Source organism: Phoenix dactylifera, chromosome 2 (assembly GCF_051530095.1).
Source record: "Phoenix dactylifera cultivar Ajwa chromosome 2, Ajwa_hap1_PhDact_Kaust_v1.1, whole genome shotgun sequence".
In the NCBI taxonomy this organism is placed as follows: domain Eukaryota; kingdom Viridiplantae; phylum Streptophyta; class Magnoliopsida; order Arecales; family Arecaceae; genus Phoenix; species Phoenix dactylifera.
This window is the reverse complement of record NC_143191.1, coordinates 15,795,184-15,866,674: the sequence shown is the minus strand read 5'-3', so window position 1 is coordinate 15,866,674 and position 71,491 is coordinate 15,795,184. Positions and strand designations below refer to the sequence as shown.

At 38.9% G+C, this 71,491-nt stretch overlaps 3 protein-coding genes across 18 annotated transcripts; 1 reads left to right on the top strand and 2 right to left on the bottom strand.

Annotated features, from left to right (window-relative positions):
- Positions 1-29,687: 29,687 nt before the first annotated feature.
- Positions 29,688-50,820, top strand: LOC103718349 (NF-kappa-B inhibitor-like protein). Of its 14 annotated transcripts, none has more exons than XM_088715481.2 (11): positions 29,715-30,022; positions 36,239-36,405; positions 36,555-36,659; positions 36,791-36,847; positions 37,167-37,247; positions 37,682-37,716; positions 38,215-38,325; positions 40,868-40,957; positions 41,056-41,212; positions 48,582-48,706; positions 49,608-50,820. In XM_088715481.2, the coding sequence occupies exons 1-10, from the start codon at positions 29,860-29,862 to the stop codon at positions 48,702-48,704; spliced, it is 1,089 nt and encodes a 362-aa protein (XP_088571607.1). In that variant the 5' UTR covers positions 29,715-29,859; the 3' UTR covers positions 48,705-48,706; positions 49,608-50,820. The 14 variants fall into 14 exon arrangements, 10 of the variants coding, with proteins under 10 accessions (XP_008805350.1, XP_026664766.1, XP_088571607.1 ...); XM_026808961.4 differs by lacking the exon at positions 49,608-50,820 and adding an exon at positions 48,843-49,104; XM_088715480.2 differs by lacking the exon at positions 49,608-50,820 and adding an exon at positions 48,815-49,104.
- Positions 50,821-50,840: 20 nt separating this feature from the next.
- On the bottom strand, positions 50,841-51,800 carry LOC108511692 (uncharacterized). Its single transcript, XM_017845525.4, has one exon. It carries the CDS (start codon positions 51,798-51,800, stop codon positions 50,841-50,843), a length of 960 nt encoding a protein of 319 aa, XP_017701014.2.
- Positions 51,801-52,826: 1,026 nt separating this feature from the next.
- On the bottom strand, positions 52,827-60,221 carry LOC103718348 (uncharacterized). Of its 3 annotated transcripts, none has more exons than XM_008807127.5 (2): positions 58,618-60,221; positions 52,827-53,141 (listed from the first exon to the last, which is right to left on the bottom strand). In XM_008807127.5, exon 1 carries the CDS (start codon positions 59,962-59,964, stop codon positions 58,618-58,620), a length of 1,347 nt encoding a protein of 448 aa, XP_008805349.1. In that variant the 5' UTR covers positions 59,965-60,221; the 3' UTR covers positions 52,827-53,141. The 3 variants fall into 3 exon arrangements, with proteins under 3 accessions (XP_008805349.1, XP_088571604.1, XP_088571605.1); XM_088715478.2 differs by having other exon boundaries at positions 52,827-53,493; positions 58,618-60,104; XM_088715479.2 differs by lacking the exon at positions 52,827-53,141 and adding an exon at positions 55,621-55,693 and having other exon boundaries at positions 58,618-60,104.
- Positions 60,222-71,491: the final 11,270 nt, after the last annotated feature.

The following is a 71,491-nucleotide window of genomic DNA, read 5'->3' as shown; positions in this document are numbered from 1 at the left end:
GACACGAGGGATTTTTCAGGACTTACAAGAGGCTGAGCCAGAGCTGTACGTGGGTAGGCATGAAGACAGCAGTCAGATCTTATATACAGCAATGCGATGTGTGCCAAAGGGCGAAGGCGGATTCACTGCGACCTGCGGGTCTACTTCAGCCTTTACCGATTCCTGATCAGGTTTGGGAGGATGTGTTGATGGACTTCATTGAGGGGCTGTTATTAGTTCGAGGGTATTCAGTGATCATGGTCGTTGTGGACCGCCTCAGCAAGTATGCCCACTTTTCGGCGCTCGCAGATCCATTTTCTGCTCGACGGGTGGCAGAGGTCTACATACGGGACGTTGCTCGATTACATGGTATGCCTCGGACTATTGTTTCTGATCGTGACCGCATTTTTGTTAGCGCAATCTGGCAGACTTACTTCAAACAGTAAGGGACGAAGCTTGCCATGAGTTCGGCTTACCACCCTCATACCGATGGGCAGATGGAGGTGGTAAACCGCTGCATCGAGCAGTACTTGCGCTGTATGATTGGTGATCGGCCCCGAGAGTGGCTTTCTTATTTACCTTAGGCTGAGTATTCATACAACACCGCTTTCCACTCAGCCATAGGGATGACACCCTTTGAGGCGGTGTATGGACGAGTACCACCGACACTGCGAGTCTATGATCCACTGTCACATGCGGACCGGACAAAGGTAGATTTTGAGCTCTTAGACCGCAACGCTACCTTGCGGCGGTTAAAGTTCCACATAACAACTGCGCAGAACAGGATGAAGCAGCTGCATGATCGGAAGCATAGAGATCCAGTATACGAGGTGGGCGACTGGGTATACATCAAGGTGCAGCCTTATCGACAGTTGACACTGCGGCCTATGACGAACCAAAAGCTCTCTCATCGCTTCTACGGGCCCTTTCAGATCTTGGAGCGCATTGGACCCGTGGCGTATCGCTTGGACTTGCCGACTGCATCGAGAGTTCACCCGGTGTTCCACGTGTCGCTTCTGAGGACCCGGCTTGGACCCAAGACATCTGTCGTCCCAATCATACATGAGCCACCGGAGGACAAGGTAGTGGAGCCGGTTCGAGTGCTGGCGAAGCGCAGAATACGAGTAGATGGACGATTGGAAATCCAGATACTAGTGGAGTGGCTGGGGAGAGCAGCAGACCAGGCCACATAGAAGTTTAAGACTGAGATACTTGATCATTTCCCTGACTTCCGATCTTGAGGACAAGGTTAAGGGAAGCGTGGTGGAGTGATGCAGTTGGATCCACTAGACCGCCTCGGACAGAATCATTTGGTTATTTTTGCTTTTGAGTCCTTGATATTAATTTTATTTCAGTATAGCCTTGCTCGGGCTAGCCGACTTGGTCTTTATTAGAGTTGCTTTGGGTTTAGTTGTTTCTTGAATTCAATTAGATCAAGTCAAGTTAAGGAGTCAGGTAGCCACCTATAAATAGATGTGGTGAGCACCTATTTCAGCATGCAAAAATTAATTGAAAGGCTTTTGCCCTAGCTCTCTTCCCTTCTCTCCTTTCTTCTTGCGACGCCTTCCCCCTCTCCCTAGGCCGCCGTCCAAGGCCGCCGCCCCCTCCTTCGTCCGGCTGCACCACCTCTATCCCGAGAGGCCAGCCACCTTCTCCCTCTTCTTCCTCTCCTCCTTGATCCCTACCAACCTCTACAAACAACTCCATCCCGTCGGATTATCAACCTGTCCTCCCCTGCGCAGTCGTCAGTCGGAGGTTGATATCTCGAGATTCCGACGTCCTCTCTAGACCCACAACCTACCGATGGAAAGCTAACGCAGAGACCTACAACATATCCAAAATTGAGGTTGATCTAATGGACAGATATTCAAGAGTCGTGTCTGCAATCAGGTCGGAACCATCCTTCCAGAAATCAAGAAGAGTCAAGAATCTTGGGATACGGATCAAATTCTATCGGATCGCATCAAAACACAACTTTGGATCTAGATTCAAACCTTTATGAAATCTGAAAGTAATGGATCCGATACTTAGGCTTCGTAGCCACACACTTGTCTGGCCTCTACGAGTAATCCACGCAAAGCTTCTGGAGAGATCCAATCCCGCGGAAGTGCTAGCTTGCGCAGGATCGTCCTTTGCTGAACTTTAATCTTCCCAATGCTATCAACTTTTGATTCGCCTTCTTGGAAGAACTTGGAGGAGTCATTTGTAGGGATTGAAGAGGACTTAGATCTGATCTAAAAAGCGCTTTTTAGGGATCCCTAATAGCTATGGCGAGATGGACTTAGAGGAGATGGAAGTCAGCCAAATGGAAAATTTGAATTTTTTGTATTTGCAACCCAAGGAATTAATCCCTTTTTAAAGGCACGCCATCTGATCATTTGAATTTGAAACTCAAATAGATATCCGGTATCTTGTTGGTGCATGAAGGGGATGGTTGTAACAGGATAGATCCTATCTTGTTTGAATTCAAAATTCAAACTCTAGATGGTTCATGCAGGTGAGATTATTTGAAATGGATGGTGTTGATTTGATTTCATTCAAATTTCATTCAAATTTAATTCGAAATCCCATTGATAATCATCTAGCCATTCTCCCACATGTTCCACGATCCAAATCCCTTCAGTTTTCATTGAAAAATAAGTCTGGATCGAAACCCTTGAATTCAACCCGTCCGCAACTTCCAGGATTTTCAGAAGGAGTCGACCTTCCCGAGCTCGAGTCGACTCCAAGTCGCCTCAAGTCGACTCCTTCCTCTTTGAGTCGACTCCAAAATCGACTCATGTTGACCCCGTAGCTTCACAGGTCGACCTCGGCTGAGACGATAGAGAACTTCTTCCCTAATACTCCCAGCGAGTCGACCCCTTCAGAGCTCGAGTCGATCCTAGCATGATTCGAGTCGACCCCACCTAGAAAAAATATAAGAGGTCGTCCTCTGGATTCTCTGAGAGAGTCGACCCCAGCTAAGCTTGAGTCGACCCCAATCAAGGTCAAAACCCTGATTGAACCCAAAATTGAATCCAATTCAATTTGGCTCATCCTTGGTCCATTTATTCAAACAAATTGAGTTTATTAGTAATCTAATTACTAATTAATCCTCCAATAATTACTTTAATTATTTTATAAGATAATTTGTCAATCGAATTGATCAAATTATTTCTGAATGATTCTCAATCATCCATTAGCCTTCTTGATCAATCAGAAAATTTCTATATGTGTGACCTCATAGATTCGAACCTAAGCCGGTAGTACAGGAACGACTTTCTGCACTAATCGATGTGACCATCTAGCAATGGTACCCGATGTCTGGATAGGCCAAATATATGCGAAGCAAATATTCTGAAGCCTTGGACTACGGTTACTGTATAATTCATCCCTTTGACTCGTAATGCTAGGATGACCTCAGAGTTCTATCAACTCTCTAATCAGTACATCTACTATGTGATCAAGTTTAGAAATCCTGTGACTCATCACAAGGATTATCCTGGCCAAAATTTTGCTAAATTAAATACAAAGTATTATCTCCTGTTACCAGGAGGGATCAATTCCATCTTGACTCACGTATTGATTTCGCAAGTAATTGACTGCATCCAGTAACCTTCCATCCCAGAATTAGAAATTCTTCTAATCCGGTACCAAAGTACAGTGAGTTACTTGCTAATCATTATGGTGATCTCAGGTCTGAGGGATACTTATACCCATATCCACTCGAAACATCTCCTGACAGTAGAGCGTTTCGGAATTGATCACGTTCAGTGAAATATACTCCTACACTTCACCTGTGTGATATATCAGTGTCTCCACACTCCTTGATTAAGAGGACAACCAATGTATATGTCACCAATGTAATAACCCCAAAATATTTTTTTTATATATAAAAAAAAGGGATAGAATTGTCCTTTTCAATTAATATAAGGGGTAAAATAGGAAAGAATCAAAAGATAATGGCATAGTTGTAGATGCATTGAAGTGGTAAGGGTAAAATTGGAAGGAATCAAAAGTTAATGGCATAATTGCAGATATATCGAAGTGGCAAGGGCAAAATGGAAAATTAATAATATTAAAAAAGGGTGAATAGTGTTTTGATGTGATTTAATTGGAGGGTTTGAGCTGGCTCACGGGAGTGAAACAGAGAGAAGAGGGGAAGGGTTCTCAGACGACACAGAGAGAAAGAAAAAGAGAAGAAGAAGAAGAAAAAAGAAGAAGGAAGAGGGATTCGAGGTGGAAGGGAGTCCCGGTTGCACTTCCAGCTGAAGGGAAAAGTGTAGATCTCCTTCTTCTCTACGCAAGGACCTCAATTTCCAAAAAGAAAAAGGTAAATATCCGTCCCTATCTAGTCTTTTGATGACATTAGGCTATACAAAGGGTGGATATAGTCTAGAGGGGTCGGATAAGGGTTGTAGAGGCGGTTAAAAGAGGAAGAATCGGATTTTGACAAATTTTTCCGGCACTACGGAAAAACTGTGTCGAAGTCCCAACTTCGGCGAATTATTTAGGGGGTCAAACGACCTCCGATAGCAATGCATGTTACCTCTTTAGAATTCTCTATGAGTGTAGAATGTTAGGTAAAAATTTCATCAAATTTGGAGTCCTGAAAGTGGATCAAAACCGGGATGAAGTAACCCACTGTCAGTTCGGGTTACTGTTCATCCGGGTGGAAAATAGGGGATTTCATGCTATAATAGAGTATTAAGCCTAGATCAAGCAAAAAGGGACCTTGTACTCATGCAAAGGAGTCCCTAATACACATAAATGGTGAGTTAATTAATTAAAAAGAAAAAGAAGAAAGAAAAGAAAAGATTTAGGGAACAGGGGAGTTGAATCAATTAAAGTTTACTATGTTATAATTGGCACGTAGATTATAGCCCTTGATACAAGACTAAATGTATTGTAAATGCATGTCACAGTTGGGCAAGAAGCTAAGGAACAAGAGGAAGAAGTTCTCCACTGCCTGCTGTAGATTTTTGGAGGCGTATCTGGGCTGTGCCGGATTGACAGGTGAGTGGGAGTCATGTACTTTGCACCATGAGCATCCTTAATTCATTTTCATGAATGTCGCCAAGTGTGAATTGATTCCACTTGAGCATATTGATTGATATTGTAGTAGATTCCTCTATAATCTTGATTCTCCATGCTTGATTATTCTGTACATGCATTTGAGGGAACATTGAGAGGAATTACGAGGGGTTGATGAGTAATTAAATTGATTCCGAATTGTGAAATGATTTCTTTTGTAAATTGATTTCATTTCCTCTATTTTAAAGACTTGTGAGTCGTAGCTTGATTATACTCCTTTATGAGTAATTAAATTGGATCTGAATTGTGAAATGACTTCTTTTGTAAATTGATTTCATTTCCTCTATTTCAAAGACTTGTAGAGCCCTTCTCATGGTATATTGAGTTGCATTGTACTCCCGTGATTCCTCACTCCCAATCCTGATGTTAGTTATAATTGGGTCGTGGCCGAGTGAGTGGTAGTCTTGATTATGCTCCTTTTTAGTAGAGTATTGGGAGGGTGCATTATGGCATTCATGCATGGCTTGGCAGTATCTGCAGGACACCTATAGTCGATGGGGGTTGAACATCGGCCTTTGTGCACATAGTAGCCTTCTGGGTGGGCGGAGCCCAGTCCCTTCCTAGGGGGGGACACGGCCCTAGGCGTAGGATCGGCCGGTCCTACGACTTATATTCTGCTTGCCGCCGGGCATAGTAAGACCCCGCGAGGTGCAGTATGGCTTTCCGCGGATGTAGAATTCCCGCGAGGTGCCGTTTAGTATGTAGATGTGAGATGGATTTCTGTTCTGGATACTGGCCAGCATTTATATGATCAGTGTGGTGTCTTATCCTGCATATGCATGTGACAGTAGGGAGTTGTTGCTGGTTCGCCTGGGGCGTAAAACCCACCTCCCGATAGCTGTCTAGCATTTATGTTATCGGTATGGTGTCTTATCCTGCATATGCATGTGACAGTAGGGAGTTGTTGCTGGTTCGCCTGGGGCGTAAAACCCACCTTCCGACAGCTGTCTAGTGATGATTTACATATTGGTGTGGTGTCATATTCGATGTATGCATATGGCAGTAGGGAGTTGTTGCTGGTTCGCCTGGGGCGTAAAACCCACCTCCCGATAGCTGTCTAGCATTTATGTTATCGGTATGGTGTCTTATCCTGCATATGCATGTGACAGTAGGGAGTTGTTGCTGGTTCGCCTGGGGCGTAAAACCCACCTCCCGATAGCTGTCTTGTTGATGATTCAGCCTATTGACACCTGATTTGTATGTTCCAGCATTATGATCTGTTGAGCATATTCATGAGTAGCATATATGTTTACTTGATTATTCCATATATGCTTCAGATGAGTTGATATTGATTGTGGTGATATTGATGAGTTACTCCATATTCTCTATGTTGAGATCATGTTCATCTTGTTATTGATCTTGAGATTTCATCTCGAGCCATGATTATATTCTGTCTCATGTGCATAGTACTCTCTACTCCACTCACTGAGTATTTATATACTCACTCCCCAGTTTGGTGTTTTTGATTGCAGGGCAGGTATTGTATAGAGAAGAGCAGGGTTAGAGATTGCCTGCTAGCTGTGCCGCTCCATAGTATAGTATAGTATAATATAATGTAGATAGAGGTTTATACCTTTTGGTGTATTATAAACCTTCTATTGTATATAGTGCATAGTTACAGTCATAGATCCTGTTGTGGATATGGGTTTGACCATGGATGGATTAGGAAGCAGGTATATATATATATGTGTGCAGATGAGTTATATGCCTGAGATGATGTATTGATATATATTGTCCAGGTTCATTATGTGACAGATTATGTGATTGCTGCTCTGACAGGTAGTGTTGTTGTATGTATTGAGATAATCCTGACAGGTCACTATAGAAAAAGTGATCATTTTGTGCATGTATCATGCCAAATTTTTCAAGATTTATTGATGATTGATAGGTAGTAGGGTTCTACGTGGTGGCTGGTGGCCTTATGCCTACCCGCACCCTAGGACCGTCGCGGCGGCCCGCCGGGAACGGGGCGGGGGTCGTGACAATATCATTTGATCGCGAGCAAGTTTAAGGACTTGAAGATAAATCCTCCTTTATCATGAAATAAGTCCTAAGGACTTCATCATATAAGAGTTCATTTAAAGATAAAATGATGAATAATGCCAAATAACACTTTATTAATTTCTCAATTCATTTACAAAATTCAATCATCAACATACTGACGATTGACACTTAGGATACAATTTCCAACAGAAAGTAGTTTAGCTCTTCCATCATGCTCATCTCAAATTCACCTTGTATTCACTTAGTAAAATCTTTGCACAAGCTTTTTTTAGTAGCACCGAATATAATGACATCAACATAAACTTGAACAATGAGCATGTCATGATCTTTTAATTTTATAAAAAGAGTAGTATCTAGTTTTTCTCTTGTAAAATCATTATCAATAAGAAATTTATTTAATCTTTCAAACTATGCTCTAAGTGCTTGTTTTAAACCATACAAAGCTTTTGAAATTTAAAAATATGATTTAAAAATTCATAATTTTGAAAATCGAAAGGTTGTTCTACATAAACTTCTTTCGAAATATAACCATTTAGAGAAGCACTTTTAACATCCATTTGATATAACTTGAAATCTTTAAAATACACAAATGCAAGTAACATTCTAACTGCTTCACGTCTAGCTACTGGTGCAAAACTTTCATCAAAATCAATATTTTTTCTTGGTTGAAACCTTGGGCTACTAATTTAGCTTTATTTCTAGTAACTATACCAGATTCATCTCCAGTCATATACCTTGAGCAAACACTAGTTAAGAACCATCTATCCTCCAAGCTTTGAGATTTCAAATATATCTACAAAAATTAAAAGTACTCATTGAAATTTGGTACCCAAACACTCTTGGGTCCAAAAGGGTTAGCTCTAAAAATTATACAAGTTTATTTGGAACCCAAATATTTTTGGTTCCAACATTTAAGATTCTTAGGAACCCAAACTTTTTTAGTTCCAATATAAGTATTACTTCTAATAAGGCATGAATCAGATATATGACCATTCTTCATGCAATAATAACTTGAAGAAGTTGCTTAACAAATAAGTTTTTATAAAACTTTTGCTTTTGAGAATAATCATACCCAATTCTGATCTTATTAAAAGTACATCTTCCTTATCCAAGTAAAGTATTCAAGTTTTTTTTTCTTGCACAAATTTAGAAAGTGTAGAGGTTAAATCTTGAACTTTTATTTTCAAAGATTCATTTTCATGCTTTAGATTATTTGAAGATGAATTTTCTAACTTTGAAGATAGTTCTTTGACTTTCTTTTTCAAAATTTCATTTTTATTTTTTAAAACTTCATTTTCATTAGAGAGAGAAGAAACGATTTTTTGAAGAGAAATATTTTTCATGCCAAGTTTTCTAAATTTGTCAACCTTCTTCAAAAGCATTTTGCAATTCATCATATCAAAAATTGTCATCAATAGAATCACATACCTCATTATCTTCTTTTGGCATGAAGCAAAGATTAGCAAGCTCATTATCATTTTCTTCACTTGATTCGTTGGTAATGGATGATTGAAGAGCTAAGCCTTTCTTTCTTTTGCTATCATCCTCCTCTGGCTTCATGGATAGCTCATAGGTCGTGAGAGAACCCAAAAGCTTATTCAAGCTAAACTTTGTAAGACCTTTTGCCTCTTGTATTGCGGTGACTTTTGGCTCCCAACTTTTTGGCAAAGATCTAAAAATATTTTTCACCATTTCAACATTAGTATAAGATTTACCAAGAGATTTCAAAGCATTAGTAATATTAGTAAACCTAGTAAACATGTTGGAAATAGATTCTTCGGCATTCATCTTAAAGAGTTCATAATTATGCACAAGCATGTTAATTTTTGACTCTTTAACTTGATTAGTACCTTCATGTGTTACTTCTAATCTATCCTATATTTTTTTAGCCGTTTTACATGTAGAAATTCTATTGAACTTATTAGGATCTAATGCACAATACAACAAGTTAACAGCTTTAGCATTCATTTGAATATGTTTCACATCAATTTCATCTCATTCATTTTCGAACTTGGTGATGACTTTTCCCTCTAGAACCTTAGTTGTATTTTAGGCCCATTTATAATGACCTTCCATAACTCATAATCTACAGCTTGGACATATATTCTTATTTTAGCCTTCCAATAGTTATAGTCTAAACCACTAAATAAAGGTGGCCTATTGGTCGATTGACCTTCAGCAAGAAAGGTTCCTATTATGGTTGCCATAATCTACTCTAAGACGGTTAAGCCTATAAATAGAGCCCTTGCTCTGATAACAATTGTTGGCCCAAGTAGACAATCCAAGAGGAGAGGTGAATTGGGTTTATAAAATTTTGCAAAAATAAAATTAAATCTCCTTAAGTTTTTAAATCTAATGAAATAAACTAGATCCAATAAGTATAGCAAGTAATAATCACAAATATGCAACTATGGAAAAATAAAGAATGAAGGGAAGGAAAATAATACATGATGATTTATAGTAGTTCAGTCTCCTTATGAGCCTACATCCGCTCTCCAAGACTTTTTTTCAAGATTTAATCCACTATGATTATCCAAAGCTTTACAAACCGCTTGACTTCTGGGTGCAAGCAACTTTTACACTTAGTGATATCCAAGCTAATTCTTGGTTGATCTACTCCCTCAAACACTTCCTTGTTTATTTAGAGTACGATTCTTTCAAGCAATCCTCTCTATCACTCAAGCTAATAAGAGCTCAACAACTCTCTTACAATACTTAATCAAAATAACAAGAATGAAAGTACTATACTCAATTTCTCAACAATAAATACTTTTTACTTGTAAGCATAATACTATTTTGATTTCTCTTCAATCCTCTATGAAACTCTCTCCCTTTCTTTTTTTCTTTTGCTGCAATATGAGGTATGAACCTCCTTTTATAGACTTGAGAAGCCATTTTTCCGTTTGAAATAATTTGAAGCTTTGGAAACCCTTTTTCAACACATTTAATATAGGCAGATTCAGGTCAGATTTGGTTTTCTGCTTTGTAGCACCTTTTTGACAAATCAAAAGCCTAAATTTGACTTAGTGGCTGGAGACAAAGTTGTATCCCTTTAAGTTATCTTTCCAACCTGATAAGAATCATCTCAAAATAATATTTGGTTGAAAAGTTATAGCTAAAAGAGTAAATATATGTCAGCCTAAATTACAGCTATAGATAGATAGATTGCAGACCCTATTACTCACAGCTAACATTGAAATTTGAAACTATATTTAATATAAAAGTTGTATCTCTTTAATTTATATTTCCAACCTAATAACAATTATTTCAAAAGAATATTTGGTTGAAAATTTACAGCTAAAAGAGTAAACATATGTCAGCCTGAATTACAGGTACAGATAGATAGATTGCAGACTTTATTACTCGTAGGTAACATTCAAATTTTAAAATATATTTAATATAAAAGTTGTAGCCTTTAAGTTAATTTTCAGCTTGATAAGAATCATTTACAAAAATATTTGGATGAAAAGTTACAGCTAAAAGAGTAAACATATGTCAGCCTGAATTATAGCTACGGATAGATAGATTGCAGACCCTATTACTCATAGCTAATGTTCAAATTTGAAAATATATTGAATATAAAAGTTTTAGATAAATAAATCTTCTTTTCATATCATCAAGAATTGTATTAATATTATATTTTAATAAAACATTATGCTGAAAATACTAATATCTGTTCAAAATTCCAGCATTTGCCTTTATAAGAAATCTCAATTCCTAATTTTCATTTGTTTGCTATAATCATAATAATGAACTAAATTCATTTGTTTGTTATTATCAAAATTAAATAGTAAACCATTGAAACTATGGGGTTAACAGAGTCGACCCCTAAAGATAATGAGTCGACTCTTAAAAATGTTGAGTCGACCCTGTGCATATGATAACAGTAATGGCTAGTTTTTTTTATAATTAGAACGTCTGTTTTCATCTCATAATGGATCTTTCAACCTATCTAATATCTAGAAGAGTGTTCCAACCACTTATAAATAGTATAAATACATGGTATCACCAAAAGAAACAAGAAAAAAATAAGAAGTGCAAAAAGAAATCAACAAAAATAAGAGCAAGAAAGAGAGAGAGAAAAAAAGAGAGCTTTAAAGAGAAAAATATGCAAGAGCATTTACTGAGAACTGAAAGATCACATTCTCTTTAATTAAGAGTTGGTGAAATATATTCAAGATCAAGCAAGGATTTCTAGACAATCTTGAGCTCTTTAGATGATTTTCTAGAGTTCGTCTCTAGATTTACCTCAAATTATGAGTGAGCTCAGCATAAGGAAGTTTCGGACGGGTCTAAGGTCTCTATAGGAGTAGTTGGTTTTGTCACCAAACTATCGTCGACCTCGGAGGTCGAAGGTCAAGACCCAGGCATTTCTAGGGTGTCCCTTATTTTGTTCGAGTTGAATATGCTTCTCGTAATTGTCCAATCTGAAAGATAGAAATATAGCCAAAACATTTTTATTAGACATAAACTCAAAGAACAATGAACCTTACTGGTAATAAATACGAAGGTTGCTAGAGTACCAAGTCCATGGGATCGGAGTGTTGTTAAGATGCTTCAACCTATACGTTTCTGGTCATATTGCTTCAACTACTCGATATGGGCCGTCCCAAATTGGGCTCAGCTTCTTAAGTTCTTCTGGTCATGACACTTCCGTCTTTCTTAAGACGAAGTTGCCAGATCGGAAGAGCTTACCCTTGACTTTCGAATTGTAGACTGAGTTGCTCTCCATTGGTATGTTGCCATGAGGACTTGAGCTCGTTCTTTGGTTTCTTCTAGTAGATCCAGCTTAGCTCAAAGTTGATCTGAGTTTGTGTCGTTGTCGAAGTTTTCTACCCAAAGTGATGGAAGCCTGATTACCAATGGAATCACAGCCTCCATACTGAAAGCAAAGTTGAAGGACGTCTCTTCGGTCGAAATTCGATACATTGTTCATTGTAGAGCTTTGCGGCCCACAGTCCTTTTGCACGGCCTAGTCTTGCCATCAGCCCCCGTAGGATTATTCCGTTGGCCACCTCGACCTCTCCATTAATTTGGGGGTGTACTACCGAAGTGAATCGATGGTCGATTTCAAGCTCAGCACAGAATTTTTTGAACCGAGTATTATCGAATTGATGTGTATTATCTATGATGAATTCTCGAGGAAGCCCAAACCTACAAATTATGGCCTTCAAGATGAAGTCTTGAGTTTTTGCCTTAATAATCTGAACTACTAGTTCGACTTCCACCCATTTAGTGAAGTAATCCACAACCATAATTAGGAACTTGTGCTGCCCAGTTGCCACTAGGAAGGGTCCAAGGATGTCGATTTCCCACTGTGTAAATGGTCAAGGGGTGCTCATCAGCATCAATGGCACCGCCGGTCGCTGTTGGATGCTTGCATGGTGTTGACATTGGTCACATTTCTTAACGAAGTCAGCTACATCTTTTTGTAGGGTCAGTTAGTAATATCCTTATTGCAGGATCTTGTAGGCCAAAGATTTGCCCCACAGGTGTTTGCTAAAAATTCCATCATGTACTTTTTGAAGTACATAATCTGCCTCGGTCGGATGGAGGCATTTGAAAAGTGGCAATAAGAACAACCTCTGATATAACTTATCATCAAGAAGGACATAGTGGAAGGCTTGCCGCTTTATCCAACAAGCTCCAGCCCCATATATAGGCAACTTTCCATCCTTCGAGAAGTTGACGAGGGGATCTATCCAGCTCGGTTCAATAGTAATATTCATTATGAGCTCAGGCTCATCGATGCTCGGCATAACCAGGACTTCGAGCTATGTGACTTTAGTCAGGTTGGCAGTCTCCAAGGTGGCCAATTTTGACCGTAGGTCGGCCCTTGTATTTTTTGTCCAAGGTATCTATTGTATGTCAAAATTATGAAAAGGTGGTGTCCTTTACCTTTTGTAGATATTTGGTCATCAATAGACCCCAAGCCTCAAATTCTCCTCGCACTTGGCCTGCAACTAATTGTGAGTCATTGAAGCCCTTCAATTGCTAAACTCTGAGCTCCTTAGAAAGCTGAGCCCGGTGATGAGCGCTTCATATTCAACCTCATTATTTGAGGTTGGGAATTTGAACATAATACATACTCCATGATCACTCCATTTAGGCTAGTAAGTATGAGTCCGGCCCCACTGCCACCCGAGCTAGATGACCCATCTATGTGCAGGATCCACGACTGCCCAGTGGTCTTTTTTTTTTAGACACTCGGTAGGATCTTCATGAGGAATGGTGCATTCCACCAAAAAATATGCCAACACCTATGCCTTGATTGATGGCTGAGGCCAATACCCAAAGTCAAACTCTCCGAGCTCAACTGCCCATTTCGCCAACCGACCTACATTTTTAGGCTTCTACAAAATCTGCTTCATTGGCTCGTCAGTTAGGATTGTGATTGAATGGGCTTAAAAATATGGCCAGAGCTTCCGAGTTAAGATAACAAGGGCGTAGACAGTCTTCTCCAGCTTGAAAAATTTTATCTCAGCATCTTGCAAAATCTGACTTGTATAGTAGATCAGTTTCTAACATTTTTCTTCTTCTCATACCAAAATCGAGCTCACGACAAAAGGAGAAATGGCTAAATATAAGCAAAGCATTTCTCCGACCTATGGTTTTTTAAGGAGAGGCGACGAGCTAAGATACTCATCAGTTTGTCGAAGGCCTCTTGACACTCCTCAGTCCATTGGAAGTTCTTCAGATACTTTAGGGTTTTGAAAAATGGGACACAATACTCCACTGAACTGGAGATAAATCTTCCAAGTGTAGTGATCCGAACAGTCAGGCATTGAACTTCTTTGACAGTCTTTGGCGGCCACATTTCCTGCACTGCTCGAATTTTCTCTTGGTTTGCCTCAATGTCTCATTGTGTCACCACATACCCCAAGAATTTTCTTGAGGTGACTCCGAAAGTGCACTTCGCTGGATTAAACTTCATCTAATACTTTCTGAGGGTCACAAAAGTTTTCTCCAAGTCGGTTATGTGTTGCTCTGCTGCTTGGCTTTTCACAAGTATGTCATCCACACATACCTTCATGTTCCAGCCAATCTACTCTTTGAAAATTTTGTTGACGAGGAGATGGTAGGTTGCTCTTGCATTTTTTTAAGCCAAAGGGCATCACTTTGTAACAATAGAGACCCTTGTCAGTAAGAAAGATTGTTTCTCCTCATCTTCAAGCACCATTTGAATCTGGTTATAACCGGCGAATGCATCCATAAAGGTCAACAACTGATGTCCCGAGGTTGCATCTACGAGTTGAATAATGCTCGGGAGTGGGAAGCTGTCTTTTAGGCAAGCCTTATTCAAGTCAGTATAGTCGATGCAAACTCACCATTTTTTATTAGCCTTTTTAACAAATACAACATTGGCCAGCCAATCGAGGTAATTCACCTCACGAACAAAGCTAACGTCTAAGTGCTTGTCAACTTCTTGGTCCATAACTTGTTGCCTTTTCATGGTGAAGTTTTTCTTCTTCTGTCACATAGGTTGGTGAGCTAGGACTATATTGAGCTGGTGAACCATCACATCGGAGCTTATACCCAGAATGTTAGTAGTCGACCTAGCAAAGGCATCAACATTAATGTGGAAAAAGTGGATCACTTTGGCCTAGTTTGTTCATCTAGGCTCGAGCCGATCGATACAGTTTGGCCAAGTTCATCCTCCCTTAAGGAGACCTACACTAATTCTTCGGTCGGTTTCCCTTGCTTCTTCTTGAGTTTGTCTCTTGTGTCTAGCCCTTCAATCAGTAAAGCCTCTACCGGCATCTTCTTTTTGAGGGTGGCCATGTAGCATTGGCGAGCTATCATTTAGTCACCTCGGATTTCTCCGACTCCACTTCTTATAGAGAATCGAGCGAGCAGATGGTAGGTAGACACCATAGCTCAAAAGGCATTGAGTCCAGGTCAGCCTAGGAATGCATTGTAGGCTGAGGAGACCCAAACCACCAGGAAGTCTAGCCTTAATGTGTTGCTTCGAGATTCTCGTCATGTGGTGACCGGCAGGTTGATCACACCTTCTACAAGGATAGAATCTCCTGAGAAGCTAACTAGAGGTGTATTGACTTTTTGGAATTGTTCAGCAAGTAACTTCATTCATTGAAAGCATCGTAGAACAACACATCTGCCTAACTTCCATTATCAATATGGATTCTCTTTACATCATACTTTGCAATTGTAAGAGAAATGACTATAGCATCATCATGAGGAGTTTGTACTCCTCCCAGATCGGTGTCAGAGAAGGAAAATGACGTCTCCCATACGCTCTCTTCGGGGCAACCTCGGCCTCTTAAGAAGCTCATCTGAGGTGCTTGGGATCTCAGTAGGTCCACCAGCGATGGTGCTGATGACCCCTGCTGTTGGACAATTGTCGATCGGCTCTGGACGTAGCAGATCATAGGCTGAGGTAGGCCCTTCTCGGGTACGCCGAGCATGCATAGATCAGTCCAGCCACCCACATTGGATGACTGCCTCAAACTCGTCCTTGAGTTGGATACGCTCCTTAATGTCATAGTTGTGGTATTGTTGGAAGCGGCAGTACTTTTTCTTATCTCTCTTGCTCGTCGGGGCCTTTATTCAATGCGGATGGCGTAGGTCACCTCAGCCTTCAATCTCCATGAGGATCTGAGTTCTTAGTGCAGTGAGCAGAGTGTAGCTTTCAAATTTTTGAGGAGGGCTCTTGGGGCATCGTGAGCTCTTTTCGTACCGAGGTGAAGTGCTCCTCGACGCTCCTCGCTCTCACATCCTCATTTGCCTCCTCAAGGAGGTCATCCACCAGTGGACTCGTGATGGGAGGCCATGGCTTCCTCTGCATTGGCATTTTTTTTGCTCAAGCTAATATTTTGGCGAAGTCGAGGGGGAAGCACTTCTCCAAGGAGAAGTGGAAACGTGATAGTTGTAAGTTGCCTTTCATTGCCAATATCACGACCGACTAATCCAAGTCGTGGACCTCCAATGTTGCCGCGTTGAAACAGTTGACTCTCTGAGGGACTCTTTCTCCCTCTATTTGATGTCGAGCAATGCGTCAAAGCTATAGTATTGTCTTCCTATAGTGGTGGCTGCTCTCCCCCAAGAGAAGAGATTTTTGGGAAAGAAAAGGCCCTCAAGTTGACGAAGTGTGCTGCGAAGAGACGTCAGAGTTGCTCAAAAAAGTGGATATATCCGGGCCAAAACCCTAAGAACTAAATCCAAGCCGCTTTGCGAAGAGTTACAGGGAAAACTTTGCAGAGCATGTCGTTGGTGGCTCCATGTAGCATCATGAGTGCTTTGAAGCTCTCCAGATGATCTAAAGAATCATAGGTGCCGTCATAGAGCTTCACTTGGGGCATCTTGAATCATAGCATATTGGTTCCTCCATGATTCGCTAGGAAAAGGGGGGTGTTGCTGCAGAATCCCAGACCAAGGTCGAAGCGTTACTCGACTGACCTTGAGGTGCCAATAACCGAGCTGAACATGATGGCCAAGGCATAGGGGAGCTGATTTCCTCTGAGGGTAGTTTGCAAGAAGTCCGCTTGTCGAAAAATTTCCGGCAGAGGACCCTCCGGTGCCTAAATCAAAATAGAGAGGCAACAATATGGAACGGAGAATTTTCAGTAGAGTGGAGTTCTCTGAATGAACATACCTTTGGACCCCCCAGACTGCTCCTTTATATAGGATAATCTATTTTGTCGTTCATGTTAACATTTGCCATAAAATTGTACCTGCAGTTGATCATTAATACTTCTTTTGGGAAAGCACTTAAGATTTTTCTCTTTCGTAAATTAAATGATATAATATTATATATTCATTCGCATGGACTGGTTAGTTTTAAAAATGCCAATGCCGAACTTTATTGAGCCTAAACCCCGGCCCAACCTACCTCATACTGGAAAAATTCAGGCCGGATTGGTCCTAGTTGGGGTAGAGGACATTTCAAAAAATTTGAAGCCACAATGAATTCTTCAACCTATTTGGAAAATTCAAACCAGGACGTGGTTCGATCCCCTTAAAAACTTTCTTGTACTAAATTTAAATCGCTATGTTGATTTGCGTCATCCATCATCTTATATTCTGTTCTTAGAATAGTATCCAGCTAACTTACTGTTAACTTCATTGTAGTTAGTGCGACAGCCACAATTCAACTGCACCTATTGCTAGTCGATATTGTATGTGAATTTAAATATGAAAAATTTCGAGACGCCCATAACTTGTTCGTTAAAAGTTCATCGACCTCATAATGCTTGCCATGGAAACTCTACAATCAATTGACTGGCAACAAATCTGTGAGTTCCACCGGTAACCTCTTGCTACCTAGCAAGAGGCTTACTTATGAGCACCTTACAAGAGTCGCATACCATTACTCTTTATACAATTATGCTTCTGTGTTGTCACAAAACATGTGATTTCTACCAAAAATATATTGTTATTTTTTCTTTTAGTACTAAACAACTCTTAGTTTAGAACATCTTAGCATTTCATGAATCATAAGAGTTTTCGTTGCATGTCTGTTGTTACATACTTGCTCTACTAGATCAATCCTTCTTTCCTTTAACAAGAATTACATGGCATGTAAAGTTTGTCACAGCAAAATAAAATACTGAATAGGCTAACCTTTATAAGTATTATCAGTTCTACAAATAAATAATTAATAAATTCTCAGTTTCTTTCATCTAGAATAGTTTCTTTTTTATGTTTCCTGTACATGGCCTCGTGCACCTACTAGTTTAAGTAGACATCTTGATAATGAATGGGGTTATCAATCGGCTATTGCCACATTGACCCAAAGTATGTGCAGCTAGAGGAGGATCGTAAACAATAAAAGCAGTGTCGTGCATGTTTAACTATCTCCTAAATGTTGAGACCAGCCATTTTAAATTGACATGTTCCTATAACTTCCAATTGCACGGACCCAATTAATTATAGAGCTACTTTGTGAGAGCGTTTAGCTTAACGATGTGACTTCTTCCGAGCTACAATAATGACATTAATGAAGCAAGTATGGTGCGCCCATTCTGGATTTGAAATCGACTCTTTTGTATATACATGCAAGGGTACCGTAATATCCACGGTAGGTACGAGGGAGGATAACTCCTAGAGTGGTTGCGGATAGGGATTGTATCTTTCACATGAAACAAGAATTCACCTTCCATTATGTGAATCTATTATGGTTCAACCACTACACAAATTTCAAAATATTTTATATTCTATCATTCATTCATCTGTATAGATCTCAAAGCAAGATTGGTGGTTTGATAATTAATTTTTTATCTAAGTGGCTGCTGCTTTGATGGGACGTATTTGATTGGGGTCCTCTCTTCAATGAGACCGTGTGGGGTCCTATCTTCTTAATACCCTGTTAATCTCCCAGACCTCACCCTCTTGAAAATTGAGAATATTCTTTAGCTTTGCCTGCAATAACAAGTCCCTCCCCAATCTCCCCATATCTCGATCTACTCTAACACCCTCCAACATGATATTCACGTCCCTCACAAGTCCTAAGAACATGGAATTTGCAAAATTGGGGCTATTCTATGATAACCCAATTTTTTTTGGACTTGTAGGCCGACCCGAAAAGGCCAAGCCCAAGTTCAGACGTGCCTTGTTGCATGTGATAGGCAGATAGAAGACTCCCAACCAGAGTCTTCTTCTTCCTTTTTAATTCCGGTAGACTCCGAGAGTCCTAGGACGAACTAAGCTTATCCAAAACTTTGGAATTAAATCTATTTAAGGATCCTTCCTCCTAGCTCCATCGATGAACACTCGAGACCCAATCGCCAATTTCAAGCGCTTCTTCTGGATTTTCTCCTCTGATTTATGCTGGAAAGAGTCGCCAGATCTTCGTCGGACTAAAGTAGGACCCATGCCACCCCTCCTCTCTTCTTCTTTCGGTCTTCTACCCTCGATTGTCAATTGATCTAGTCTGGTGATCCGTCAGATCGCATAAAATAGGGCAATCCCTGTTTCTTCTTCCTCCTCCCTAGTTTGTCGACCACCTCGACCGCGTGCTTGGGGTTGTCGCTATCGCCGTCGGGTGAAGGGGCTATTGTTGGCCACCGTCCATCGAGTCCTCCAAGCTCGATTGAGAAGGGGTTGAGAAGGAGGGAGAGAGAGATGTCTCCCCTATTTGAGAAGAGGACCCTCTCTTCTTTCTTTCTCCTCTCTCTCTTTCTCTTTTCTCTCTCTTTCTTTGTTTTCTCTTCTCTCTCTTTGTCTCTCTCTACATGGATCTATGGACCCTAAGGGAGGTTCCTGACCTCCTCAATGGATCTCTAGTTAACCCTTGGAAAAGGGAGTCTTGAACCTCGCTTGTGGCCATGCAGCACATAGCTTTAGCCCGACCATCGCCGAGTACCATTAGACTCTATCATCATTAGTCTCTATAGGTTAACTAGTCTGATTGGGCAAAGTAGACCGACTGGATCCGTTAGATGCTGCTATCTAATTGATCCTTTTCATTCTTCACCCTCATTGTTATCAGCTACCATTGGACCCATAATTGATAACCCTTGATCTATTACCCATTTTTTGCTTGGATATATGTTTCTTGATCAGATGGATTGAGTTACATTATGCTGACCGATTCGAACAATTGGACGTTGTCATCTAGGTGGTCTCGTACTTCATTCTATACGAATCTATTTTTATAGTCAGCCATGGTTTTGTATAAATGGGCCTGCAATAATCCGGATAGGAACCAATAAGATCTTATACTCTAGTTTCTAAATCGAGGGATGGCCCTGACCTTTTATTTATATTTAATTTTTAATTAAAGAAGAATAGAAAATATGGATAATTCAAATATTAAAACTCTAAAATTAGATAATTACTGAATAATTGATTCATTAATATGGCTAGTGATTGATAAGAGATAAGTTGGTGTTATATTGATATTAAATTGATTGGACATGTTAGGTATGGATTGGTAGCATTGTAGATGCATTAGATTGTGATAGAGATAAAAATCTCTTTACTTAGTCACCAAATATATATATATATATATATATATATTGATTTGTACTGTTTGATTTGCATTATGAGATTTACATCGATAAATTTGGTTTGGCATATGATGGCATATTTTATAAAATTTTCAGTAAAAATATATTTGTATGGTTATTATATGTATCAGATATTGAAAATATAATTATGTAAACAAGATACCTTGAATTTGAGAGAACTGCACTGGATAAGTGAAAACTGATTTGAAGAGTAACATGTAAATAAGACAGACAAGATATGGTTTAGACTAACCTCATCATGGAATAGTCTCTACGAGTTTATATGTAGGATAACATCTGCGAGCTTATGTGTGGAATAGCGTCTACGGGCTTACGCATGGAATAGCCTTCATGAGCTTATGTATGGGATAGCCTCCACGGGCTTATACGTGGGATAGCGTTCACGGGCTTATACATGGGATAGCCTTCATGGGCTTATGCGTGGGATAGCATTCACGGGCTTACGCATGGAATAACATTCACGGGCTTATGCATCGAATAGCATTCATAGGCTTATGCGTGGAATTTTGTTAGTCTGGGATTAGGTCATAATTTTGGTTAGTCTAAAGCCGGAGGATAATTGATATGAAACCTGAAAATCATGTTAATAAGAAACGGATGATATAACATAAGAAACTGTTATTGAACAATTGGTTATATTTGATATATATATATATGTGTGTGTGTGTGTATGGGATAGCCTCCACGGGCTTATACGTGGGATAACATTCACGGGCTTATACGTGTGATAGCCTTCATGGGCTTATGCGTGGGATAGCATTCACGGGCTTACGCATGGAATAGCATTCACAGGCTTACGTATTGAATAGCATTCACAGGCTTATGCGTGGAATTTTGTTAGTCTTGGATTGGGTCATAATTTTGGTTAGTCTAAAGCCGGAGGATAATTGATATGAAACCTGAAAATCATGTTAATAAGAAACGGATGATATAACATAAGAAACTATTATTGAACAATTGGTTATATTTGATATATATATATATATATATATGTGTGTGTATGTATGTATGTATGTATATGTATATATATGCTTCTTTGATAAGATGATAATGAGAACTTATGTGTATATTATTTGAATGAGCTTTCTGAGTATTGATACAATATTCATTTTATTTGGTATTGCTAATTGATTATTTTTTTATTACTTATGGTGTAGCGGTTCGAGATTCTTACTGAGCTTTCTAAGTATTGATATGATATTTATTTTATCTACTATTACTAATTAATTATTTTTTTATTACTTATGGTGTAGCAGTTTAGAATTTTTACTAAGCTGTAAAGCTCATAACCTCCTTTTTCTTTTTTTTTAGAGTTGCATGTTGCAAGTGGCTTAATACTTGGCTATGGTTGCTTGACTATAGTTGAAATCACACAAAAAAGGGATAAATAGATAGAGCATCAGTGATACTGGTTGGGTGATTAAATTCTGCAATTAGACTAATTTTGCTATTTGTTATAAAATGAGATCGTTTTGGTTCACGGATATTGAAGTTGTGATAAATTTTCAGGCCTAGCATATTCTCTAGGGCTCTACCCTAGGAAGTATGTGGCCATGTCATGTGGCCGACCTAGGTGGCGTGTTTAGGGCGTGATAATTTCTGTTCATTCCCATCATTCTACCACCTTATTTGAGCATGCAGATTCTCATCATGAGTGCTGCTATTCGACTCATTATGCAATCCCTTCAACTCCAAGCAAAAGCATATTTAATGTGGCGGTTAGGCTGTTGTCAGTCGATGTCTTCAACCTTCCACTTCGACATTGATCCTATGCTAAGTAAAACTTTATAATGTTTGTTTTTGCCATTCAAAACCCAAAATGATGGAGTTGGCGATCTGATGGAGATTGATCGACTCGACTGAAGTTGGGCCATGCAATACGAGAACTGACCTCCAAGAAAAAGAAGCAATCAGGGGTTGTCAGAACGTGTCTAGCAAGGAAGCCACGTGAACTTATATCCTACATGTGGTGTACCAGCTCAGTGGTACCTATGCCAATCATAGGTAGCCACGTGAACTTCTTGCCACCTCATGTCCTCCCCTTAGCTTAACCACACAATTAGAGCGTTTGTGCACCACCATCTCCACGAACTCATCCAGCACCCTCAACGACGCCTCCTTGACCCTATTGGACTCTGACACTACCACCTCCAACTCTTCCTTGACCTCTGTCACCCTCATCCTATCTCCCTCTCCCTCTCTCGCACCTCGATCTCCTCCACCACTGCCACCACCATGCTTTCGACATCCACACGCAGCTCAAGCTCCTCCACCTTGAGCTTTGCATTGTAGAATTGCTTGCTTCCTAGCAGCCACGTGATCACTGGCACCCCATGCTGCATGTTATCCAACAACGCACTCATAGTGGCTCCCATGTGCCCCCATCATCAAATGCCCTAGAATCTCAATTTACGAAACCCAACCTCTGACCACCCGTCCGACTCCCTCTCCCACAACCTCCTTCAACACTTGGTCCATTACCGGTGTCACTTAGAGGAATGGCCGCCCCTACCCCTACATCATTTCCGCCTCCCCAGCTAACTGTTGGAAATTGTGTCCTGAAAGACAATCGTCAGCCTGTTGATGATTGAATTGTATATAAATTAATGAAATTAATAAAAGTTATTTGGCAATATTTCATTACATATTTTGCATCTTCGTGAACTTAAGTAATGTAATGAAGTCCTTAGGACTCTATTAAACGATAAAGGAGGATTTATCTAAGAGTCCTTAAACTAGTTTGCGACCAAACGATATACTATTACTAGGACAATAGCATTATCAAAAATAGGTCGTTGTGTGCCATATACGTTGGTTGTCCTCTTAACCAAGAAGTGTAGAGACACTGATATGTCACACAGGTGAAGTATAGGAGTACACTTCACTAAACGTGACCAGTTCCGAAATGCTCTGCTGTCAAGAGATGTTCCGAGTGGATATGGATATAAGTATTCCTCAGACCTGAGATCACCATGGTGACTTTCAAGCAACTCACTGTATTTTGGTACCGGACTATTTGAATTTCTAATTCAGTGATGGAAGGCTACTGGGTGCAGTTAAGTACTTGTGAAGTCGGTGCGTGAATCAAGATGGAATTGATCCCTCCTGGTGACAGAAGATAATGCCCTTGTATTCAATTTAGCAAAACCTTAGCCAGGATAATCCTTATGAGGAGTCACAAGATTTATAAAATTGAAACACATTTTGGATGCACTGATTAAAGAGTTGACATAACTCTGAAGTCAACCTACGCATTTGGAGTCATAGGGATTAATTATACAGTAACCATATTCCAAGGATTCTAGAATATTGCTTTGCAATTATTCGGCCTATTCGGACGTCGGGTACCATTGCTAGATGGTCACTTCGATTAGTACAGGAAGTCGTTTTTGTGCTACCGACTTAGGTTCGAACCTATGGGGTCACACGCATAGAAGTTTTTAGGTTGATCAAATGGTTGATCGACGATTAAGAATCGTCTAGAGGTACATCGGTCAATTCGATTGACAAATTACCCTAAGCAAAAGTTGCAGTAAAATAATTATTGAATTATTAAAGGATTAATTAGCAATTAGATTGCTAATGAACTCAATTGATTGAATGATTGAGCTTAGGTTAAGCCAAATTGAATAAAATTTAATTTGGGCTACATCAGGGTTTGACCTAATTGGATTGGGTTCGATCCGAGTTTATTAGGCTCGATCCAATTAATCGGACTTGACCCAATTAGATTGGGCTTGACCCAAGCCTATTAAAAGTTATTATTTGATAAGGATTCTAAGTTCAAAAATTCAGAAATTGATAAGAAGAAGAATCCCTAAATTTTAGGACCCTAGTTTTCTTTCTTGGAAAAGAAAGACACCTCATCCTTATCCCTAAAATTAGTGGTGCCTATCCTCTTTATTTTTGTCCAATTTTTGGCATGAGGAAAGAGGAGGCGTGGGCTATTTTTTAAAAAAATATGGCACCTCAAATCTTCCTAAAAAGATTGGAATTAAATCCGTAATTTGTAGGGACTGCATGGCGCATGAAGCAGGGTTGCATGCGGTTGAAGTTTGGGCACATGAACCCCCTGATTTTTAGGTATTCATGGTGCAAAATTAAAAGAGGATTTTTTTCATTCTCTTAGCTGGTGGTTCACTAAAAATTCTTGGAAATTTTATCAGCCAAATTCATTGGCTAAAATAAGTGTGAGGCGTGGGGGGTCTTTTGGCTATAAAAAGACCGCCACGCCTAGGGTTTGAAAGATATGGTCTTTAAAAAGGGTTCTAAATTCTGGAAAAATTCTGAGAGCTAGCTGCCCTCTCTCCTCCTTCTTCTTCTTCATCTCCATCCTTCATCCTCTCGAAGAAGAATCAAAAGTTGAGTGCTTCGAGGGAGAAAAGTTCAGCCACTACAGCACCTCTAAGCGAGCTAGCACTCCTGTGGAGGAAGATCTTCCTAAAGCTTCGCGTGGACTATCTGTAGAGGCCGGACGTGTGTGCGGCTACATAAGGTGATCAAGGCATTATCAAAGTCCTCAAAGCAAAAAGGTATTAGATCTGATCTCATTAGAAATTAGGATTAGAAATCAACTAGGTTGCTGAAATTCTGCATGACTACATGTTAGACATAAAATCATGCATACTTGTTTAGGATAAATGTTTAAATTCCTGGATCTATTTTTGTTGTAGAGATATGATCTCTAGCATGCATAGAAATTAAATATTTTAATTCATGCTTCCACTGTAAAATTTTTTAAAAATATATGCATGCGACCGCTAGGGTTCCCAATACTAACAACCAGTCCTATGATCTGAACAACACGTACACCACTGACCCTAGTATGTCCTAGTCTAGCCACACTCAGAACCAGCTTCCATGTCGGTAGCACCTCCATCCTTTATGCGACAGCCTGTAAGAGGCTTTAGGGTGGAGCAAAGAGGGGGCCCATAATGAAGATGGGCAGATCTGAGGATCTAGCTGAAGCATTAAGAAAGGGCTTCTTGAGAGTGTCGGTGGTGTTCCAGAGGGCAACACTGAAGCAGTGACAAAGGCTTGGCGGCGACTGAAGATGGCAGAGGGGTGGTTGGGGGAGGCTGCAAAGAGCATGCTGCGGGAGAGCTGGGAGCAAGTTCCCCATCCCAGACCTTCCTAACATCACCATTCTCCATCCTCAGCCAAGTTCTGTTTCCTACCTTTTTTTACATTATGTTGAGGTAGCAAGAAGTCCACATGGCTGCATATCATTAGCTTGGTGCACCGCTGAGATAATACACTAGGGGTAGGATCCATGGCTTAGGCCTTCATCAGGACCTCCTATAAGGTAGTGCCCTTCTCCAACCGAGTGAGAAAAATAAGGGACATATCCCCTATTTCTCATAGCCATGACGCCCCTCTTCCTTCCTAAAACACCATCGCCTCTCCTTCGGAAAACTCATGTGCCCCTTCTCTTCCACTTCTTTTCCTCCTTCTCCTCCTCTTCCCAGCTAAACTTTCATCGCATTGCCACCATCTCGCAACTCCTACTCGGTCTCTTTCCTCTCTTCCTCTCCACCGCCACTCTCACTCCCCTCCTCTCTCCACCGCCTTTCTCTCCCCTCTCATGCACCTTCACCCAACTAGCGACCCTAGCTTCACTTCCCCTCTCCCACGCATGTTTCCCCTTTCGCAAGCTTCCTCTCCCACCGCCTCTTACACCTCCCCCTCTCTCGCATCCCCCCAACATTGATGTGGCCTCGTCCCCTCTCGCATACAACTAAGTTCTTGCCCGCACTCCCACTTACCTCCACCATCTCTCACATCTTCCCTTCAGTCTCTATCTCTCCCTCCTTTCTCCCCTATGTGTTAGTGGATGAGAGGGTAGTGTGCCCACTTCTACCCCTCTCACACACATTCTCTCTATTACACTCTCTTTTTCCTCAGCTGACCTAGGCGATCTAGTATCGCACCTTCTGTTGCTCTATAGTGCAAAACAGGATGAGGTTAGTAGCTCACCTATTAGAATTTCCTGACTGTTATATTTTAGAAATTAGAATTTCTAAATTTTAGAGAATTTTAGAAATTATTTAATATATTAGCATGAAACTAATTTCTAATAATAATTAGAAATTATTAGGTCTTGAAGAATCCTTAAGAAGTGATTTAGTTACCTAATTGTTAGCATTTGCAAGATAAGTAGCAGTTTACATTTTATCATACTTATTTAAAATTATTTGCAAAATAACTCGTAATATATTTGAATAAAATATTATTATGATTCCAAATTTATTTGTATACGAAATATCTATAATTATATAAATTTAATTACGATTGCATTACTGTTGCATATTTTTTTACCCATCATGCAGAAAATATATGGTATTAGTATATTTAGATCAAGCATGTAAGATCATATTTGTTGTATGTTCAGCTGTGAAACTCAAACCAGTATTAAAGAAAATTTATGTGTGTGACCTATGCCTTAAGGATTAAATGTGGCTGCGGGACCCTCATAGAAGATATATGTGGCAGTGCGACCTAAGCTATAGATATGAGTGGCACCTCCTGTGTGACCTAGTTTGGCTACATCCCCGCCCCAGGGGTTAAATGTGGTAGTGAACCATATCACAGGAGGTGAATCTCCATCTTTTTTTTTTTTAGCTTTAGCGGATACCTCATAGTACATGAGTACGGACACACCTAATAAAATCAGAAAACAAAACATCACGGAGAGCCCTAGGAAGCTCTCCCTCCTGCATCCATAGAATATCGCCTGAATGACTAGCCACATAAGAGGCCTCCTAATCGGCGGCCCTATTAGTCTTCTTATAGATATGCTTAGCTAGGAAGGCCTCCCCGTCACTACCCATCGCCCAAATATCATGGAGTAGGGGATGATCCCACCCCTCCACCTGCGGACCCTCCTGAATCTATCCTATAATGGTAGCCGAGTCACCCTCCATTATAATGGAGCGGTGAATCCCCATCTTCGTCGGCAAGAATAATGGAGTGGTTGCTGCTTTAATGGGACAAATTTCACTAGGTCCCATCTTCAATAATACTTCAAGGGGTCCAATCTTCTTTATATCCGGTTAATCTCCCAGATCTCATCCTCCTAAAAGTTGAGAATACTTTTTAGCCTTTGCCTATAATAACAAGTCCCTCCCCAATCTCCCCATATCTCGTTCTACTCTTGACACCCTCCTACATGATATTCTCCTCCCTCTCGTCCTAAGAACATGGAATTTGCAAAACTGGTGCTATTTCTGTTCATCTCCATCGTCCTACCACCTTGTTTGAGCATGCCAATTCCCATCATCAGTGCCATTGTTCGACTTGTTATGCGGTCCATTCACCTCCAAGCAACAGCACATTTAACATGGCAGTGGGGCTGTCCATTTGCTGGTCGACGTCCTCAACCTTCTTCCACTTCCAGCTATGCTCCATGTTTGCAGCAGGCATTGACCCTATGCAGTGTAGAACTTTGTAACCCAGCCTGTAAGTCTCCATTGGAAGGATCAAATGAGCAAGTAGTGTGTGTCTTCTGCCTGTCTAATATTGAGGAAGGTGAAGAGATAAGAGAACTCAGATGCCGGCACCTCTTCCATAAGAGCTGCTTCGATCGATGGATCGAGCACGGGAGGGCCGCGTGCCCTCTTTGTCGGAATTCTTTGATTTTACAAGAAACCAAGGCAAAGGTCCCTGACATGGACGACGAGGAGCTTGACAACTCTGCTGTCTCGTTTTGGTGGCTTCTGTATCTGAGTGGATGGTCATTGTGGTCAGTTCTCTTGGACACCATGGCTGCTAGCCAATGTGAAAAAGTTGCAGAGTTGTGGAATGAGATGGATAGCTTCTTTTGTTGATCTCCAGTTATCGAATTTTAGATACATTAGTAATGCATTCACTTTGCTTCAAGTAAGTTGTCTGATGGTTCAAGAAGTTGGGTTCAGTCCTCATCCAACTGGAGTCTACCTGACTTTTATCTATTTCATAGTACAATAATTCAGGCTGGGATAGTTTTGATAGTTATATTAAAATTAGGTTGCATGGTTTGGGTTGGAAATTTTTTGTCTAGCTGCCAAACAAATCAAACTGGATTGATTTGGTTCTATGTCAATTTTGTCTGACTTTGAACTCAACATGAACCCAATTCAACTCAACAAATTGCAGCCACAGATGCCACTTATCATATGAAACACTTAGGAAAAACATATCGCAGGAGTTTTGCCAGACATTGCCAAATAGTTAAATGTTGTGATTAGAGAAACAGAGAACAACTTAGTTGAGGATATAGGAAATCAGTGATGGCAAGTGCTTGTTGGATGCCTGTGGAAAAGATCATGTACAACATGAATAAAAGAAAGAATTTCTTGGATTACAAGATTTTAGCAGGTGAATCCTTTAGAAACAGTGTGACAGAAGCAGCCATTGGTGGTGCATTAGAGGTGTTGCATAAAACAACTCCTTTTTACTTGCCTTTCTGATGCAATCAGCCCACTTGGCATGGAATCTAGAGCTCTGTTATCAAGGCTTTAGCTTATTCGTTATTCAGAGGTGAACACGCTTAAGGTATCAAAGTATCTTAAAAGAACGACACTTAAATATAAGAGTGCTGGAATTTTTTTTAGCTTAATCTAGAGCTCTGTTATCAAGGCTTTAGCTTATTCATCTCACTGCTAAAAGAGAGTCGGTCTTGGGTGGCTGGAATTTTTTTTTTTAGTACCGGACTTCTTATTGTAACCAAAAAGAAGGCACTAGATCTTTTTCCTTTTAACTTACCAGGTTGTAACCAAATTACACCAACCCCACTCAGAGAGAGGGAGGGAGGGAGGGAGGGAGAGAGCGAGAGAGAGAGAGATTACAATAATAGGTTTGCTTTGCTTCTTTTACCTTTGCATTATCCAATCAAAAGAGAAACAAAGATAGCAGCCTTCCAAGTTAACATGAAAGGAAGGTTCTTAATATAACTATAATTCTTAAATTTTGGTGCTTAAATTTTATTCCATAGAAATCCAACTGTCCAATTCCCACACATACCAAAAGTCAATTCTAAAATAGAATAAAAATTTATGATAAGTCCAATTGTGTAATGGCATTTCGTATCCCACTCCCACCTTCCCTTATTAAGGGTGCAAAATTGGTTGGGTACATTTTAATCTATCCCAAAAAATTAATTGGATACTTTTGTACCAAATACATGTCCAACTCGTCTAAGATATGATAATTACTCATGACTAACTCTTATTTAATACTATGACCATGTAAGATATACATGGGTATCAAATTCACAGCAGGCCTTCGATCAAGTTAGATTTAGATGTCAAAAAATTAAATATTACATTAGTAGAATTAACGTGATTGAACTTGAACAAACTAGGCTGGATTTAATGGAAAGAAAATAATCAAACATCTAGTTCTAATCTAAAGATATTTCCACTCCAAAATTGGCTAGAAGGATATCATCATGGAGTCCAAACTCCTCAAGTGATGGATTGCATCTGAGTCTAAAATCTAAACCCTATAGGCCCAAGGCCAATCTATTTAGTAGCCGGTCTGGCATGTTCATATTGTTTAAAAAGTGCTTTCATAATTTTAAAATTAAAAAAAAAAACAGAAAATAAGTATTTGATAAGAAGATTGGTTAGAAAAGGCGCTTTTTAGGAGAAGCAGCTTCGAGCTTCTCCTTATTTTATATAGCTAAGAACACCACTTGGAGATATTTTTAAAGCTGCGGGCGGAGAAGATATCCTGTTATCCATCCCTCTTGGAGCCTCGGTGGGGTATGAATCGTATGATGGACCAGAGATAACGGTCACTGGTTCTCCTCCTAAGAGACTTCGTGAAAGGAATCATGGCCATGGACACGGCTTTCAGAGCTGGGTTGCTTGGTCTAAGATACTCCGAGCTCACTAATTCCCAATCTCCCCTTCTCCTCAGAGGGTCCTTACTTTCGCACACCCATGGCGTTGCTAAGAGGTCTCTATGCGTCTCAGTCATCCGGAGTTCCCTTCCTGGTACCCTTTCTCTGCTTGGACTTGACTTGATTAGTTTTTCTATTTACTCTAATGGAATGCCCCTTCTCTAGTATTTTTTTCAGTTTTTTTGGATTTTCTTGCCTTCGTAATTGATGAAGAGAGAAAGGAGGGAGCTTTCATCATCATCATCATCATTATAAGTAGAAGGTTTCTATTTGCTGTCTTCATTAGTTGGTTAAACGATGAGTTGGCTGAATAAACAAAAAAAAAGATCGAATTTTGAAGAGGTTTCCCCATGTATTTGATTTGAAACATTGTATTTTTTTTTTTTAATAATTTCAAGGGGTATTGGTTTTATTATTGTTGGTAAGGAAGCGGATGTGGGGATTTGTTATTCTGGTTAGCATTAGTTGCATTATATGCTCGCTGAAAATCTTTTGAGAAACTTAAATGTAAGGTCTGTCGTTGCTTCCTTGTTTGTGAAATTTCATTTCCGGCTCTTAGCTGATCAGAGATGACTGTTGTTTGGTAGATTTCCAGGGGTGTAAACTTTTCATGATTATAAAAGCACAACGTAGGAAAAGAATAGAATGCACATCTCGTCATATATTTATTTTCTTGAGGAAAACAATAGGCACTAAGTGCCTAAAGAATTTTATTGATAAGTAATTAAGGAGTTGCAAGAAAAGGAAAGAGAATGAGAAGATACAACAACTGAAACAGAAAAGAAAACAAGAAGTAAAGTCAGGCTGCCGGAATTCCTTTCACTTCCACAAAAATTTCTCAACACCTCGAAGATCCTTGTTAATTACCAGGTCGTGCCAAGACTTCAGTATCCTCTTAACTTTCTAATGAGATTAATGATACCCTTTAGCCACCCTCAAAAAATTCTATAGTTTCTTTCTAACCAAATTATCCAAACAATAGCTGCTGCCATCTATTCCATCCTTTCAACCATGCTGCACTCAACTTCTTCTTCCTCCATCAGCCCCATAAGTCCTCCATATCATTAGGAAAAGCTGAGTTTCAGCATAAGGGAGAAATGCTTCCACATAGTCTCAGAAGAAAAGGATACTTTATAAACAAATGGACAGCCATATCCTCCTCTCTTTGACAGAGAACAAAAGCAGGGGGGACATCTTCTTTTCCTTAGATTATTGGCCATGCATAATTTGTTGTTTAATGGAAGCCACATAAACATCTTATATTCTCATGGAAGAAACTCTTCCAAACTGCATCTCTAAAAGGAGAAGGAACTCTCATGCCTTGAAGAAGTCACAATAACCCTTTGTGAAGAACAAACCAGAGCACATAGGATCTTGTCCTTTTCATTAGAAAGCTGAAGTTTGTGAAGGGTTTGTGACAATTCCATTGCTTCCTGCTTCTCCACATCAGTAGTAAATATCAGAACCTTGGCCACATAGTCAGAGAACCAGTCTCCAAATTTGCATAATTCTGGTCTGTACTAATAGGATTTTCTGCTAGTAGCATCATCATCATGTATTTATATTTTTCTTTACTGATGAACTACATATAGACAATGAGAAGAAAATTTCTATAGTTTGTCATCACTCTTTTGCAGGGAGTAGAAACTTCAAAGAGAATTGTTATAGAACTGGTATTCAGATTAGTTCACCAGTTACTAATAAAAAACTGTATTCTGGCAAAGATTTAGGATTGATCAGAAATTAATTGAATCCAAAGTATCGAAAATATAGTCTTTTTGACAGCAAAATTTATGGGTAATTATCATTTCTTTATATGTAATTTCCTGGATTCTTTTCATGGGAATTATATTTCCAGATCTTACTGAGATTTGCCTGTAGAGGTGAATTTCAAAATTATCACTTCTTGATGTTGTTTGGTAGTGACTTCTAGAATATTAAACCTGATGTAGAGAAATTACAGAGAGTGAGTCTTCATTTCATGGTCAATAATCATGACTTTTGTTTCTATTGAACTACATAGAGAAATATGTTAGTAAATTTCCATAACATTAAAAGACAGTTTTTCTGAGAAAATATGGTAACCTTATGGTTTATTTGTTAATGTAATTTTAAATGGCAAAGTTGGTGTTTGCTGTGGACCATCTGCAATTGATAATTAGGTGCTTCATAAAAGATAATTCAAAAAGTAGTACTCAAGTTGATTCAGCAATAGTAAAAACTCTTCTTCTTCATCATCATCACGTAATCCTTTTCCAATCAAATATTTGATCCACTTTAAAGCACAAGTCGAATTGAGAAACCTTCATGCAAAGATTGAGCAAATTTTGCAACCAGCTTTTTGCCTGACATGAACCCTCTAAAAATTAGTGTCGATTTCGTCCAAGGAAATTTTGGTCAAGACTCAAGAGTATGACCTGTTGGAACCTACGCTAACAATGTTATCAATTGCAGTTTAAGCTTATCCAAAAAGAACCATTCAAAGATTTTTTTTCCCAACTCACGTTTACAGACATGCTGTTAAATCATAGCACAAAACTTTAAAACTTTTATTAGTTTCTTCTTTTAAATATCCTGCACAGGCTCTGCTAAATCGGTCGGTTTTAATCAGTTCAGCCTGTACCATACTGGTACCGGCCAGCACCGGTATGGTACAGCCATAGAATTTGATTCCGATCCCTTTGAGGTCGAAACCGAATGGCTCTTTGCCCGGGTGCAAACCGGTCCGGTTCGAACCGGTACAAGCCCGGTACCGGCACTGGAGAAGAAGAAGAGGAAGAAGAGAAAAGAAGAGGAAGAAAGAGGAAGAAAGAAGAGAAAGAAGAAGAGGAAGAGGAGGAAGAAGAAGAGAAAGAGGAGAAGAAGAAGAAGCCTACTTGTCGCACCGGGCTTCGGGTCGACCTCTTCCCTCAAACTGACGAGGATCACCCGTCTTGCTCGTGTTTCCGGCCCCTTCTTTGCTCGCAGGAGAAAGAAGGAAAGAGAGGAGAAGAAAGGAGGAGAGAGGGAAAGAAAGGAGAGGAAGAGAGTTTGAGAAGGAGGAAGGAGGAAAGGGAAAAAAAAGCAAAGAGAAAAAAAGGGCGTCCGCATGCGGAGCAGCGCGGGCGCGAGCACTGCGCCCACGCATGATTCCACACACAAGGAACCACGCTCGCGCGCGGTTCCCTGCTCGGGACAGCGAGCCCATATGGCACCGCGCGCGAGCGCGAGCCCACACGGGTAATGCCATAGAGTGGCATTTAATGCCACTTTGTGGCTAAAATGCGAACGCATGCGTGCGTCGCGGCTTTTTTTTTGGCGGTTAGCCGGTTCGGTACCGGTACCGAACCAGTACTGGTCCCCACTGGTACGTCGGTTTGGTCGGTTCCGCGTACATTAATCCTGCACTTTTCTTTACCAAAAGAAATTCTTCACTTTCTAGTCCAGGTTGATTGAGTTTAAAGGCCGATCACAGCGTTTACATAGACGCACGCAAGAAAGTATCTGGAATTCATAGTTTTGGGAAAAAAATCAAATATTAATACGATTAATAAGAAGATGCCAAAATATTATAGGATATCGGTGTCATCAAGATAAATGGACAAAACTCGGTAAAAACTAGAAAAAAGATTTGAATACTTTATAACCATTTGCAATATATATTTCAATTTATCTTTAATAATTTCATAGAGACATTTGCCATAGAAAACCTTTCTTAACATGAGAGAGAGAGAGAGGATCAAACTGGAAACTCATGTGGTTACTATCATGACTCAAAACCCATCTCTACCAAGTCCCAAATGTTACTGCAATCTTGATCAATCAGTGGCTGGATTTAATTCAATTAATTCTTGTGGCAGCACATTTACACCAATTTAAATCTCAAGATATGTAATTATAAAATAAATGGCCATCTGATCATACAAAGCAGCTAAAATTTCATCCAAACTAAACTTTTGCAAGACATAATCCTTAAATCAAACCAAGATTTATTTCATTCCATTGTCTTATTATAGACAAAATAGTTCAACTTAGGGACAAGGTTCGCTTTCTTGTCGGTATGGTATGGTACGAAAATTTTTTAGCACAGTGTCGGTATGGTATGGTACGGAAATTTTTTAGCATATCGAATAACGGTACGCCATCCATACTTGATACCAGTACCGAACTGGTATGATACGATATGCCCCGTACCACCCGGTTCGGACCAGTACTGTGTACTAAGCTTAGAGGCAAATATTACATCTTTAAGTATAGGTACATTACAAACCCTTTCCTTACTTTACTCATGCAGTCTCTTCTTTAGCTACAAGTCTTACCTTAAGATACACACCTTAGGATACACAAAGCAGATCTAACTTTTCCTTTTATGGAAGTAGCTTCACTATGTACACCAAGAGCGCCTTAAGTTTGGCAATAGCCTAATGCCGATTAGCCTCACTCTGAAATATCATAATTGAATGACGGGCTACATACGTCAGCAAGTACCCAAATATTCAACTCATCTAAGTCTTAATCTTGAACTAGTTGGGCTCAAGGTATACCATTTCGGTACCGAGCCCCATATCGTGCCACCCTATCACTATGTTGGTACGTCCAATACAGGGGCCAATTCGGCATACCGAGTATCGTTGCACCTTCTTACAATGTATCGGTACCTAACTAGTATTGTACGGTACGCCCCATACCATTTGATTCTATGCGGTATGGCGTACCATGGTTTGGCTATATAAATCCTTTTCCTCCGTTCCGAAAATACACAAACATAGCAAATAATATATTATCAAGTTGCATACGTCTTCATGCAAAGTTATGGAAAACACTCGTTTAGGGATCATTGAGATACACTTAGAAACACTTGAGACACTAGGTATACTTAAAAACACCTGAAACATATCATGATCATTTCAATAGCAACTGGTTAGTAATCAACTATCATAGCTGCAGGTCAGGGATTCACTAATCAATAGGCCCATTAGCTAAGGGTTCACCTAGAACAACTATTGTATGTGCTGGTCAAGGCTTCATCAGATCATGTCTATTGAGAAGTTGAAGGCCTACAACTTAATGCTGCTGACCAAGATCGTATCTCGACCAAGAACACGAAGCCCAACAACTTATTCTTCTCTGGCTAGGTTCACTTATGACAATATGACTGACTAGAAGTTTATGTTTTAGTTCATAACACTTTTAGGCAATATAATGATCAACATATATTTTGAATGACCAGAGTCAAAAGAAATATATTTCCATAAATTTAAATCATGATGACTTAACACTGATAAATTTGGATGTCGAATAGTCATTCAAAACACATATTTTCAAAATTCAATCGCCACAAAATATTACAGAAAATATCGGAAAATTATCAAACTTGGATCATTACATTATAACAAGAATATATAACATATAGAATTATTATATAACCAAGCACAATACTAAAATTAGAATCAATAAGCTGCCTCAACTTTAGTTAGAAACAAGGATTCTAGGCAATCCATAGTTAGTGAAAAGAAGAAAATCAATTTCTGAATCACTATGGAACCTGTAAAATATTTGCTAAAATATAGATCGTCCACTATGTAAGGATACTTATCAATACCTGTCTTAAAACTTCACTTTATACTCTCCACTCTTTTTATTCCTTACTTTATTACTTTCTTAGCTGCTTTCTATAAGTGGCTTGAGATTTTTAGAGTTGCCAAAACAGTAGAAAGAGAGGAGCGCTCTCTTATATATAGGTCGCTCCTAAATGTGAGGTGTCTAGCCATCACTATTTAGTAGCTAGATATCAATTCCAAGTTCAGCTAGGTGGCTGAATTTTAGCATAAGATGGCTGTTTTACCATGAGGTGTGACAAGCATGAGGTGGGGAATAAGCATGATGTGACATTAACATGAGGTGTCATTAGCATGAGGTGACAGTTGCCTAAAGAAAGAATTAGGTGGCTTTAACTCTTTCGCATTAGCAATTTAGTTCTTGAACTTTTCTTATTCCATCTTAAGGTCAAAATTGTCATAAAATTCGGGTCCTTATTAATATAATTTCCATAGAAAGACTTAGTTTCCATGATCCTATTCGTACATGTCAATAGTTGATATAATACACTTAGCTCAAATATACAAATAATCATGTTATATGCACTAACATGTTAGGGTATTACAGCTATGTTTGTGTTAAGGGATCTCCTAGAAATTTCTGCGCTCACTAATATCCGTACCATGCTTGTTGTCCTTTTACGCAATATCATAATACATTGTAAGCTTCTGCATATTTTCAAATTAGAATCCCAAAGCTTCTTAATCATCTATGTAATTGATCTTCAAGCCAGGAAGAGAAGCTATTGGAGATGATGTGATGCGAATATTCCTGAAGGATAGGCAGTTGAATGGAGATTTTATATCTAAAGTTTCTGATATGCTTTGGCAGAGGGACAACTTAATGCATGAAGATTCAGAAATTAGCCTTGTGCATGAAAATAGTCAGCAACATGATGAGGTACAATACTCTTCAATTTTATTTTGCATTGTTAAAATTTCCATGTAAAGGTCTGTTTTGCTTATAGGTTCACTCCACGTTTGGACTTTTTGACACTTTCGAGAACCATTCTTAATTTATCTGATTATTCATTTCTTTTTTACATTTAGATGCTAGAGAATGAAAGCAGGAGTGGATATTTAAAGCTTACCAGAGCCAGGGAGTGGGTATCTGGTGATAATGTTGCTCCAGCAAAAAAGAAATTTGTGGTCAAGGTCTGTTTTTTGATGGTTATACTTTTTTATCATAATATATGTTGAAATAGTTCTTTGGCATTCCTAAGCTTATGGTGAAGCTAGAAAACCAAAATCAAGATGCTGCTGTAACTTTCAATGTTTGGTGACAGGAACGGCAGAAAGACAGTGAAAAAAGGAAGAAACTCAACCTTTTAAAATATGAAGCGGTATCTCCTTTTTATTTATTTTTTCACTCTCTCTTCTAATTTAATATGGTAAAATTGTTTCGGTAATCAATTGCTTGTTTCCTGTTTGTTTATTATTATAACCATGAATCTTGTACAACAACAAAGATCCACGCATTGTTGTGGACCTTAATGGTTGGACTAATATAAATAGCCTCGCAAAACAAATATATTACATTATAAAGCAACATAAGAAAGATTTCATATTGAGATGGTTGTATTAGAATACAACTTTAGATGCATGGGATCAAAGTTCTTGAGATCGGTTACTTATGTTTCTTTCTCTTAAACTTTCTTGCAGCTTAAAAGAGAACTTTTGCTTCTAACTACTGGTATTGGAGCTGCTTGCAGTGCATATTGTTTGGTTAACTTATCTGTCCAGGTATATACCTATATGCCTTTGTTACAATGACATAAACTGATTTAGACAGCTAAGCAAGAAGATGTATGACTCTGTTCACTGCAATGGTTCCCTTTGAACATGTCCATGTAGTTTATAAATCAATGTTGTGGTAAGAATGTTGTAGAAGTCTTAAAACATGCAAATTGAGAGGTATATGATTCCCTGGAAATTTATGGATTCTTACGATAATATCAAAAGGCTAATATACAATGTAATACTTGCAAATGCCAGCACCTTGTTTCTTGAGTATATGCAACAAGGCATGGTTTGTATATTCTCAAGTATATTTCTGATCCAGCTTGTGCTGTATGTTATTCTTAATTAAGAGGTACTTTTCCATTGGAGACTTTCTATATATCCAAATGTTAGATTTTGTAAGCAGCCAATTATGCATCATTATCTTAATCTTGCAGGCTGCTATCAGCTATGCTTCTGGAGTCCTGTTCAGGTTAGTTGAGTGATTAATTTTATATGTCTTCTGTAATAGTAAAAATTATGACAACATAGTGCAGTTGTCTATGCATTTTTCTTTACACCTCCATATTCAGTATTGTTCTGCCTCTGTTACCTAGACATTTTGCTTTTTAAGAAATTTTGTATGCCAACAATGTTAAGACACTTGCGAATGACACGAAGTGACACAAAAATTCTTTGCACCACAAGATTTGATTTCGTTCCTTAACTAAGCGCAATGTTAATATAAAATTTTGAGTGCAAGCAATGGCACGTCAACTCAATAATCCAATTGGCAAGTTAGATTGCATTCAAGTGCCTAGACACATTTGATAAAATCTCTTCTCTATCAGTAAGCCTCTTGGAAATTCATATCTGAATTTTGAAAATCAGGATTTCTTTAAGATTAATCCAGATCTGAATTCAATAAGCTGTTATTTATTATTGTGTAGTGCCCAATCATGTTTAAGACTGCATTATTTTGGTATTACAGAAATCGGTTCAAGCAATGCACCTGCTATGAGTGCCTTCAACAACTCTGTTCTGTCTATTTCTGCTTAACAGAAGTGGGCGAGAGTATGGACTACTCGAAGATGTACTCATGGTTAGATGTGTGAGCCTAGAACCTTTCTTGCAACGAACTTACAGTTGGAGTTTCATCATCATTTTAACGCTTCTAGTTACTATTTAATTTGAAAAAATTGAGTATATCATTATCACAATTCACAACCTACCTTGAGAATTTCATCATCTCAATAAAGGACTGCAAGTAGGGAATAAGAAGAAAATAGTCAAATATCCAAACATGGAAGAAACAGTTAGGATATTTTAAGATGTTGACAAGGATCGACGGAGCAAGGAATCCATTTTCTCGAGTCCTGTGATTTTAGATTCCTCATCAAAAATCTATCACAGAAGGACCATCTTGTTGAGTTCTATGATGATCCAAATCAGATATTAGGCAATGCTGTGTTAATTTGTTCAAAAGATCTAAGGAGGGATGTCATCTTGAAGTTCCTCAAGTAACTTCTTAGTATGGATCAGAAGTCATACTTTCACAGCCATAGTTAATTAACAATCTTATCATGAGAGGAAATAGTATCAAACTCAATCTTCAAGGTTTAAAAATCCAACATTGGGATCAAGCATGTGAAATCATTCAGAGGAGCATGAGGAAGTGATAAAGCATTGTGGAAGCAATTATGCAACTGGGACGTTACGGATATAGATGGTTGAACTTTTAGTTTTTAGGCTTTTATTTGTCTATTTTCATGTTTGTTCTGTACAATTTTCTTGGATTTTTTTTTTTGTTAATCAAATTGAAGTCAGATTGGTGCATATAGTGATGGGATTTAGTTGGTTTCTATTAGTTGGTTATTCTCCTTATATAGAAATCTTCTTTTATAAAGATTTTAGCCAACTGATTGGCTTTTATTTTATTGTCTTTTAGAGCCCTAAATAGATAAATATAGTGTGCCAAGAGGCCCAAGACACTTTGTAAGGTAATGACCTGCTGTTCGGGATTCTTTTTGAAGTTGTATGTGAGCTTTATTTGAGAATAAAAATTGGGCATAGGCCTTTTCCTTTCTCTTTTTCTCTTCTTTTAGTTCCTCCGATTCTTCTCTCCATTTCACTTCTGTCTTTAATTCTCTGCACAGCTGTGATTGAATTTATGTTGTAGCACACCAGATCTCTTTGAAATTCGGATTTGAATAGTGAAAAGAAGGGATATCATTAAAATAAATATAAATATGATCCATGTCAACTGTTATTAATTATTGTGTAGCCTCCAATCATCTACAAGGCTGCATGCCTACATCACTTTTGCAAGAGAAGAGGAGTCAGCATTTACAATTTGGATCCAGTGATTTTTGAGGTGATACGGATGATATGGCTGTGTATATCGTTTAGCATACTGTTTTTAATTTTGAAGGTGCACTATTATGTATAGTAGGTTATGTGCTTGTTTTGTTACAGGATTTTGTTTATGGTTATGGTTTGTACCAAGGTCCGCAGTACCAGAACCGACAACTATGTCGGTAGGAAGCGGTATGGTGCAGTATGATTCCATGTTGTTTCGGTGCGTACTGAGAGATGCTAGGAGAGGGAGAGGGGGGGGGCTCGGAAGCCCTCCTCTCCTCCACTTGTTTGCAAGGGCAGCTAGGCAGAGCCCCTTTTTTGAACGAAATAAGAGCTTGGCAAAAAGAGAGTGAGAGAGCAAGGGAGGGAGGGAGGGAGAGGGAGGGGAGAAAAAAAGATGCCGAGAGAGGGTGAGGGAGGGGGCTCGAAAGCCCTTCTCTCCTTCACTCATCCGCATGGCGTGCTGGGCGGGCAAAATAGGGGCTCGGGCCCAAATTTTTAAATTCTTTTAACTTCTTTAAGCGAAGTCAGCATAGAGTTTGCCGACTTCACTTAAAGAGTTTGCTGACTTTTTTAAGTGAATGGCAAACTCTATGCTGATTTCGCTTAAAAAAGTGAAAAAAAAATAAAAAAAATTAGGGTCGAGCCCCTGTTATATGAAACAAGTGCTTAGCCTAGCACCCTCTACAAATGAGTGGAGGAGGAGAGGAGGGCTTCCAAGCCCCCCCTCTCTCTCCCTCTCCCGGCATGTCTCTCGCTTCACCTCTCTCTCTCTCTCTCTCTCTCTCTCTCTCTCTCTCTCTCTCCGCCTCTCTTTTCTTCTCCCTCACCCCTTCCCTCATCAATTTCTCGACTGAGGGCCGGAAACGCCCCGGTCTGCCCCTAGTATGGCTCAGCATGCTCCAAACCAAACGACTCGGGTCGGATGGCAGTCCTTAGTTTGTACTACACTTTGACTAATACTCTGTTCAATGATTTATTTTCTCGAGTTAAGAGTGGTTTATTTGATGTTATTTGCATCTGTATTTGATTAACCATGCTAATCACATTTCTGGATTCAGATGAGTCACAAGACTTCACATGACCGAGTATCTCAGTCTGTGCTGTTCTCCTTTAGTCTCTGATCTGTTATTCTGATAAATCACAATTTTATATATTTTATACATCATGGACCTTGAGAATATCCTGTTCATGATTTCTTTCACACATTGGATGCTTATATGCGTGATAGGGATGGATTCAATGGTCTGAATTTTTTTTAATCATGCTTCTTGCTTGTGGAACAGTTGTTTGTACCTTCAGCTTCTTTATCATCACACTGATAACCTGTCGAGGGCAGCTGTTGCTGAAGCTTTTATGCAGAAGAAATTGAAGAAGTAAGTGTTTCAGTCATTGCTAGCTTCTGTTGTCTGTTATCATCTTATGATTATTTTCTGAAGCTTTTCTTCATAAATGACTTGGTGTCATAAAATAGAATCGGAATAAGAAGCGAGGACCTAAAGAATGTGTTAGAGAAAACATTGAGTGGTACCACCCTGGCACTTTCTTCTCCAAGGCTTGTAATCCCTGCAGCGATATATGGAATCTGGGCCCTGTCACACCATTTCCTCAATAGTTATTTTGATTTTCAGGTGCAAACGTCGCTGCTTAATAATCTCTTTCATGCATATTTTGCTGATTAAAAGGAAAAATGATTTACTAAAGATTGATCATGAAAATTTCATATGGTGACATGCACTTTGTTCACTATCTGTCAGATAATGCATGATCTCGTATATTGATCTAATTTCTCTGTTTTAAACAACCAGAAAAGAAACATTCTTAAAGCGGACAACTACGTCAGTATTCTCATGGGTTACTTGGATCTTTCGCTTATCATTCAATTTATATTATCATTATCATCATCCAAGCCTTTTCCTATCAAATATGGGGGTTGGTTATAGACAATTAACTCTAAATTGACAAGGCCACATGGAAGGATTAGGCAAAACTAACTATCAGCTTGATGTCAATTTTCTATAGAAATTGAAGTCAAGATCTTGGTAAGGCAAATTAAGGCAATAAAGAGACCAGCATGAAGCCTATCTTCCCAGTTGGCAGGTAGAGAGCATGCAGACAAGGATGTTTCAGATAGGCAACATATTTTTTTTCTGGTACAAAGATAAGCAACATATGTTTCTAATAACCATAGACCCATTACTTGAGAACTCACATGGAAAGCATCAATCTGTAGGATATGAGCACTCCGCCTATCAAAGACTGCTGTAAGTTAATTGTTGCAATCTAGGAGAGATTCCAAGGAAACAGTATCCAGATATAACAATTGACACATCAGATGATCCATTCTCTCTCCTATGAGGGTGATCAGTTCACCGTGATCCCATTGGAAAACTAATCAGTACATGTTTCACCTGGAGCCATTTTTTTCCTTCCTTACCTGTATATAATTACCAGAAATAATAAAGATGGAGAATAACTGTTGATTTTCTCTGTATTATTCACTTGGTAAATCACCCGTTTGCATACAAATTTAGGCCAGTCATACGTGGGTGTTTTGGTCAGTTATACATGGCAAGATTAGGTAGCTGTACACATGAGAAAATAAGATAAATATGGGTGTCAGTGTCTAGGCTAATACGGTAAGTATGGGTGTCAATGAGGAGATGAGTATACATGATATATTACATTACATGGTGGCCATGGTATATGTGTTAGACTTGGGTGTCAATCCATATCATACTAGCTAATCCCCTCCCCCCTTAAATGGAAGATGCCTTTGATAGAGTGCTTCTAAAGTTTGAATAGTAAAAACTCAAATCATCCCATCAGATGACTCTTTGTAAGGAGAGCTGCAACAAGTAATTGGAATGAGATATATGGCAACTGGATTGTCCTTTGTTCGAAGTGATAGTCAATTTCAATACGTTTGGTATGCTCGTGCAATATATCATGTGGGCAATTTGAATGCCTTGACAAAGTGCATGTGAAGGTTTGATGCTGAAAACTGAAATCATGATGTTGGATGACTCTTTGTCAGGTGATATGCAACTAGTAACTTGGATGAGATATCTGGCAACTGGATTTCCCTTTGTTTGAAGTGATATCCAATAAAGTGATGGTCAATTTCAGTGTGTTTGGTGCACTCGTGAAATACATCATTTTGGGCAATTTGAATGGCGTTTTTATTGTCACAAAAGGAGGTGGGGTGAGAGATATATATACCCATGCCGTGGAGAAGGTATCATAACCAAACAACTTCAGCAGTAGTATGGGCTAAAGTTTGATCCTCTGCTTTCAGCACTTTAATGGGTGACAGCAGTCTGCTTTTTGCTTTTTCAATATATAAGAGATTTACCAATGATAGAACATCAATCAGTAGCATCACCGGCCCAATCAGCATTAGAATAGGAATTAAGTCAAGTGCAGATGTAGATGATAGGTGTAGGCATCGATCGATGGTGCTTTTGATATAATGTAGGATGTGCAAAACAGCAGCAAAATGAACAGATCAATGAGAGGCTATGAATTGACTGACAAGATGGACAGCATGAGTTCAGCACAGCATAGTTGAAATCAGGCCCTGTGATTCTAAGGTAATTGAGACTTCCAAATATCTGACAATAGAGAGTTGGACCGGGAAATGGTTTGCCATTACTTGGTCAAAGTTTGAGATTTAGTTCAACTGGAGTATTGCAATTTTGCTCTGTCAAGCCTGCTTGGACAAGTAGTTCAGAATAAAGATGACAAACAATCTAAGTGCTCGAGCTTGGGTTGGAAGAAGCTCGGCAGGCTTGGTTTGAAGCTAAACAAATGAACTTGAACTAACAATCTGGGCTCAAAATTAATTTCAAACCGATCCAAAAATAGTACCAGCTCAATCAAGCTTGGCTCGATTAAGATCAAAAATATATGTTATATATAAGTTTAGAGAGTGGTTATTGAATCTTAAATCCAACGATCCACAATATTAAGATCATTTCAAGCTTGAATGTTTGTTTAATTTTTGAATCCATAAAGTACTAATTCAGATTTGAACCAAGATTGAAGTCAAGCTTCAATCAAGTCTGAAACGAGCTTTATTTTGGGGTTGGAAGCTTTAATATTGTAAAAAAAACTTTGTGTGTATTTGGGAGAGTAAGAAAGGATATCTTTTCCCAAAAAGTAGTATGATGAGAAATACATAGTTTCTTCATAAGAAGGTCATAACAACAATATTCTTTTTTACAAAAATTCCATAGCCCAAAAATATACACGTAAGAGATTTGGTGCTTATCTTGGAAGGAGAACAAAATTTTTTTGAGCCAAAATGTGAAGATGAGAATAGTCGAGAGTGGTATGACATAGACGCTCAAATGGAGTTACCTCCTGCAGTTACATTGGAGGTGCATGATTAGTGAGGTATGTAGCTGTGTTCTTAGCTTCTTTCCAGAAACCTTTTGGCACAGAGGAAAACAATAGTAAGGTACAAGCAGTTTCCGGTCCACAATATGATGGTGCTTGCATTCAGAAAGCCTATTTTGTTGAGGTGTATCAAGACAAGACAATTGGGCATTTGTCCTTTGTGGTTTAAGGTATTCGGTGAAAGCCTTAGAAACATATTCACCACCAGTGTCTAAATGAAAAGGTTTTACTGTTTTCGAAATTGTGATTTTTTTCATGTTTGAAAATTCTAGGCGAACTTTAAGAAAATCAGATCAAGAATGGAGTAAATACAACCATGTTTAATTGGAGCAGGCATCAATAGATGCCAGAAAATTGATCTCTGCCATAGAGGCAAGAGCAGGCTGCCGCACATTAGAATGTACCATATCAAAAGGAGTGTATGAAATAGAATCACTTGCTTGGCCAGTTTACAATTGACCAAAACCATGGTTTTTTTGTCAAGCTTAAATGGTCCATGCAGACCTTTATTAATCATACAATGAAGCTCTATGCCAAACATAAGCACCTATGCCAATACATAATGGAAGAAAAGACGAGTGCAGGCAGTAACAGAAGGGGTACCAGTATGCAGTGGAACATGTAACTTATGAAGAACAAAGAAACGACTAACTTTATGCCCCATCCCTCATTGCATCTCCATCAAATGATCCTGTACAAACAACTAGAACAGAATGTGATGGTAAAACCTTGCTCACATAGTAATTTAATTGAGATTAAATTCATAGAGAGAATCAGCACAAGTAAAACATCGGGCAAAAAGAGATCATTAGACAAGGTTTGAGAGCATCTCCAATGTGAGGCAAGAATTGCAAATTCATCAGCAGTATGATCAACAAGAGAGAGAAATGGGAATAGGCTTAGCAAAAGAAGTGTAGTTATAGGTCATGTGGCTAGAGGCACGAGAACCAAAGAACCATCCATTAGAGAAAATATGTAAAGGAGTGGAGAGGGTAGAATAGAAGTTGTATTACCAATATTAGAGAGAACTTTTCTGATCATATCTTGGATGTCTTCCATAGTAAGAGCACTTTGACTAATAGGTTCGGATGGAGTAGGAGAAGGCTTGGAGGGAGTGGAGGTCGCTGCGAACTTCTATTCTTCTAGCCTTCTACTCTTCTATTGATAAAACCTCTTCTTCTTCGCCATATTTTTGTAGGTAGGAGAGGTCAATTCTTCAGCATATGCCCAAATTATTTCCTATAGTTTCGTTGTACTTGTGGCATGTGTTAGATATATGCTCTAAAAGCCAATATGGCTGACACATTATTAATTCTAGGACATAATTTTGTACTTGACTTTATTATTATTGAATAATAAATGGGCATCTTTTTTATTCATATTGTTTGTGTCTAGGAATCGTCCAAGGAATTAATAAGATGATGATACATATTCTCAAGAGTTGAGAATTTGAGCCATGTATCATTAGTGATTAATTTCTAAATGCTCCTAATCAATGGATCATCACGAGGATGGTGATTGATCCGATGAGATCAGTGCACAGATCGCTTTCTTTATGGATGGACGAGACTGAAGTCCACAATGTAGGGACACTGAAGTAATAGTGCAGGTGCTTGTTAGAGAACAAGGGTACTGAGCGTGACCAAGACAAGAAGTCACTTGGATGTCTATCCACTCGTCAATGACTTGCTTGATGTTGCAGTAGTATGACTGGTCCTTTGACCTGCGGTGCTTCGGCTACTCACAGTGAAGTTATTGTAGTTTGACTGCATATATACATGGTCTCTAGTCATATGGATCCTTGTAGTGTAGATTGACTGCAGTAGGTTCACTGTAGAAGTAGAGTATGCACCTACATGAAATCTATCGACCTTGATAGATAAGGAGTGATCCTATGTAATTTATAAGACTGAGTTCGTAAGACCTTGGCCAGGGCAATACGTACAGTGGAGAAAGAGTTTTCCACTCTTGAACTCAAGTCGAATAAACCTAGACATATGACAGACGACGGGGTTTGACGAGTTATCCATGACCTCCGGTCTGTAGGGATCCACGATAGAAGGACTATATCATACGATAACTGCACCTAGAGGTTCATCATTTCATTCTGCTGGGTTGCCACTGGTGGATGGTGAGACTCACAGGGACCATCTTGATGATCGATGATCCCTGGTGAGTTGAATTGGAATTGTTTCAACCCATTGAAAGAAGTTTTCAATGATATTGTGATAGAGATCACAATATATCTCACTACCAGACAGAATAGAACCTATGGGGTCTCGCACATTAGAGGTATTGACCGATATGATGGTTGAATTGTGATTAAGAATCACAAATAATTAATTTAATTGATAATTGGTTAACCCGCTAAGAGTTAGTGAGTAGAAGAAGGAATAATTGCAATTAGATTGCAATTTAATTTAATTAATTGGATTTAATTAATTGGACTTGATCATGAGTCCTACTTGGAGTAGGATTCTAAGAGTCCTAATTGGATTAGGATTTCAAATTAAATTAGAGTCCTATTTGGAGTAGGATTTCTAGAGTCCTAATTGGATTAGGACTAAAATTTTAATAAGTCCTAATTAGATTAGGATTTCTTAAGTTCTAATTAATTTAATCTAATTAATCTAATGACTCCTAAATTAGATTAAGATTGAAGAGTTCAATTGAGTCATGGTTCATTTAAATCCTAATTGGATTAGGATTTGGAAAAAATTCAAATGGGTGCACTTAATCCTATTTTGAATAGGATTGAAACCTAGCACTAGACCTAACCCAATCCCCACTTAATTTGATTAAGTGGGGCTAACCAAATGGGATAAGAGGGAGGGGTACGCCCCTCCCTTTGCTGATGGCGTGAGGAGAAAAGGAGGGGCGTACGCCCCTCCTCTTTTGAATTCAAAAAGGGGATAAAGATGAGCTCCTAAAATTTAGGAGCTCATCTCTATCCACACGCCATCAAAAGGATGGGTTCAAGGGGCTGCCGAATTGATGGTTTATTCCCTCTCCTTTCAGCCGTGAACACCCCCTTCCTCTTCCTCCTTTGAGCCGCAAGCAAACAAGGAAATAAGGAAGCTTGGCGTGGCCTCCTACTTCCTTCTTTTTGGTTCCAAAGCAAGAAAAAGAAAAGGCTGCGAAAGGGCCCTTATATCTTCTTCCTTGGCTCTTCCTTCTTCTTCCTCCTCCCTTAGGCAATCAAGAGTTGATCCAAAGGGAGGTCCTCAGCCATCTAAAGCCATCTCTGCAAGGGAGCTAGCACCCCAGAGAGATACGAGAGCATCGATCGGTTCACTACCTCGTGTGGATACCCGTAGAGGCCAGACACGTGTGCGGCTTCCATCGAACCTCCATCAAATCCACGAATATCAGATTTGCGGTGATCATCTACTCGCACAAGGTGAAGATCTGATCTTCTTAATTATTTAAAAATAGTTTAAAAGAATTTAATCCTAATCTATCTACAAACGATTTTTAAAATTACGTTCATGCGATGAACGGGATTTCGCGCATGCCTTTCTGCTGCGCATTGAATTTTTCTGAAATTTTCTGCAACATGCGAGGGATCCTAACAGCATGACTTTAGGCAGACCTGCAGAAGGTTTAGGGTATGGGGGAGGATGGTGAGTCAGCTGCATGAATTGACGCATTATCTATGGTGGAGAAGGTGGTTATTCCTTCACATGTTTCTTCTACCATCAACTCTAAAAGGGTGACATCAACAGTTAAGAGAATGTGATAGTATCAGAACAGAGTCAAAAGTCTCCTTGAAGAGCCATCAGGAATTGAACCAATCTAGTTTCCTCCCGATGGTTATAATAGAGTTTGGCATTTGCCGTCCATTTTGGTCTCTTAGGGGCCAGTTGGTCCTAAACCATAGACATCTGGGAATGCATGTCAGAAACAAATTGACATTGTTGTTTCATGGTACGGATATGCATTTAAAACTTATAGTTACGAGCTAAGTAGGTTTGATGATATTTACTTTGATGAGTAATAGTGCTAACTGCTGAGTAGTTCATCAATTTGAGATTTAAACAAGGCAACTTTTTTTAGCAGCAGACTATATCTACTCAAAGATCTCATATAATGCATGACCAACATAGCTCTTTCCCCAATTTTAACAATTTAAAATCACATCATATCAACATGAGGAGACAGTAAAATCATTTGAAATTTTGGAGGCTCGAGCTGATTGATACTGTAACAATTGTTCATCGAGCAGAATAGCAACATGATTAAAAGGAAATATTTAATTTATTATCCATTCCTTTCTTCAACTCAGGTGGTCATAAGCTCCTCTTCTGGTTTAAGTTTAGGAGCGCAGACCTGGCATATTGAATCAGTTTCATGTAGGCACATATCCAAATCTTATAAGCTGAAACTCGAGACATTTCCATTTTTCCTGCATCTTTTTCCTTGAAACGTTAGCCTGTCGCCTTTACTTCTATCAAAATGTTGTTGCTTAGACATATCTGACAGCATATTCCACTGATATTTCATTTTCTTGACCAATACTATTTCAATTTGCAAAAATGAGGATCAGACATGTTCCATATGTATAATTCAATGCTAATGGATCTCCTTTTCCATTCACAGCTTGTTCCTGGAATGTTTGGCTTTTTCGCATATAAAGCTGCAGCCTTAGTCCAAGTTTACAGAGATAATGAAGATCTGCAGTTTGTATTTCCAGATAATGAGGAGGGATCAGATAACAGTTAAAGGTACTTGTTTCTAAACCCCTTGTAAAGAACTAAAGATGTTGGTGCTGTTGCCTATTTTCTACAAGTGGGATTTTATCCCGCAGGAATATTTCTGTGATGGACAAGCAGGTGAAAAATAAATTATCTCCACTCTCAGATTTCATGAAGGCTCTAATGAAAAGAGGCACTTTGGGATCCTTTTATGAAGTTATCATTGAACTCGTCGACCTTCTAAAACCAATTGAATTAGCCAGTTAATTGGTTCCACCTTCTCACATTTCACAAATATAATCTCGATGTATCAGAATCACCATGTATCAGAGGTGGATTTTTTCCCATGTAGCTCCACTTTTTCAAGAACACTGTTTTTCTAGGACTCATTTTCTCAGGTGGATGCCAACTGGTCATTTCATGTTTCATGTTTGCCATGGAATAACCTTGTCATTTGATGTTAAACACAAATATCAACGGTGTTTAAGTAAGGTTTAGCACACCCACATAAATGTCATGAAGTATAAGGGGTTAATGCCGTGGAATGTATCGATACGTATGCTGAAAGATAACATATGAACCAAAGCATAAGTTCTGAGTCCAAGGAAAGGAGATGAATGGGGTCAGTAAAGTGGAAAGGATCTTGAAAGTGGGTCCGGTGGTGGATGATGGTGCGCTTCTTCATCCACTACCAATGGAACCTGTCCTCAAATTGCAAAACCCTCTTGAGAGCTACATGCAGATCCCATTAAAATTAATCAGACTTATCAAACCAATGCAGTAGCCAGTTATCATACTAAAGTAATTCTATATATATATATATATATAGTCAATATTGTTGCTTACTTGGATGACGCTAGAACAACCTATTAATAGAAAAAGCTTTATTTGTTCGCACATGCTTAATCGGAGAATTATGCATTTGTGATAGGGCTAATTCAGGATCAAGCAAACCGTAGAAATGCTGGAAAGGAAAATTATCGGATAGAGCTCCATGAAAGTAGACTGAGGTATGATTTGTTGTAAATTGCTCATCTCTTGGATCTCTTTCCGTGGCTCTCTATAGTATTAGAGCGTGAGTGAAATGAAGACAACGGCTACTGGGAGTAGTACAATCTCGTGACATAGATTTGTGACTCGATGACAGTGTTGGTAGATATATGGCACCAAGAAGCGTTGGTTCGTACTGGAAACTTTAAAATGAAAGCCTTAACATGAAAGAAATGACAATTAGTCAAAGTGTTCACATGGTTTGAGGATCTTCATAGGTTTAAGAACGGAGAAAGGAGATGCTTTTCATTATTTTTGGCCATCATATGGAATAATTTGAACATATTACCATGGCTCCTGATTGTTTTATTTGTTTGTATCAAAAGACAGCTAGTGAATTTTAGGTGATTTTAAAAATAGATATATCAGGGCTGGTGATCTCGAGGTCACAAGTTATAAACATAGAAACAGCCTATCTGCATGTATAGATAAGATTGAATTGAATATATCCGACCCACTCCAGTCGCCATTTGCTAGGAGTTGTAAGCAGAGCAAAATGAACTGCCATCTTAGATGAGATAATAGGAGAGAACAAATAGAACCCATTTGAGAACTGTACGTGGACCAGGCAGAGAACTGGGTTTTGTCCTTAACTAATGTAACGTGGGGACATAACCGTTGGCAGCAAGCACAGCTCAAAGAGCCATGGAATAGGATGCTTCCTATAGCGTGAAAGGAACCTTGTCTCCCTTGAGATCCCTCCTACATCCAATTGCTAGAAGAAAAATCATGCCTAAAGTTGCTTCTTGCACTTAAAACAAAAAAGATATAGTCAGACCCTTTTTTACATTCGCTTGAAGACACTAATCTTCTATGTTGGATTCCAGCCTTCTATTCGGAATAAGATTTTCAAATCTGACCTCTCCGAGCAACATTGATCCAGATTTTCGGTGTTTTTGCCAAGATATGGCAACTTCCATATTACCTCAATTCCAACCCCGGAAACACTGGACACAGTTCAAGACCTGAAAATAACGGAAGAGCCAATACGATAATTTAATTATTGTGCAGCTCACAAGAGCCACATCATGCCGATTACAATCCTCCTATGCTGTAAGCACTTTTTTGTTTTTTTTTTTTTTTTTTTTTTTTTTTTTTTGCTTTGACGGGTTCTTCAGACAACACGTGTCCGAATACAGCCAAGAAAGTCAAAATACATAATCTCACGAAGTGCCAATGGCAGCTCCCTCTCTCCTGCCCACAGGGCGTATCCTGAGTGGTGGGCCGCGTATGCAGCCACCCAGTCGGCCGCCCCGTTGGCCTCTCTGAATACATGCGTGGCCTGAAAGGACGCGCCATCCCTCACCATCATCCCGATGTCCCGGATCAGAGGATGGTCTGTGCTCTCACCACTCGGTCCCTGCCGGATCCACCCAATAACTGTAGCCGAATAGCCCTCCAGGATGATCGAGCTAGCCCGCAGCACCTGCCGCGCGTGGCGAAGACCTGCCCAGGCAGCTCGCAACACCGCCCCTGGAACTGATATGTCGAACAACTGGCAACCGCCTGCTGCCACTACCCTGGAATGAGGGTCCCGTATAACGAAGCCTACCCCGCCTCGCGTACCTCCATCCAACACTGACCCGTCAAAGTTGACCTTGAGGAAACTCGGAGGTGGGGGCTCCCAAGTGAAAAACACCGTCCGAGAAGCTGCCTGAGCAGAGAAGGAACCCCAGGTGTCCCGAGCTATCAAGGGTATATCTGAAGGGATGGTGAGTCTGGGCTCCATCGCCAGTGCACGAGCAGACTCCGCAACAAACATCGGCGACATCCTGCGCTCGCTGAAAGTACGAGCGTTCCTTGCTAGCCAGATCTGATGGGCTGTGCAAGTCGCTCTGATGGCCTCCTGATGTGTCCCGGTACTGGCCAACCACTGTCGTATCATCTGAAGGAAGAATCTCCTCTCCCGCCACGCCACCTCCGGGATACCTGTCCACTGCCATGTCGCCCTCGCCCAAGTGCACCGAAATAGTACATGGTCCACAGACTCGTCTATGCCGCAAGCCCCGCACTCCGCAGGGATCCCCAAACCACGCCTACTCAGCACTGCACTCGTCGGAAGGCGATCCCACATCACCTTCCACAAAAAGAGAGCTGCCCTCGGGTGGAGCCCGGACCTCCATATCCAGGTGTAGTTCGGTCCCCGCTCATGCTCCTGCTGGATAACTCGTGACAGATCACCCAACCTGACACTGGCCCTGCATGAAGTGCCCCATACCCGGACGTCTGGCCCCTCGCATCCTGGTACTGGTAGGGAGCGAATCCTCTCAGCAAGATGTGCCCCGAACAACTGATGTAGTTTGATCTCATCCCACTCTGTCCTCCCTGTTGCTAGGAGGTCGCATACCCGGTGCCCCTCTGCTGCCTCGTATCCACCATCGTCGGCCAGTATCTCAAAGGAAGGGTATCCACCCACGGATCACAAATCACATCGATGCTCCGTCCATCGCCTATCAGCCACCTGGTGTTAGCCGACACAGTCGGCAAGTACCTCCCGATCTCACGCCACATAAAGATTGAGAGTAAAGATTGAGCACTAAGATGGTCGACCCATCACACAAGTCGTGCAATAACTAGATACTTTATATTATGAAATCGAACCATCGAAATGGAACATTCATCATTAAACAAAACACAGCATTCCCTACAGAACAACTCCTGCAGACGATTTAACCCTTTTTTTTCTTGAGAAATCGATTATCAAACACTGATGTTCAAAAGGTATTAACAATAGTAACCAACATAAACTCAATATGTTTATCATTTCCAGATCAGTTGATATATCCTCCGACATGAAGAAATCCACTGTCTTGTGCCCTAATTCTAATTTGATAAAGAGATCCAATTCTATTGGTGTTAAAGATCTGAATATCTCCACCAAAAGCCACACAATAGTTGAACTTTAAGATGGCACTACCAGTCCAAATCAATAAATTTGACGAGCATAAAAATTCATGTACCCCAGATTTTTTGGCTGAACTGCTGGGGAGGAATGGCCATATCAGAACACTCCAGCCCTTGTGGCACCAAAAACCCAGCTTGGGGTTCATTCCAGGAACACGATGGAATACACATAGTAGCACTAACCTTGATCTCTTAATTTTAAAAGTAATGATAAATCAGACAGGTGCAGAAGCCTGACACATCAATTCACGACATAAAAGGCCTAGATCAACTACCAATCAAAGCATCATAAAACATAAAGGTGATTGGAAATATTCCTGACAATGTGGCTAGGTGATACATGATCCTCAAAAATCCAGAGCAGTGATCCATAAATGTCTGCCAAACAACAGCGGAGTACAGCTATAAACATGAGAGACGGCACCAACTACACTAACCAACATATGTAGCTGAAATGCTTGCAACTTTTTGCTAAGAGTAGGAAACATCTCCATGTCCCTCCTTCAGGCTCCTGCCAGAAAGAAACAAGCTTATGTCACAACATTTTACGACGACTCAAAAAACCCCATGCTTGAAGATGGCAGCTTCGTAACATTCTTGTGTGTTTTTTTTCCAAAAAACAAAGTCCCCATGGGGGAAAATGAATATGAAGAAAGCAAGAAATGAAGAAGAGAGATAATAAATCTAAACAACATAGAAATTCATCATAAGTTTAATTCCCATGCCCCATCTCCATGCATCCATTGGATGTCGAATAAATTTGCAGTCTCAACCAATCATAAAGAAAAATATACTCGGAGATGAAACGTTATATCATGCAGACCAATAGCTCTGGCCAATGCTACTGTATCATGGCTGTCGTCCTGAACCAAAAGTTTAGCATATTATAATCTATAAGCATCACCTGACGATCTATGAATCTACAACTTTTCACATATTGGGAACATATGAAAGAAAACACATCACCTCATCATCTATGATTAGAGCACTGGATAGATTACAGGCATTAAATACTATGAGATCAAAGAAAGCAGCTTATATACGTAAAAGTTTCTCCTGCCCACCTTCCTGGATAATCCACAACCACGACCACAAATTCAAGCTACAGACAAGTTCATTTCCTCTCAAGTACTATGCACTAATTTCAGGCTATTTTCAAATGTTATGACTCCAGCCAAATTTTACTAACTCAAATTAATAGGAAGTACAAAAATGATAATTTGAGCAAATATTCTCCAAACCCAAACAACTTTTAACCATGTAGATCTTGATATATACCGCTAGTTAGTGCATAAAATGCAATGAAATCCAATAAAATGTCTTTAACTAAGATTTAAAACGGTTAATGACTTTTTTTATTCTCACATATTTTTATCTCCACATAATCCGAAATTTATCATCACTAAGATTTCTTTGCCAAGGTTAAATCAAATGGAGAGTCACATTCAGCATTTTAGGCCCACTGCTAACTCGACACACATACACAGAGAGAGAGAGAGAGAGAGAGAGAGATCAAAGAATCCCTCAATTTTGTAATGAGGGTCCTTCTGTGCGCAATAGATTTTAAATGGACAAGTTTGCCCAAACCTTCCAAAAACTCTAGGTGACAGATGCTGATATATGTGCTTTTGTATCTACAAGCAGGCAGGTTTTGAAGAACTCCCCTTACTGGGCAGGTGACTTGGGCTTTATTGTCCAAATAATAAGCTTCTCAGCATATAGAGCTTTAGCAAATCTCCCTTAGTCCAGACAATTATGACACATATTTCATAAAGTTATCATTCTTTGAAGTCACCAAAGCCATCACTTATATAGTTTTTTTATCAGAAAAAGTATACCCTTAGCAACTTTCACAACTCTAACTTGATCAGAATACCTACATATTGCTTGTGTTGGATGCATATAAAAGAAAATCAAGTCTTCCTTCCAACTATGGAAGAAGGAACCGATCATTTTCAATCACCTTCATATGCTTGTGTTGGATGCATATAAAAGAAAATCAAGTCTTCCTTCAACCATGGAAGAAGAAACCGATCAGTTTGAATCAACAATTACAGTTTCACCTGTTGCATACCACTTATATTAATTTTCTAAATTTTATTTTGGAGATGTTCAGAACAATTTCTGATAAAAAATCAACCAATAAAGTAATGAATCATCACATAAAAAAGGAAAATAATTGAATTCTACCTAATTCACCTGCAGAGTTCTCTTCTGCAACACTTAAATCAAATTGAAGGCATCTTTGGTTGCCTCTAACTAAGCACCCAAAGTCAATTTGGCCCATCAGAAGCCAACTGAAATGGCCCACAAATGGAAGAAATGGCCCAAAGTGGTCTCCGTCCAGAGGAGCCAAGGTCACTTTGGTAAAATTACCTCCCACTCACCGCACTTAAAACGAACAAATAGGCTTAATTCTTTATCCTAGCTCCACCTTTCATTTCAAAAAAAAATATGTAATATGTCAAGTTCTCCTCAATTTTTTATCTCATTAATTATGCACTTTTTTGATAATGTTCTCTAGTGTGAACACCATCTGGCACCAAGTGCCTAAATAGTGCTTCAACAGCAAACATCATTGTTGAAAGGATTTACATCAACGAATAGTCAATCTTTATTGAAAGGATAATAATAATCACATCACTTTCAATCTTGACTTATGCTTAAAAGTTAACGTCTTTGTTAAAAAGAGTGAGAGTGTGAGAGAGAGAGAGAGGAAACAGAAACATGGACATCGGAAGACACGGCTCCATAAGGAAAAAAATTCTTAGAAAGCAAAAGGATCCAATGCTTGACACAGCACCAGCACCTGACGCATGAACCCAAGTCCGTGTAACATAGATTGGCATTCTATATCAAACAGTTCATTTACAAGGCTAAGTACTGAATTATTCATTTGTTGAAAATGGTTATATTCTATATCAAACAGTTCACCTTCATCTGAACTAGGGCAAGATTTTATCACATACAGGTTTTCAAACTTACCCATAAGTGAAAAGGTGACATATTATCGAGACTACAAAGTAGTTTGGCTAAGTTCTAAGCTTTGTTGTGTAATCCTTGCTGCAACAGAATACCACAAAGCTTTAGTCCCAATATCAAATGTCGTTTCTGTATCAATTTTCTAAATCTGAAAGTTCGAGAAATTTCCACCATCATTCAGCATTCATCACCATAATACATGATAACCTGATGCAAGGTGTATGCAAGTGTGTGATTGAAATATTATATATGACAAGGGTCATTGGAATACATAATCTGTATGATTTTTGAATAGGAGAGACACAGCCTAGGACTCAATTGGAACAAAAATCATACTAGGGTGCGCAAAGCAAATCTGCCAAGATAGAATATCAGGGTCATTGGAATGATAGAAAACTTCTAAAAGTAATCAATGTTATGCTCATTTTTCTAAATGAAAAGAAGTTTTCTCGTCTTTCATGCTGTTTCCATAATCCCTATGTAGAGTAAGCTCTTAAGGCATTCTAACCATGGTTTTTAAAATCTGTACAAAGGTGGTGTCTGTCAAACCAGTAAGGTATTTGTTGTCTTGTACCAACATACAGTACGGGATTGCTTCCCAGCATCATACATGGACGCCCAAAACTTCATTTTTCTTTGTTTTTTTCATTTCTTTGTGTTTCTATGTCTAACAAGGCTATCAGTCTCACTTTGTCATTTTGTAGTGTTTTAGATGCATTTTGATGGGTGTGATACCAAAGTGTTTTAGATGATTATTTTGATGGGATAATATAAAATTGATCACAATTTTGAGCTTATGCTCGGGGCTCCCAAATGCACCACCAGATTGTCTGATCTAAACCAAAAAATTATAGTATAAAAACACTACAAATGCAGCTATGCTACAATTTTTCCATCCCAAATTTTGTTTTCTACTTATTATTAATATTCTAATCCAAGAATAATAATAGTTTGTAAAAAATAAAATATTCTCAAAGAAAACAGCACATCAAAATTTCATGCCAACTGAAAAAAAAATGAGACAGTTTTCCCTAATTTTCCCACTTCTTGCCAATTTATGGCTGTAAACAAGGGAGGGGAAGAGGTTCATCCAATCCAACAACCCTGATGTGCATGCTGCCGGCAAGGGCTCCCAACCTCACACTCCTCCATTCCCCTTCCCCTCTCTTTCTAGCTATCAACTCAAATTAGAGGCAGAGCCTCTCACGAGATGCCTCAAAATGGAGCAAGGGCAACCCACATGCCCCCAAACCCTCCCCCATGCATTTTCCTCCAAAAAGAATGTTGTCTCACTCAAGATGACATGCATACTGGTTAAACCAGCCCCTATATCGGTCGATACTGACCAGTTTCAACTGAAACACACGATTTTTTTTTGTCCGACCAGCCAAACCAGACTCATTAACAATCAACCCAATGGATTTCGCCCCGTTTCAATCTAGATCCCATGTTTTATGTTGTTTCAGCAACCCAGATGCATCCAGGTACTACAATATGGCCTAATAGTATGGCACCGATGTTACAGTCGCTTTCTAGTAGTATTTAAAACCATGATTCAGGTAGAGGGCAATCATATTCACAATATCTTCTTAGTTAATCATTTTTGGCATCAAATTTCTAGTTTGTTCGAGCCAAGAAACATATATTGCAAAAATTGCAATCATGAGGAGAGAGACTTAACAACAAACATTAAAAGTGCACAACTAGTGTGAGCTACAAGGCAAGCTTTCCATTTACATGGAGCTTTCTTTTTGGCCCTTTAGATCAGAAGATAATGCATAATCTACCATCATTCGCTTTCGTAAAGCTGAGACAAAAGCTACCAACAATAACAGATAAATAAAATATTGAGGTTTTATAACAAAAGTGAAACATATTTTTTCTTTAAAGAAATAAAAAATTCGGATTGAAATCACCTAAACATCTTTTGAAGCAGTTTTATAAAAATAAATGAAAGGAAAAATAATAAATAAATAAGTACCATTTATATTCTTCAATATTTAGACTTAGAATCATTGGGCAAAAGAAAAAAAAAAGATAAGCAAGTTCATTGGCTTTCACATTTTGTCAGGGGATATCTTACCACATTTTCCCTATAGTTAAGAAGTTTGCATAAGTATAAAAATGAATACTTGTCAAAAAGGATCGATTTTGACCAACTGTACCAATATTTTTATTCAAATTTTTGTTGCGAAAAGTAAATGCCACATTTTATAGGTATTTTGGAAAGTAAGATCAAAACTAGACTGAGATCAATCAAACTCGGCCAGGTAACAACATAGGATCAAGCTAGAAAAGTGCTACCCCAAACCTAGCCTAGCCTAGCCCAACATCAAGAAACATGAAAAAGAAAATCAAGCCGCAACTTTTCTCCCTTACACACAAAACCCTCCAAAACTGCCTTTGATGGCTACAAAGGTGTGTATACCCACCCCATCCAATCTTTGATTGCCAGGAACCTCCTGGCAGACACATAGGACTAACAGCTCACCGACAGGAGCTAAGGAAGATTAGAGGGGAAGGGAGAACCAAAGTTAAATAGACGATGTTCGACAAGAGGGCAGGCAAAGGTTTTGTAGAGCTAAGGAAGATTAGAGGGGAAGGGAGAACCAAAGTTAAATAGACGATGTTCGACAAGAGGGCAGGCAAAGGTTTTGCAGCAATGTTTGGCAGAGGGAAGTCAACACCATCCGGAGAGCTTAATCAAGCTAGGGTCCACAAGGGAGCAAGGAAGAAAACAAAGTTAGTCTTAGAGATTAGTTCTACTTTTATGAGAGATGTCCAGGGCATTAGTTCTACTTTTTACAGATTTCTCATTGTTTTTCACGGTAGATCATACTTTTTTGTCAAGGCTAGAATGCTTCCATTTCTTTTTTTAACCTCCTTTGTCAATGTCTTCACTTCAAATCAATCATTTACTTCCAGAAAATTTATGGCATGAACATTGCATATCCAACAAATAGGAGTAGATTTTGACATAAAAATTGATCATCAGAACTACTTACCTAGCGGCCGAGATATGATGGCAAGCCAGCACCCATCGATCCAATGCCAGATTGAGACCTCATCGAAGTTGTTGAAGGCAGCTGACTGTTCTGGTAAACCCCCCAACCCTGCAAAGCTGCCTGAGAACCATAACTCCCAATAATACTAGGACTTATGCTATTGACCCCCGTCCCACCCCCGCCAAGCCCTAATCCAAGTCCATAAGGTGGCGGAGTTGTAATGCTCCTATTCAACGAGGGTGATATCCCTGCTGTCGCCACTGTCGCAGCTCCAGGATTCAGCACCCCAACCCCAGAGTTCTGCCCCAGAAGCCCCAGAGCTGGGTTGAGGGTCTGTCCTACCAATCCCGCCATTGGATTCAGACCCAGCACCGACTGCGAAGCATACGTGAGAGCCAGGTCATTCGGCTGCAGGACTGCCGGCACTGCAGCAGCACCTCCAGCCGCCGCTGCCGCCCCCGAAGGGATCTTGGGTTTCAGCCCCTCGACCGCCCTCTGGCAGTGCAGCTCACATCCCTCGAAGAACTTCTTCGGCTCCTCCAGCGCCTTCTTGCAGCTGTCGGATGACTTGTAGACAAAGATGGCAAACCCGCGGAGCCTGCCAGTGTTGCGATCGTACCCGAGGGGGCCCTCCTCGACCTCGCCAAAGCGGGTGAAGAAGGCGCGGAGGCGCTCGGGGTTGATGTGGTCGGCGATGCCGCTGACGAAGATTTTGCGGCCGGTGGAGTCGGGGGCAGGGCCCTGGGCACCAGGAGGACCGAAGGAAGCGAGCTGGCAGGAAGTCATGCGGTGGCCGATCCGCTTCTGGGGTTCTTTGAGGGCCTTGCGGGCCGCGGCGCGGGTGCGGAAGAGGACGAAGCCATAGCCCTTGCTGCGGCCGGTATTGCGGTCGACGACGACACGGCACTCCTCGATCTCGCCGTACTGGCAGAAGACGGAAGCGAGGGTCTCGGTGGTGGCGTCCCAGCCGAGGCCGTGGACGAAGATCTTGCGGTGGACGGGGTCGGACTCGGCGGAGGCGGAGATCCGGGAGAGGAGGGAGGGGTTCTTCAGGGCGGCCTCCTTGAGGAGCTCCATCAGCTGGTCCTTGCCAAAGGGCTCCAACAGCATGCGGATAGCCTCGCGGTTCGAGGGGTCTAACTTCTCTTCTTCTTCGTCTTCCTCTTCCTCTTCTTCTTCTTCTTCGTCTTCTACTTCGTCCTCGGATGCTTCATCTTCCTCCTCGTCGTCGTATTTGGATTCTTCTTCCTCTTCTTCTTCCTCTTCCTCTTCCTCTTCTTCTTCTTCTTCTTCTTCAGATGAAGAGGAGGGATCTGGCTCAGGAGAGGGCTTTCGCCTCTTCGCCATGGGAGGAGGAGGAGGAGGAGGAGGAAGGGGGGCGCGGGGAGTTTAGGGTTAGGGTTTTGGCGGCAGCCGATGAGATGCCGGTAGAGGTAGGTCTGGATGAGGCTTTTCCCTTTCGGGTACGCACGAGAATTGCACGTGTGTCAGAGTGGAAAGGAGGCAAATGCGTGAAGATTTGTGCGCGGAAATCTCGGTGCGTGATTGAAGAGGCTGCACTTCGCATATGAACCGATGCCTAGAGGAAAGATGAAAGATAGTCGTACGTAGTCCAGAGCTTTTTCCCATGCAAAATAAATTGAATCCAAGCAATTACTCTCAAGATAAAACCACATTTATTTCGCATGCATCATAACATTTATTTTACAGTTTCGAACGCACAAATCATGAGGCCGTTTGGTTGGGTTAGCCTTGACAAAAATCTCGTCAGAGGGCACCATAGTACGTTATACAGGGTGAGATTTTTTTTTTTGCCACATATTTTATATTTATTTAAAAAAAACTCGAAAGATAAGTGAAAATAGATTTTTTTTTCAGCTAACCAAATCCATCAATTCATAACTTAAAAATAAAAAAAAATACGTGCTAATAGAGATTATGCACGAAAAAACATCACCGGATCCTCTTTTTCGCGTGAAGTGATACACACTCGTCGGCTTCCTGATATATATATTGTAAGTTTTTTTATATACGTCTTGTAACAGTCTAATAAATACGTACAGTTACATCGATATATAGTTTTCAGAATATGATGTCCACCAGTATATAGTATATTGCTAGTTAATACACATTTAGCAATAAAATCATCCAACATCCTAATACACATAAATAGGCAAATCGATATACAGTTTTTAAAATATGATTTCACCAGTAAATACTACATGATCAAGTGATATACACTCATCTGCTTCCTGATTTATACTATAAGCTTTTTTTGATACACATCCAATAGCAATCCAATACATACCTTCACGTAAATCAGTACACAGTTTTCAGAACATAATATTCATCAGTACACACTATGCATTCAAGTGATATACACCTAGCAAAATAATCATCTAATATTTTGATACATATTTTTAGGTAAATTGATACACAGTTTTCAAAAGGAAGAAAAAAAAAAAGACTAGCAAGGAGAAGAAAAACCTCACATATGGAAGAGACCACTTGATCAAGAATAGGATAAAAGGAGAGATTTAACGAAGAAGAAAGAAGATAAGGATAGTATTTCTGTGCAGATGATTTCTCTTGGCGCGTGTATTTTTTTTATTTTTTCAAGTTGGAAAACTGACGGACTCCATTAGTACGAATCCTCTTATTTCTTTTGGATTTTTCTCTTTAAGATATGTGCAAAAGAAAACGTATCAAAAAAAGAGTCTCGCCCCATATTTCCTTCTATGGTGCCTGCCCCATATAATTTTTGTTCAGATAATCTCATAGGTAAAATAAATTCTATATCAGATTACGATGTTTGGTACGAAAAATGGATGAGAGAGATAATAAAATAAATGGTGAATCTCATGTATATTTTTCTAAGATAAACAAATACCGCAATAAATGTGGTATTTATTTTTTCATGTTAGATTACTAAGTGGAGGTAATATGAAATTATCATCTCTTGATAAAACTACCCTTATTTATATTATATTAATATTATATTAATTATATTATACAATTAATATTAATTATATTATATTAATATTATATTAATATTTATAAATTTATTAATATGTTGATTAATAATATTTATAAATAATAACATATTTAATATATTAATATATTTATTAATAAATATGAATTATTAATAAATAAATAATGAATATATATTAATTATCAACAAATCTAACAAAGGATTTATTAATAATTAATATATTTATTTATATACCAAAATATACTAAATTTTATTTATAATAAGCAATATATTTTTAATATATAATTAACATAAAATATTTATTAACTCATGTAAATATTGATAGCGTTTACGTAAGTGGGCATAAATGGTCAACAAATGAACAGAGCAAAAAATATTTGTTATTACTTGAATTGTTTATTTAAGGACATTATTAAAAATTTGGCAATATTCTTCTATTTTAAAAATAATTGACAGTAGTTATGGCTTGTGGTATAAAGCATGTTATAAGTGCAGAGCTCCTATAAAAGTTTATAAGAATAATTTCTTGTGTAATCAATGTGGAAAAAATAATCAGCCCCCCATACCATGAGAACACCATGTTTGCCCTACCTAGAGTTGGGCAACGGGCCGTGCCGGGCCGGCCCGGCCCAGGCCCCCCGGGCCAAAACTCTAAACGGGCCGTGCCTGGCACGGCCCGCTTATGAAGCGGGCCGTGCCTGGCACGGCCCGTGAGGCACGGAAGGCAAGCCCGGCCCGGCCCCCGGCCCCTCTATTGGTGGGCCGGGCCGGGCACGGCACGGCACGGGCCGTGCCAGGCACGGCCCGTAACGGGCGGTAACGGGCCGTGCCAGGCACGGCCCGCAACGTCTCTAAACGGGCCGTGCCTAGCACGGCCCGTAACGGCTCCAGACGGGCCGTGCCTGGCACGGCCCGTCTGGAGAGGGGGAAGAAAATAGCCGTTTCCAACGGCTATTTTTGGGAAAAAGACGGTTTTGCCCCTCCCAACAGTCCTATAACGGCTGAATTGAGGGGTATTTTGGGAAAAAAATTTTTTTGGGCTTCTATAAATAGCCCATTCCTCCCTCATTCTCACCACACCAAACCTCTCATTCTCTCCTTCTCTACTGCTATTATTTCTCTCTTCTAAAGTGCTCTTCTAGCAATTTAATTTTTAGTTTGTTCAAGTGCTACACAAGAGGAGGTTCCTGTTGAGAAGAGAAGGTCGCTTCTGTTGAGAGCACAAGAGGAAGCTCGGAATCTCGGCGCTGCCTCTGCCCTCCGACCCTCTACTCAATTCCTCCTTGCGGTTAGTTTTATTTTTTGAATTAATCATAGATATGTCATCTTTTGAGGAAAGTCAGTTTGGCATTCCTGTTTCTGAGGGGGAAGAAACTAATCCCCAACCCCCTGTTCCTAGTTCCTCTAGAACTGGTGAACCGAGTGAAGGTCAAACCTCTTCTCGTAAGAGGACTAGTACTGTATGGAATGAATTTGATAGAGTTATGGTTGAGGGAGTCTGGAAAGCTAAATGTAAAAAATGTGCCAAACTTTATAGTTGTAGTAGTAGTGGGGGAACAGGGCATTTAAAAAGACATCAAGAGAGTCATAGGATGCATGATTCTCATGCTCAAACTCAAAGTAGCCTTAATATACAAGGGGGATTACTTGTAGGTAATTTTGCATATAATCATGAAAATCAAAGAAAAGCACTTGTAAAATGGATAGTTAAGGATGAATTACCTTTTAGTTTATGTGAATCTTTTAATTTTGAAGAATATGTTCAATTAAACCTACAACCTGCTTACAAAAGAACTAGTAGGCGTACATTTAGAAGAGTAGCTATGACCAATTTTTTAGCAATGAAACAAAATTTAATTGAAACACTTTCTACTTTAAATGTAAAAATTTCATTAACTTCTGATATTTGGTCAGCATCTGTAGGTAGTAATTCTTTTATTGCCATTACTGCTCATTATATTGATAATGATTGGCAATTAAATAAACGTATTCTTGCTTTTCGTGCTTTTGATTTTCCACATTCTGGGCAACAAATTTCAAATATAATTTATCAAACTGCATGTTCATATAATATTAATGATAAAATTATGTCTATTACTTTTGATAATGCATCTAATAATAATTCTGCTGTTGTATTATTAAGAGACTCATTGCATCCCATATTAGATGGAAATTTACTGCATATTAGATGTGCATGTCATATCTTAAATCTTTCTGTTCAAGCTGGCATGGGCATGATTCAAGATGTGATTTCAAAAATTAGAAATGCAGTTTCTTTTATTCATGCTTCTAGATCAAGACTTCAAGAATTTAAGGAATTATGCATAAATCATGGTAAACGTTTTAAAAAATTTAAACTTGATGTAATTACTCGTTGGAACTCCACATATAGCATGATACATGATGCATACCCATATAAAAATTTATTAAGTGCATATATTAATGATCGTGGATTAGGATTTACATTGACTGAAACTGATTGGAATAAAGGAAAAATTTTGGAAGATTTTTTGCTTAGTTTTTATAATGCTACCAATGTTCTTTCTGGTATTTATTACCCTACTTCATGTTCATTTTTACAACAAGCATATATAATTAGTCAAAAATTTGCAGAACATAGATATGATGATGTTTTAATGCCTATTATTCACCTAATGGAATCTAAATGGAATGAGTATTGGGACAGGATATGTCCTATGCATAACTTAGCTGCTGTATTTGATCCTAGAGTTAAATTAAATGGCGTGCTAATTTTACTTGATGCATACGCTGAAAATATGAATCAAGATGCTGAATCTGCTAAAGATGAGGTAAGACAACTTCTTTATGATATTTATGCTATATATGATGAAAAAATTCGTGGATCTAGAACACAAATACAAACCTCTATTCCTCCTTCTAGTAGTTCTCGTTCGTCATCTATTTTTTCATTCATTGCACAGAGAAGACACACACATGCTTCAAGTTCCTCTTCATCTTCTTCATCTTTAAGTAGTGAACTAGAATTTTATTTACGAAATGATCTTCAGTCTGCATATGATGAAAATCAAATAGAGAATCTAGATGTATTATCTTGGTGGAAGAGTGTTAGAAATCAATATCCTGTTATGTCTGCAATTGCACGCGATATTTTAGCTGTGCCGATGTCCACGGTAGCATCGGAATCCGCTTTTAGTGCAGGTCGGCGTGTTCTTGACGAAAAGAGAAGTAGGATGACGGGCGAAACGGTGGAGATGCTTCTCTGCTTCAAGGATTGGCTGGATGCTGAGGCAAGACTTCAAGATAAAGGTGAACATAATACAACATCCTCTGATGATGATGATACAAACACTACTGAAGACTGAAGACTGAAGACTGAAGACTGAAGAGTGAATACTGATTCACTGAATCACTGATGATTAGTAAGATTTCTTAATTTTTTATAATTGTACATTTTTATTGTATTCTGGAGGTCAGACCAAGGTCCAAACCTCGGCCCTTTCTTAGTTTCTTATTGTATTCTAGAATCTAGAGGTCAGACCAAGGTCCAAACCTCCCTTCATGTACCATTTTGATTGAAATTAATAAACTGGTAGGGGTCTATGCCAAACCCCCCACCATTAAGGTGGCTTTATATTCATAAATCAAGATTTCTTAGTGTTCATAATTTATTAATGTATTAAAAAAATTTTATCGGGCCGAGCCGGGCCCAGGCCCGGACCGTGCCAGGCCCGCGTGCCAGCCCGGCCCAGGCCCTTATGGGCCGTGCCGTGCTGGCACGCGGGCCGTGCCGTGCTTGGCCCGCGTGCCTAGACCGGGCCGTGCCGGCCCAGGCCCGAAGCGGGCCGTGCCTGGCACGGCCCGCTGGCCAGGATTCGCTAGCCCAGCACGGCCCTATCAAAGGGGCCGTGCCAGGCACGGCCCGTCACTGTAGCTGGCGGGCCGTGCCAGGCACGGCCCGCTTCGTGCCGTGCCGTGCCGGGCCGTGGGCGGCCCGGCCCAGTGCCCATCTCTAGCCCTACCTTTTCCATTTTCTTACAAAAGAGAATTAATAATACATCATTAGATTAAAATTTTCTTATTAATTTGCATATAGGTACAAGTTAAACGCAATTGTTGAGGATAAAACCGGTAATCCTAAGAAAAATGTGTTGCTTGAGTAATGTACCTTTAATACTAATCATTTTTTTGATGCAATAATTGTAGTTAGTTTCCGACAATTAAGCCCTCTTTTGGCTTTTGAAATTTTACTTTTTATTTTGATTTTAAAACATGCAAGCATATACCTGACATCTGTTCAGAAGAAAAAATATGTACAAGGAAACCTACCAGACATAGATGTATATCGTTAGCATGCCTTCCTCTCAATTTCTAAAGACTTCTTCCTTTTTTTTTCTCAGACCATCCTAGAAAACATGGAGAACTGATGAATGGCTATCACAAAATATATAACATTTATATATCCCTTCAGATTGAAATGGGATAGCCTAAGTAGAATCATGAAGCACTGCTACACATCATTGTATTGAACCGTGTCTTCTACTAATTTTCCGCGTATATATGTATTCTTTACATTACCTAGTAGCTGAATGGTTCCCTTTATTTTTGTTAAAATGTATTAAAAAACCACAGCATAGCACGGGTCCCTTCCTAGTGTTTCAAGTGTGGGCGTTAGATATCAATTCAAATCTCAAATTCTCAAGAAAATCCACAGAATTTTATCAATGTTGTGTTGAACATAATTTTGTAGATTGGTACCTACTTACAAACGACTCATGTGGAAGTTATACAGTTTATACTCTAGCTCAATAATCTAGCTAACGGTCGAGAGTAAGCACCACATGGATCAAGTTTGACATAACCTGAGCAAGTGAGAATCACATAATCCTTGCTAGACTAGGGAGAGTTTAACCAAAAAAATTTTATCAAGCATGGAGGTATAGACTGAAGAAGGAAAGTTCAGTCAAGAACAAGCCGGAAGCCTAGAACTTAGCCATGACCAGCTGCAATGCATGAAAAAATAGATCGAGGTGATTGAAGCTATCTCAAGGATAATCTCAAATATAAAACTTAATTTTAGGCCAAAAAGATATGATTATTAGTTGATAGTTGTAGAGCAACCATGCTAACGAACATGCATAATGGAGGATAACTGACGATAGTTACCAAAAATACCATAATAGAGGTCAGACATAGAGCAACCATCAAAGTCTACAGTTATTATGTGTTAGTATAAATAAGTAGATATTGTACTTTGTAATAGATGATTCGATAATCAATCCAATGCATCTTTATCTTATCTTAATTTCACTCTATCTTTTATCCTAAGAGTAGGCATAACTTAGATTTTTACTATAGCACAGTGTTGCACTCTTTATTTTTCGAACAACTGTGTCACAGTGGTAAAGTTTCTGAAGGTCAGGGCATTTGAACCCATACTACTCTCTATCCTTCCTTCGATCACTTTTCAGCTAATCTGACGCAGATAGCATGCCCACATGTACTAACCTACACCATCTAGCTTATCACCACTCTTCTTCATCGTACCTAGATGGGACCCCGCCAATGAGCCCTGTGACACATCCGGATGAGATGGAAAGAGCAACAACACATACTTTCATTAATAGGGAATTAAAGAGAAATATTAGTTGTAGGAAAAAACTTTTGGTTGTGACTATTATCTTGCTTGTTATATTAATATTATTCGAATGATGTACAAAGTTATGTTTATATTATTAAGTTCATTTTGAACTTAAATTTTCATAGATACTTTACTTGCATTTGACCAAAAATATGTTATTATTAGTTATGAGCTATCAGAATTGTCAATACTAATTCATAAGTACAAAAACATGGTAACCAATTTAACAAGTATTTTAGCACTTTACCAACCAACTTCTTCTTTACTGCTATTTATCAAGATCATCCTTTCCATCATAGATTCCATTTCTACCTTAAGATCATCAGAACCTGTTCCCAGAAAATCTCACATTCAATTAAGAATATAACTTCAATCTCTACCACTATGTGAAATCAAGGGAAATGATGTTGATCTCTCTAGACTCCTCATTTATCCGGCTCCATTGCACTATCTTGCATGGATACTTTGAAGAACAAGTTTGTCCTCTTTAAAAGAGAAACAATAGTTAATTCTAAAAACACGCACACAAAAAAAAAATGGCAGTATCAAACATGAAAGAATTTGAAAATATGAAACAAGTGCCTACAACAAATTTATAAGTAACTACTGGTTTCATTACAAATTAACCACAAACTAATATTATTACAAATCAGCCAGTGGCTAGTTCTATTACAAATCAGCCAACTGCTAATTCCATTACAAAGCAGCCAATGGCTAGTTTCATTAAAAATCAACCAACGCTAGTTTTATTACAAATTAACCAATTGCTAGTATTATTATAAATCAATAAACTACTACTTTTATTGTAAACAACCAACTTCTAGGTTCATTATCAAATAACTAACTAATAGTTTCATTTCCTAAATAGAAAATAACTATCACTATCATTCATATTGGAGCCCCATTGCGACTGTCAGATTTAGATGAAGGCCTCCAGCCATACATAATTAAATCCTATGGGTAAGTTAATAAATGGTCAGCATTCTAAACATGAAAAATCAATGATTAAACAGTCAAATTAATAAAAAACTATGGCAATGGGCTATCAATTACCTGTATCAAATTTTTGACAACATTAATACTTTGTGGCATTGATGTAAATGGGATATTTGGCCCACCGAAGCCCCAAGGATTATTGGAAACATGAAAAATATTAAATCACTAGCCATGTTAATGTGAAAAATGAAAACACCATATTTTAATAGTATTATAAGTAAAAATATTACTTGTGAGGATATTATGCTTGCAGCATAGGGAAAGTTGTGTGGCCTCATTTGATACCAATTTGAAGCTACATACAGGTTTTAAGATGGCCAATGTGCTACTGGTATAGAAATAATGTTGTTTCTATGATTTGGTATAGCTGGTTCAGTAATAATTGAGGTACTATCAGGTATAATAGGAAGAGACACCAACTTTAAGAAAGATCCAGCTGGTTCTTTCACTTTTCTGCATCAAATAAGGTGAAATAAAATATAATTGTCTCATAAACAATTATCAAGTAAACTTTTTAGCAGTCAATCATAAACTATAGAAGAAATATTACTTACTTGAGGAAATTTTTTTTTGATATTTCTTAAAATATCCTTTCAACCTAGCATCAAAAACTTCTTTAGGTTTAGGGTTGCAAACCCTAAATCCTAAATCTTGAGATTCTTAGAGTTGTAGGAACCTCAAACCCTCAGTCAACTCTTCTTGTTTTCTATCTTAATAGGTTGATGGTGAGGCAACTTGGATGGCTGCCAAGGAAACTGCTGCAGCTATTCCTTTACGAGTTTCCGAAGAGGGTGGAGGGGAAGGGAATAAATATTGTGATCAATGAACGGAAAATCTGAGCCTCTCTCTCTCTCTCTCTCTCTCTCTCTCTCTCTCTCTCCCTTCCTCCCTCCATTTTATGTTTTTTCTCCCATTTTTCTATTGAGTTTTTCTATTTCTAGAGTTAGGATTTGATGTTAGTTTTGTAGGGTATTTGACAATTGAGGTGAGTATGGCTTAAGAAAAAGGGCATATTGTTTTTAACTTTTTCTTATGTTGATGAATTAATGGGATCGGACTCTTGGTTATATATCATGCATGTACTTGGAGAAAGAGTCGAGGAGAAAGGAAAGTCGAATAATAGAATGTTTCATCCCAGTATAAGATCAAACTATTTCTCATATTTAACCTTAAAAAAGGTTGATTAATTTTGAATTTCAATCTAAATATTTGCAATAGTAATATAGATTTTGTCCTACATGATATAAGAGCTAAGACCAATATAATATTGTACAAATTGCCGCTAATTATGATTTGCTTGCTGGATAAAGTCTTATTGGAGGGGAACAATACATACTAGTTTTGTTTTTATCAATGTGAGTGTTTTATTTCTTTGTTTTTTCCTTATATTTTTCTCTATGATAATTGATTTAAATAAGTTTTTATTAAATACTGTAATTAATTGGAGATGTTCCAAAAACAATTCCATGGAATCTTTACATGATTTCCTTCGTCAAGATAAGAGACCAAAAATGCTCAAAAATACAAAATGAACCAATTCCGAGAATAACAACAAGCTAGACACCAAGGTGTTCGAGTCTCGATGAGGGTGAGTTTTAAATTTATAAATAAGAAGTAGCTTGTGTTTTTGTAAGCTGACTTTTTAAATTTATACGATTTTTTAGGGATCTATAGAGCAGGATACCAGAACAAAAGAGGAGATTATATACATATATTGACTATTTATGGTTTCCTTTGCACAAGAATGAAACAATAGTTGCCAAAGAAAAGGTGATTAGGTGGATTAAGGAGAAACATATTTTCTAAAGAGAATACATTTTTGTTCTTCTTCTTTGTTGGTGTGTTTTACTTTCATATAATTATTTCTTTTCTTATAAAAATACTTTATACAATTATTTGTTCATATATTAATGGGGGATATTAGAGTCTTCTTATTTTATATTGCTTTGGAGAGAATCCATGCATGTTTCTTCTACATTTTCTCCAATGCACAGACCCAAAGAGGTTAGAACCAAAGATAAGAAGGGTTACTTATATGTTTTACTTCTGCTTATTTAAACATCATAAATATCAAAGATCTCCATCTCTCTCTAATGTTAATTATCTTGCATATTTTCTTTTGACATTTATAAATCAGAGGGGCGATGAGGAAGAAGAGATTATATCAAAAATCCCTCTTTTGATTCCAAATATAAGATAATTGAACTTATTCCTTGCTTTTGTTGTAGTTTTGTAATTTTCTAATTGGTGTGAAGTAAATGGTTTACAGGTGCCATAATAGAGGAATGGTAAGGAATGTGGCATGTTTGTTCTTTATTTTATATATCTTTTCCTCCATAATACTCCCAAGAATTTCAATCAAGAGAGATATCCTCATTTTGTAAGTTTTATGCTTTATTCATTTCCCAATTTCATACCTTCATTATGCATCGAATCTTATGAAAATAAATCTTTGCATGTTCTTTTATATTTCAGATAACTAAAAAATGGTTTACTTTGGAAAATTTGGACAACTTCCGTAAAAAAATTCATTCATTTGGGATGTAAGTTCAAACTCATTATCACTAAACTTTAGCATATATATAAATAGCTTTAATTAATGGATTAGCATGCATATATCTAACTTAGCTTAGATTCTAAGTTAAGAAATCTCATTTTATCATCAAATATTAGCTAATAGAGATCTTATTGTAAATTTCTTAAAAATTAGGATTCATAATCAGCAACTACAATCCTATATTGCAACTCGTTGCACCTATGCAGCTCCAGAGCCCCTTCTGGGCCCTACCACCATCACAGCTTGTAGTGTAATTGCATTCACAGTCATCCTCTTAGTCCCAAATATAGCATCATGAGCTTGCTATCAGTAGACATAGGGATCCATCCGAGTATCACATGATTTTGAAGTCAAAGAAATTGAGAAGAAAAGGCAGATGCAGTGCATGAGAAGATACGTATAATTAAAAAAAAAAAAAACTTATACATCATCATCTCGATCTATGGATATTAAAGAGGTTCAAGCAATGAAGGATAAAATTCGAGGCAATGGAGGAATTATTTCTGATCTTGTAGCACTATTGTAAAGACGGTTTCCTAATAAGCATATTTTAAATGCAGCGTACCAAGAAAAAAATGATAGGTATAATATTATTTTATTTAATATGAATTTTTAAATTATGATGAAGCTTGTGACTTCAGTAATTTATCTTTGTCTATTGTTAATAGGTGCTTGATACAGCTAGTGCTCGAGATGATTCTGTATAGGA

Excerpts from the sequence above, each read along its gene's own strand:
- LOC103718349 (XM_088715481.2), top strand. The coding sequence starts at position 29,860 with ATGGCCATGGACACGGCTTTCAGAGCTGGGTTGCTTGGTCTAAGATAC. Across the intron at positions 37,717-38,214 it reads GCTTCTGGAGTCCTGTTCAG|AAATCGGTTCAAGCAATGCA; the intron begins GTTAGTTGAGTG and ends TTGGTATTACAG. Across the intron at positions 38,326-40,867 it reads TACTCGAAGATGTACTCATG|TTGTTTGTACCTTCAGCTTC; the intron begins GTTAGATGTGTG and ends CTTGTGGAACAG.
- LOC108511692 (XM_017845525.4), bottom strand. The coding sequence starts at position 51,800 with ATGTGGGATCGCCTTCCGACGAGTGCAGTGCTGAGTAGGCGTGGTTTG.
- LOC103718348 (XM_008807127.5), bottom strand. The coding sequence starts at position 59,964 with ATGGCGAAGAGGCGAAAGCCCTCTCCTGAGCCAGATCCCTCCTCTTCA.